General features: G+C 40.4%; 1 protein-coding gene and 1 long non-coding RNA gene across 4 annotated transcripts; both read left to right on the top strand.

Annotated features, from left to right (window-relative positions):
- The first annotated feature begins 14,476 nt into the window (after positions 1-14,476).
- ZNF644 (zinc finger protein 644) lies at positions 14,477-30,434 on the top strand. 3 transcript variants are annotated; one of them, XM_085068042.1, is made up of 6 exons: positions 14,477-16,492; positions 16,919-17,474; positions 17,649-18,254; positions 20,798-20,920; positions 28,151-28,253; positions 28,741-30,434. In XM_085068042.1, the coding sequence occupies exons 1-6, from the start codon at positions 14,477-14,479 to the stop codon at positions 28,931-28,933; spliced, it is 3,597 nt and encodes a 1,198-aa protein (XP_084924168.1). In that variant the 3' UTR covers positions 28,934-30,434. The 3 variants fall into 3 exon arrangements, with proteins under 3 accessions (XP_084924168.1, XP_084924166.1, XP_084924167.1); XM_085068040.1 differs by having other exon boundaries at positions 14,477-17,474; XM_085068041.1 differs by lacking the exon at positions 20,798-20,920 and having other exon boundaries at positions 14,477-17,474.
- A 13,509-nt stretch (positions 30,435-43,943) lies between these two features.
- Positions 43,944-47,547, top strand: LOC146433908 (uncharacterized). The gene is made up of 3 exons (XR_014853617.1): positions 43,944-44,064; positions 44,874-45,031; positions 45,453-47,547. It is a non-coding gene; the product is annotated as an uncharacterized LOC146433908 (long non-coding RNA).
- Positions 47,548-54,170: the final 6,623 nt, after the last annotated feature.

The following is a 54,170-nucleotide window of genomic DNA, read 5'->3' as shown; positions in this document are numbered from 1 at the left end:
ACAGGAGTACATGCTCTCTAAATAGATGGTGTAGGGTAAGACTTCACATTTTATGTCAAGAAAGTAAATTGATTGGTCCAAAGTAATATGTTCCTATGGACAAGCTGTTACAGAGAGTAGTGGGTGGTGTGACTGTACTGCTGTATCACCGCAGCGATCTGCAGTTGTCTGGGCTCAATGCTATGATGGAAGGAGTCTGTGCTTGCAAGCCTTGAAATCTGTTGAGAACAGTTACTGCTAATGTGTAGTTAATTGCAATGTTTAGAAGATGTTGGTGTTGAGGCTGTTTGGCACGGGGGCAGAGTCATTGTAGCTCTTCAGTGAGAGAAATGTTGGGCTGGGGTTGTCACTGCCCAGCCAAAGTACCCAGGCTTACTGAGATCACTGGTTTAGTGCTCATCTTAATGTTTGATCATGTAAAGCCATGACCATAGACCTTCTTTCCCGTTTTTTGAAAGGTGTTTTGGCTCTTCATATATGGAGGCTGTTATTTTTGTGGTCATTTAACTGCAGCTTTACTTTCTGTAACATACAGTAAAGCTCTGCTGCTGTTTGAAAATAACACTTCTGCTTCTCTAGGTAAATGAATACTACTTTAAAACCTGACTAAAGAATTCTGGGTGTTTTCTGTAATGAATCTTATTTGGGAAGTGATCATGTATACTGAATAACATTTACGTATAAAGCTACAATTTAATATGATACTTGGGACACGATCCTTGGGCCAGGGAAAGGAGCTCAAATACTTACCTTCTGTTGCTTTATATTACCCAGTCAGACTTTTTGGGAAAGGTTTGTCTTCCCTTACTCTCTGTAATTTAGGCAAGTGGCTTTGAGGCAGTTGCAGGTTGATTGGGGAACTCTGAATCAAAAAGTTGTATGTGAATAGAATGAGGTCAGGAAGCCTAGCCAGTATGTGAGGATAGTTATCTCATTCAGAATCAATTTTGATGATGCCTAAACTTATAGTCTAGATAAAAGTAACCTATACTTGTCTAAAGTGCTATGGCAGTAGTTGTGCCTATTAGTAGACCCAGTTCTGTGGAGACACTGTACCCACATCCATTCTTTTATGCAGCTTCAGTGACTTTTGGAGTCTCTTTCAAATTTCCAAATAAGAAGTGAAAAATAACTTGTATAGTTAGTTCTAAAGATACATGAGCAAAACTGAAGTTCATCTGATGTTGATCAATTTTCATGAAGGCAAATAAGTTACAATTTTAAAATAGGCCTTAGAATAATAAACACAGCTTTGCCCTAAAAAAAGGTGAGGAATTAAAAACGCCTCAGCCTAAAGTGCTCCAGCACTTACCCTCAGCTGTGCTGATCGTTTTTGCTAAAAAGATTTTAAAAAAGCTTTCATTTGTAACCATTTCCTTTCTGTGCATCATTCCTCATTCAGGGAGCTTAAGATAGCTGGCTTTGGAGGCACTAGCAGCAAATGCAGAGCTTTTCTTGCCACACAACTTCTTTTCCCTTGTTCTGCCCCCTTAGTTTAGTAGCATGTTTATGTTTGATACAACTTTTTGGTGGATTTTTAAATTAAAATGCCAGTAGCTATGTTATTTGGAAATTACACGTTTGAGAGAAGACCACTGGAATTTTGATGTTTTTACCCTGGGATGAAAAACATGGAATGGTTTTATGTCTGTGGATTTCTTACCTCTCTGCTTTGCCTGTTGTCTGATAATCTAGGACACAAGCAGAGAACAATGACAGCTGCACAGTAAGTTCTTGTTTTATTTTGCAGGTTTGTTTTAATGTGGAAGTGGATCTTACAGCATAATGTGAATCAAACAAGCAAAGGTGAGTAGGAGTTTGGTATTGGTGGTTTTTTTCCCACAAAATGTCATTGGCATATACTGCTAAACATGCAGATAAGTGGTCAGTGGAAATTCTCTTGAAATTTGTATCTTGATTACTGTAATTTATGCAGTGTTACTTCTATGAAACCAGAAGAGGAACAAAAGACATTCCCCTACTATTTAATATTACTATGATAATTAATGTTTTTCTTCCATAAAATATTATAGTCCAAAAACCAGCAAGGTGTTCTGCTAGCTGTTGAGAGCTAAAATTATGAGTACTTTAAATTAATTTCACCCTCTACATATTATCCACCTGGTTTCAAAGTATTGAAAGTGTACTTTGCACTGTAAACTTGCATGTTAACATGCATGTTAAACTTGCACTTAGTGTATTAATAAATAACTGTATGGAAAATTCAACCAACTATCATAACAGCATTTCAAGTTTCAAATAATGAAATTCTGTTGGAATTCCCCCCCCCCCCCACCTTTCTGGCTTTAGGAACCCATTTGCAAGCTATTTGAAAGACAAAGTATATGAAAATTTACTGCTGGTAAAACTTGTGTCCATTTGCAATTGCAAGGTGTCCATCTAGGAAAAGTTTTCTGTAACTGGCATTTTCCTCCTTCCCCCCAACCCCTTCCTCTGTTATTTTGAGAAAAAGAATTTAGATAAGCTTAGGGTTTTTTCTCTCTCATTTACCTGCCACTCTGGGAGTAATTTGAGCTATAATTTTAATCTCTGCTCCACATAATTATGTGAAACATGTAGCAAAGAGCTTTAATCTGTTTTAACTTGAGTCTTTCAAGAGAATCTTTAGATAAGGCCCCACAGTTCAGTAGATTCTCTCCTTTGGAGGCTTGGCGTGATGAACTCCAGTACAGTGGCTTCCGTTACAAACCAAAGCTGTCTTCTCAGGGTTCCTGCTTGCAGTTTGGCTAATGTGCCATCTCAGAATGCAGCTGCTTGCAGTGGCTTGATGTTTTGAAGAGCTGAGAGGGAGATCCCATTTGCTTATATGAGTTTGTTCCTCAATTCCAAACTCCAATAAACATGCAGACTTTGACATTGCCCTGAAATTGCAGTATGTACATTTTAAAATAGACATGAGCTGCTTTGTTCGTATCTTTTGTTCCACCAAGGCTTCTTCAGAGCTATTGCTGTCAACTTTAAAATACTGACTATGGAAGAGTGCTTTGTGGGGAATTTAAAATAATTCTTCTGTTGAGTGTTGACCCTAGGTATAAGTGATTCAGGACTTTGATTATGAATGTATTCTGAATTGTCTTCTGAACTATGAACAATTAAAAATAAGCTCTACTGCTATGTTACACATATACTGAAGTGTAGGGGATGTTTACTGCCTTAGCCTGACTTTGCTGGTTTCAGGAATGTGCTGTTTTGAGAAAACAAATTAATATAACTGCAGAAGGAAATACTTTATCTGAGGATGAGTGTAAAGCAAGAATTGTGGCTGGGAAAGGGACTTGAATTGACAGTAAAATTCAAACTGTTTCATGTGCGTTCTAATGCTTTCAGTACTTAATGCTTACCATTTATGTTCTGTTCTTTTTAATTTGTGTGCTATCTAATTACTGGTTTAAATACAGAAAATTAGTTGAAAAGTCTAATGTATAAATAACTGAGTGTGTGTTTGTAAGCATAAAGTTTTCTGAATGAAACTCTGAAGACCTTTTGTCTTAATGATGGTTAACTCTGTTTGGAAGAAAAAAGCTGGTCTCTGAGGGGAAGGCCTGTAGTATTGCATATACAGCAAGAGGACAGAAAAATATATAAAAAAATAAATGAAACAGTGCAATGATCAGTATTCTTCTTGCTTGGAGGAGATCTTGAGGATCCCAAAGTTCTGTAAAAATGACAACTGAATAGTCTGTAAATCAATGAAATTACTGTGCTTTGTTAAACAAAAGCCAGATCCAGTTCTACAAATTTGTGGTGTACCATAGTTGGATTGCATTGCAATGTGTATTGCTCCTTGAGTACTAGTCTAGTCCTGTGACTGAAAAACAGCAGAGCTGAGGAAGGTTCAGAGAGGGGCAGCAGGGATGACTGAAAGAGTTTGTTTTCAAGAAAAGCCTGCATTTCCCAGCTGCCTCTGTCTTCAGTCTCCACTCATGAGTGTAGTGGCTGCAACATCTTGTGGACTTTTAAACAATAAATTTCACTCCCACAGCTCAGCACAGATTTGCCTTTTTGTGTAAGCTTATGTCTTTCAAAGCAATAGCTGAAAATGTGATTTAATGGTTTGCTTAAACATTTTTCTTGTACACTCGACCAGAATGCATTTCCTGATGACTCTGCTAGTGTGCTTTCCTTGTAGGTGTTTTTTTTTAAAGGATTTGGGGTTTTGTTCTTATTGTTTCAAATCATTCACTTTCCTAAGGCAAATGTAAAATATATCATATCCTGACTTTTGGAAATAAATAATCTGTTACTAGTTAAAAACATACAGGTATAAGATACTGTTTACAGTGAGTGTAATTTATGGGGGTAACTGTAGTATTTGTTTTCAAATTTTCTGATTTACAGACTGCATCTTCTGAGCTCCACAGGAGAATCTGTCTTGTTTTAAATTCGGGGGAAAGTTAGAAAAAAATAAGTTTGGTCTCAATGTGTTCACAGTGCAATTTTTTCTTAGTCTGAAAAGGTACAAGATGGCATTTTTTGCCTTACCTGGTACTGCTGCTTAGACTCTGACTAGCTTTTTAATCCTTGGTCACTGAAGGAACGCTGAGGATGAGAAGCAGTTTGCTGATAAGGATGAGTGAATATCGCTAATGCAATTCATTAAGATTCTAAATTAAATTAGTAAAAGCAGAGTGTTTGTTTCAGTAAGTGTTTTTATAATTGGGAAAGATACCATGCTGTAGAAGTTAAAAAAAATCTCTCTACACTAGTAGGAGATACAAGTCTTCAAATTTGTGATAACATTAACATTTGTACAGCAAGTGGTTATCAGCCGAAAAAAGCAAAAATCATGAGAAACTGCTAGATGTGTTCCAGGTCATGCTGGATAAAAAGAATGACACCTTTTAGTCAGTATAACAGGAAATAAGGTCCAAATTGTTCCAAAGTTAAAAGATATTAATTGGGTTAAACTATTCTTAATATCTGTAGTCTTGAAGAAAGTCACTCTGTAAATCCATTATACAGCATCATGTTGTTGTCATTCAGGTTTTCATCTGGAGTCTGTTGGATTGACACTTCACAACCAGTTCATGCAGATAATTAACAATATTGTTTAGTTAACTTGAGAAATATTCCTGTAAAAATAGTCAGACATACCTGATTTCTAAAGATTCCTCCCAGTCTGATTGTGATCTTTACATAGTACTTAAAGTAGATTGAGTGGCTTATCCAGATAACAAGCTGTGTGTTTATACCTTAAGAGTTCTTTCATGTCAGTTACTGAATTCACTTTTTCCTGAAATTTTGGATTATGGTGAAAATAAGACCTCTCTGGTAATACAGTTGTAGTCATTGGGGATTTGCATAAAGTTATGTAAAACACCTAATTATTGTTTTATTGATATATATTGGATTGTATTGGAAAAAAGGATTCTTTACCCAATTGCTTGCGAGCAGTGTCTGAACAAAAGGACCAAATTGTTGGAAAAACCTTTGTTTTACACTGAAGATCAGTTTTAGATTTGGATATCTGGGTTCTGCTTTGATTAATTTTTAAGTGCCTTGTGTTAGCAGAGAATTGCTCATGTTTGGCAGCTGCAGGAGCATTTTTCAGTTGTGTATGCTCTACACGTGGGGAATAATTGGATTTGCATACCAAATTTCACCACCACTTGGTGGCAGTACCTGGCTTCAAAAGGACTTGTCTCTGAGCAGATAAGGTGGCTGATCCTGTAAAACTAGGTTAAGGGGGAGTAAATTAGTTTTTAAATTTCTGGAAGTTAGTTATGTGTTTTAGAAATGAGAATACTTTTTATTTAACCTACTGGAAGGATTTGCATTTGTATGTCTCTATGGAAAATCTAGCTATCATGTCTAATATGTAATTTAAGAGTATTGCTTGTGTTAATAGTATTCTCAGAAGATGTATTTAATGTTCCCCAGTTGAATTATTTTAGCATTTACTTCTAGCATTTTGCTTCAATTGATTAGTTTAGTTCAAGTAATTTTAGAACATAAAATTTGCTTCATAGTAGTATTCTTTATACTGCTGCATTCTGCAGTTAAATGGAGGACGGCCAAAGCTTTTTTTTTGCCTTATGAAATGTTCTTTACATTTTTACTTTTTTTTTTTTATTCATGTGGGTTTTAGGAAAAGATTCCCCAATGGATTTTTCTGTCAACAAAACTGGTAAAAGTTTGTGTCCTTACTCGTAGTTGTCACCTCTCTACTGTGCCAATTCAGCAGTGTTTGGGTCCCAGCCTTTTAAACTGGATAATGGTTGATAAAGTGGGAAAGAAAGAACTTGTGGGAGTGGAAGAAGGCAGGAATTACTTAAACTGGCTTTCCTGCGAAGAAAAGCATAATTCCAATGTATAGCACAGAAATTTGACAGTAAATGATGCCATGTTGAAAATACTTCATCTTCACTGCAAGCCAAAATCTTCTGCAATGGTCAGCAGGTTCTTTAATTTTAGTATTATGCCCCATGTACAGACCACAGTGGTGAGCCTAAAGTCTGGAAGAGTGCAGATACTTTCGTAAACACAGTTTCTTTGTGAAATGTCTCACTCACTGTGACTGGAGATTAACATTGCTGGTAGCAGTGAGGAGTACTTCTGGTAGTAAGGAGGAAATACTTTTACTGTATTGCCTGTACTGAGAAGCCTCTCTGAGGTGTGACAGATCAGGAAGGCATTTAAATATATGGAGGTGAAGAAGAGGAATTTGTCCTGTGAGAATCTAAAATTGTAGAAATACAACTAGAAAATGAGGTGGGACTTGGGAAATGCATGTCTCTAAATTTGAGTGTGATAATACTACTCAGTGAAAATACTATTTAGTGAGAGAACTGAGGAAAACAGGATCACTGGAAGAGAGGTAGAAGGGAGAGGAGCATCAAACTACAGGTTTGGTGTTAAAATATTCTGTGTAACTTGGGATAGAGAGAACAAGCTTTTACTGTATGCCTAATAATTTTGTGTTATTTTCTTCAGCTGTCAGAATGATACATTCAAAGTTGGTAGTTGGAAACGTTTTCAAATTAAACTACTTTTGTGCCTCTATTGATGATAGTTTGAAATTGAATGATTGTGGATAGTCTGAGCACATGGAGCACTCTAAAGAGGGCTGCAGCAAAATTTGGGATCCTGTGTGGCAAAGTGTACTAAAACAGAATCACAGAATAGTTGAGCTTGGAAGGAACCTGTAGCAATCTTGTGCAGTGCCATTGTCCATCCTGTTGAGGTCCCTCTCAATGGCATCACAGCCTGCTGGTGTATCAGTCTTGTGTGACCAACAGCCTTGCTGAGGGTACCTTCTGCCCCGTCATCCCTGTCATTAATGAAGATGTGGAGCAGTGTGGGACCCACTGGGTCTCAGGGTGCAGCTTTAGTACCTGGCTGTCCACACTTTGTACCACTGGTCACAACCCTTAATTTTTTGGCAGCCTGATAAAGATGTCTTACAGCAAGGATAGGAGCAGGACTTTCATTTGTAGACTGTAATGAAAAAAACTTTCTGGCTGCTGGTTAATACAATTATTTAATGTGTCTAGATAAAAGCAATTTTTTGTGCCATACTCAAGGCATAGGAATGCATTTCACTGAAAAACACAGTTAATGGTTATGAAAGAGATTAATAATGTTTTCTCAAACATTTAGTTTCTTTAGAGAGAAAGAGTGTGAGCACGTGAGATGGCATCAAGGAAGAGAATTTATGCATATAAAAGTAAGGGAACAGTTTAGGTGAAAAACAGTGTATTTTCACAGAGCATTAATTCTGTGTTTTTAATACTTCTATGTCTTCTAGTGGAATACAGCTAGTCATTACCATGTATGTCTGCATTTAGGACAATTCAATATTTGATTGTTGTTCTCATCTTTAGTAGAGCTAATGGCAGTGCAATTCAAACTAGATTGCACTACTAAAAATCCAAATTAGAGAGCTGCAGGAACATGAAGACTTAAGTGTCTGGCTGTCCTCTGTGAACAGGGCTGTGGAATGCTGGGCTGGAGTTACAGAAGCCTGTGGAGTTGCCAGACAATGTGTGACTGTTCTTAAGTTACCAAATTCAACATCTTGGGCTAGTCATCTTTTAGAAATACCTAGTTCATTTTGAAAAGCATCTGCCAATGAAACCATCTTAAACTGCTGCATGAGCACTTAAAACTAGAAGAGTATTTTTTATAGTGATACATGTGATTCTTGTGACACTTAAATTGTATTGTCATTTATTTTTATTGATTTCAGTATTGAATTTTAGCATTATGCCCCCCATTGTGACAAACTGGTTTATTTTCCCAAGCAAATCAATACTAGAGAGGAGTAAGATTAAGAATGGCTGGTGGCAGTAATGGAATTCTCTTTTGCGATTTCCAATTGTTAGATGGTCATTCCTAAGTTGTGTTCAGTTTCCTTTCACATGAGATGTTAATGTATCATTCTTAGCTGTTTTGGACCAGAAATCAAGTTTCTGAAATTTTGACATTTCTGAGGAATTTTTTGCTTTCCTTACTGTTCCTTACAGACAGCTTTTGAAGACGTTGTTTCATTAGGAACTAAGTTTAAGGAAAATAAACTTTTTTAAAAAGTGTGCTTCAGATTTGTTTTTCCCAATTATAATCTTACGGAAAAGATGAGCTGCTTTTGTCATGGCGCCTCTATAATGGAGAATTTCTCTTTAGTCAACTTTTTTGCAGATACTTGACAGCTCAGTGAACCTTTCAACAGTATAACGAAGGGTTATACTGTGGGTGGCAGTAACTTTATATTCGTTTAGGTATAATACAAATGTGTCAGTAATATTTCATACTGCTTAAACAATTTTAGTGTGACAATCTAGTTAGCTGTGAGAGTTTTCCAGTGTTTGTATTTTTTGTGAACAGCTGTGGATTTGAATTGTATTGAAGATAGCTAGTTTTGAGTAGAACTCTTCATGTTGTAGCTAGATTAATAACTGTGGACTGTATGTAAAGGAGGTGGGGGGCAGTACTCACACTGTTGCACATATTAAACAAGCTGTCTCTTCACTACCGAAGTTTGAAAAAAATGCAGAAGTGTTAAGGTGGATATGTAGGTTTCAAAGCTAAGTAAGGCAGTCTACAAATTGTGTTTCTCCTGTGCAGAAGGAAATATACTTTCAACAACTTAATTTGCAAACACAAATAGAAGCTGGAGGAAGGCAAGGTGAATCACTGACTTTTCCTCTACTTGTCAGGCTTTGTGGTTTTATTTCCACCTGAAGGGTGGATCAGGATAGCTTTAAAAAAAAAATAAACTGGAAAACAAGTAATAGGTATTCTTCTAATGATCAGAGTATCATGATTTTATTGATTTTTGGGTATTAATGTTGCTAGATAACACCCAAAGCTCCAGAGGTATAAACTGTGTGCGTTACTATATGGAAGAGGCAAAAATATTGTGCAGCTGTCCTCTAAATTTTTTTTTCAGGATGGGGCTGGTTTGTGCTGATACGCTACTAGTTCCTCTGCTACTCTGTACAAATCTTCGTTTTCCAGAGGTTCTTAAACCTTTCTCTTTTGTCAGAAGTTCTGTGTTTGATGTTTGCCATGATTAAGGTTTTAAAGCATAGACTCTGGTGGGGCAGAATGGAAAGAGCTGATTTTTTAGCCCTGTGCCATGATGTACTTAAACTCTCTCTGGTCTGCTGCTTGTTGCCTAAAAATCTGTGACTTTGGTTCCATCATCTTTAAGATAATCTGTCACTTGAGAAAACTTTGTTACAAGAACGCTTGTGGAAAAATGATAGGTTTTGTTAGTTTCCTCTATTCACATAATGAAGTCTTGAAGAAAAATCTAAATGAGAACAGTGCAAAGCTGAAGCACCTTTCCTATTTCTTGAATATTTGAATAATCACTTGAGTGTCCTGGTTATTCACATACCTGCTTTAAGAACTTGACTTATGAGGAGTTACCGAGCACGGGGGAAGTATACTTTTGCCTTCATTACAAAACTGCTGAAAGATACTGTATTTCTTTAGTTTCTTTAACTAGGCTGATTAGATCCAATCCATTTAGGAGATGGCTTCTGAGTTTTTGTGCTACTTAATAGTCAATCTGTGCTTTTAGCTCATTGGCTCGTATGTATGAATTTATTGAGAAACTTGATATCAGAGCCCATAAAAGCACTTCATGCTTTTCACAAACGCAACCAAATTCTTCCATCTTAATTTTTCAGCTCCGATGTACTTTCAAATTGGTTGTAAATCCCTATAAAATAACACGGGGCTTGCAACAGAGACTGACAGATCTCTTGCCTACAACAGCTAGTAGGCAACAGCATAGTTAGCACTGAAGTGTAAGCTTCACTGAGCTAGCATTGCATGCAGGCAGTGCTCTTAATTTGGTGTGTGACCCTATTGCGTAGTAAAGGTTGTCATTGCGAAATAAGATCTTGGAAAGGTCATGAACCTACTGGTAATAAATACAATTAATAATGTACATAAAACAATGGAATTAAGTACATTCCTATCAAAAAGAATTATTAATGAACAGAAAGTGGACAGCATAGATCTGATGACAGGAAGGTTGCATCTGATCTGAATTACTGAGTGACCTAGGAAGCTTGCTTGGAGGGATTACCAAATAATTATGTTAATACGCAATTATCACCTCATTTCTTCTGTAGTAACCTCAAGATGAAGTGTAGTAAGGGTGTTATAGCAAGTGCTGATAGTTTGCAAAAATACTGATGTTCAAGATTTTTAAGATGTTATGATCTGTCAGCCTAAAGATGGATTGGACCTTACCATTTTTTAATGCTTAGACTGTTTGGCCACAGGCAGTCATATCTGCAGAACACATGATTTTTAAAACTGATACTTTATGAATAAAACCAGTATTTAAAATAAATTTTAAATCAGTTAATAGGGAGTGGAGTGTAGCTTAGTTGGATAAATAATTGGTTTCCTTCTACTTCTGGATATAAAATAATTTCTGTATAGTAAATTGCATAGCATGCAGTCCAGGAATAACAGTCAAGTGCACTGCAGTCATTCAAGGCTTGACTGATATAATTGAATTGAATTTGACCTAGCCTTTAGATAAAATGTGTTTCAAAGGTATGAGCTGGGATTGTGTATGCTTGTGTGGGCTTTTCCAGCCATTTTCCATTGTCATTTTTGCATTTATATATCTCCTAGGTATATTGCACTAGGTGCTTAAATAAAAATATAGCTCTGGTAGTGGGTATGATAAGCAGTACTTTGAACAAATGTAAAGTTTTATCTCAGTTTTTAATTTTTCAAATACGCCAAGTATTAAATGCTATATATTTTGACAGAATTAATAATTCTGCATTCCTGATACGATAGAGAAGATAATTTTAAAACTGATGGAAGCATGCAAAGAATATTGCATAGCTTTGGTTACACCTTAGTTACAGTGATTGATTTTTCTTTTTTTCCCAAGAGACAAGTTGGATGATAACATTTCCTCAAAAAATGTGGCATTGTGTCTTCAGTTATACCTATCATTGTTACTACATAAATTTTGACACATGGAATAGATAATGTAATTGAAATATTGCATCTTGGTTCAGTGTTATCACAAGACTAAATTATTGTAAATTAAACATATATTTTGTGTTTTCCCTAATACTACACTGCTAAAAGTGTTAACTTTATTGTTGTTGCCCTGCACAAGAAATAGTGAATTGTACCACCTTGATAGTTGGAAAAAATAATAATAATAATATATTATTGTAATAATAAAAATTATAATTAGCAGGAAATTACTAAAATGTAGCAGTGGTATTATTGATACAGTAAACATTTCAGGCTTGATTCAAAGACTGAATTCTGTAGGGATACCTGTATTATCATAGAACACTTGTATTCATACCCATATGGAATGGTTCACAATCTCCATAAATACACAGTATGGAAAGGACTCTCTTACAAGATTGCGTGAGGTAATGCTTTAGAATCTCTGATAACTCGGAAGAGAATCTCAGTTTAATGGTGACCACAGTGTGTCCTAGGCACCTTCTTAACTTCAGCTTTAACACTAATATTTATTATCGGTATGGTTTTGCATGTAGAGCAACATGGTCTTGTCTTCATCTTGTAAAGCTGTGTGAAGTTTTCAGGAGCCATTCTGATAATGAGGACTGCAGTCTCCAAGCAGCACCATATTCTCAGTTTGCCTCCCTGCTGTGCAGGGGGTACCAATGAAGTTGCTTTAAATGGGAAGCGTCTGTTCTTCCTCTGAACCCCTCACACCAGAACAGATGTGTGGAACTTGGAATATGGAAGGTTTTACCTCAGAGGTGGTAACAGTGAAGCCACTCATTAACACTGAATTTACCACTTCGTTAGCAACATTGCTTCCTGTTGAGAAAAGTTAATACAGGCTCTCAGATTGACTGAGCACGCTTTTGTCTGCCTCTGCAGCAATAGACCAAGGAAAACACACATCTTCCAGGCAAAATTGTCTTACTCAATTTCTTATAAATGTTTTGTGAACAATTTTATACTCTGCTGCCTGATGCTATATGACGCCTACATTATTCAGTTGTAAAATTACTGGAGCTGTTGTGCATCATTGGAGGTTTCACTTCTTTTAATTGACTTTTGCATTACTGATTCTTAGCACATGCTTGCGCTGCCCATTTCTAACTTGTGTACATGATGTAAAGACTCCTGCTGGGTGGTGCATTATCACCATTTTAGGGTGATAGCTTTGAATGTGATCTTATTGGAAGTCGTTATTACAGTGAAAAATGACCCACCTCAAAACAGCAAAGTAAAGCAAAAATCTAAGAAATGAGAAGATGAGAAACTGGGGTGTCTAGTAGAACATTTGCATAAAAGTATATTGGAGATAAATAATACAATAAAATATTTCACACACTTGAAACATTTATTATGCCTCTGACGTGAGCATTGCCGTATTTCTAAATTGGCTTGTTCAGTGATGAGGTAGCAAAGGAAATATTTCTTTAAGGACATTTTGCATTGTATTTGTACTCTGAATAGAATTACTTTTGTCTACAAAAGTAAAGTATCTTGCATTAAGATTTGTTTTTCACAAACTCAGAAGAGGTGAATTGTTTTGTTGTTTTGCTGATTTGAAACAAAACAAGTGCAATAACAGAGAATTTCCATGAAGCCGTAGTTAGCTTTGAATTGTGTGGATAGCTGAAAATCTGGGGCATATTTTAAAATGTGATGTACGAAAATGAAACTGGTGTTGTTTAACCAGATTATTTTCTCTCCTTAGGAAAAAAGGATGTCCAAAGTGGTCTTCCTGGATTTTGATAAAGGACCATTGCAGGAAGCCATGGATATAAGTTGTGAGTTATAATATCTTAATTCAAAGAATCTAGGTAATAACTCCTTTTAACTGAGTTCTATTCAAAATGTTAATTAGTAACTGAAACTGTGTGATGGCAGGAATCATATCCCCCAAAAGATCAAAGTGAGTAGTACTCTCTAAGGGTAAAATACGTGATTTCTGTAAAATACAGATGTCCTGGCTCCTGGGTTAATGTTTTAATGATCTCAGCTCACTGTGTTCTGAGGACCCATATAAGAAGTGAGTGCAAAGGTAAACTAAAGTTTACATTTCTGTTGGTCACACACTGATTTTCGTGTGTAGGCAACTCCTTTGTGCTCACTAAGCGCCGAGTAGATGATTTGATGTATGAATTAAAGTCACTTGTAGAAAGACAAGGCCACTGAAAGGAAATGAATATGCAGTAGTTCTCTACATTAGTAGATACTGTTATTGTCATTCACTGGATTCTACATGGTGACTTCATCTAGTAGGTAAATTCTGATGAAATCTTTTGTTTTTACAGTGTTTTTTCCCCTACCTTTGATAAGATGTTTTATTTGCTTATCATTTAAAGTAGCCTTATGAGCGGAATGGAATTTATTTGTTTTAAAGCAGGGAGAGTCCTTTTGTAGTTTCCTCAGTGAGTTTGGTCCTTTGCTGTGTCTCTGTCACTAATCAGATGTTCAAAATTAACTTCATTGTGTTTTCTCCTTCTGCAGGCTTCCTAATTATGTTTTAATTTCCTAAAGAAAGTATGTTTAAAAAAACTTTAGAATTGCTAGTAGATGTCTGGGTAGCCTCTACTCCTTGCATGTTTTACTTCTAGAGAACAACTGAAGATTAACTGTATTTATGTATGTGTAGAATGTATTTGCATTTGTTTTGACAATGTAATTTTTCCCATCCTGCCCGTCTGTAGGTCTCAGGCTTCTTTGAACTGGAATACTCAGCAATGACTAGTTTACTGTATGGTTATAAATATTGCATAGCAAAAAAAGTGTATTTTTTATTGCTTCATTGATTCATTTTAAGTGTCCTGAATATCCTAAATGGAAAATAGATTTTTGGCAAGTTCAAAACATCTTTTTAAATTACAGTGTGAAGAGTGATCCTGAAGAAAAGCTGTAGATTAAAATTGCCATTATTTATTTCTGCAATTGCCTGATCTTTTCTTGTTTGTTTTTTAGTATAAATGTACTTAATGGACAGACCAGCAATATGGATGATTTAGAGATAAATACTGAAGTCACTGGTGCTAAAGAAGAAGAAATCCTATGTGATGATAATTTTGTATCTGAGGAAGAAGGTGGCGTTCCCAAACCAGAAGAGAGTGATACATCATTTCAGAAGAACAACACATTGACTCTGACTGAGGAGCTATCAAGGGACAGATCTGAAAAAGCCTTAAGTGGAGGCCAGGCTTCTCTGTTTATACACACTGGTGCTCCTACTGTTTCTAGTGAAAACTTTATGTTGTCTAGAGGAGCTGCTGTTAATGGACCAGTTTCACACTCCACCTCAACAAAGACTTCCATTATGAATAAAGGCAGTGTTTCGTTAACCACTGGACAGCCTGGAGGTCATCTCACAGATTCCTGCTCAACTTTGACAGTGGTTCATGATCTTCAGCTGCCTGCCAAGAGTACAACACAGAAATCAAATCAGCACCAAGTTTTATTTTTGTTACCTGATGTAGCACATGCTAAGAACCTGACTCATTCCATTAAAAATCTACCTACCTCTGCTTCAATTGGTTGTGATTCACAGAAAACAGTAGGAAATAGTGTAGATAGCACTTTAGTAGGCCAAGTAGAAGTTTGTGAGGATGATAAAGATTTACTATTAAAAGATGATTGTGTCGATACGTTAACAGGCATTTCCTCAGGTACAGGTGGCTTCAGATCGGGATGTGATCCCAACTGGGATCCACAAAAAGAGTTTATACAGTTTCTTATGACAAATGAAGAAACAGTTGAGAAGTCTCCCATTCACTGTAAGGTAGGGCTAGAAAAGAAGCGAAAAAGGAAAATGGATGTTAGTAAAATAACACGCTATACTGAAGACTGTTTTGATGATGCCAGTTGTATTCCTAGTAAATCAAAACTATTAAATGTTGAATTCTTAGAGCAGAATGAGGAGCTACAAATAGTAGAACCACAGAAATATTCATTGAGTAAAGTAAAGCCTGAATCCACAGATGAAGAGCTGGAAACTGTTGATGCTATCCAGCAGCTCATTTATAGTCCCTCTAGTAACTGTGCAGAAGATACTTCTCCTGTTCACACTAGCACTTTTCTGTCCAATACTTTGAAAAACAAATGTGAAGAGAATGATTCTGAATCGCCATCTACTTTTAGTACTGATGAACCATCATTTTATCCCTGTACAAAGTGCAATGTGAATTTTAGAGAGAAGAAACATCTGCATAGGCATATGATGTACCATTTAGATGGGAACAGTCATTTCCGACATCTCAACGTCCCTAGGCCCTATGCATGTAGGGAATGTGGAAGGACATTTCGAGATCGTAATTCACTTCTGAAACATATGATAATTCACCAAGAAAGAAGGCAGAAACTGATGGAAGAAATCCGTGAGCTGAAAGAACTTCAGGATGAGGGTAGGAGTGCACGGTTACAATGCCCACAGTGTGTATTTGGTACCAATTGTCCCAAAACGTTTGTGCAGCATGCAAAGACCCATGAAAAAGATAAAAGATATTACTGTTGTGAGGAATGCAACTTCATGGCTGTGACAGAAAATGAATTGGAATGCCATCGAGGGATCGCTCATGGAGCAGTAGTCAAATGTTCAATTATTGGTAGCGACATGTCCCAGAGAAAAACCCAGAAGAAGGCATCCTTGAAAGATCCTTATTTAGGATCCTCAAGAAAGTCATCAACATATATGTGTAAGCTGTGTCCATTTGCTACTTCAGCTAGAAGCATTTTAAAAAAACACATGGCATATTTGCATTCAGCATCATGCATTGATCCCTTTGGTAGCCATCTTAGACTAGAGAAAAGAAAAGGCAGCATTATAGAAGAATCTTTAGGTTTTCGTAGCAGGACAAAACAGTTGCTCAAACATTCTTCTACTTTTCCAAAGAACTCTGCTTTAAAACAGGATGTAAAAAGATCATTTGGCTCTACTTCACAGTCCGGTAACTACGCAAAACTTCACAAGAGACCCTACAGGATACAGAAGGCTCGGAAAAGCGTTTCACAGTCATCTGTAAGTGTGTGCAATCTAAATTCTACAAACAAGAACTTTTTAATTAGAAATAGCATTGACCAAAAATGTAAATGTTTTCATCAAGCAGCAAAGCAGAAAGCTAGTGCCAAAAAACGTAATTATTTCTATAGACGCAGATATGAAAACTACAGGATTAAAAACTCTAGTGACTCTTACCCTTTACTTTTAAAAAAGGAAGAGTCCAAATCTGTCAGTGCTTTACATTTATTTTCTTCATCAAGTAATAATTGTTTTGTCATGGATTCAAATAGCCTTGATTGCAAAAGGGCAGAAGGCTGTAAAGATCATAGACATGTAGCTGTAAAAAGAGTGGTTAAAGAATCCAAGAGGGAAGGCTCTGTTACAGGAGATGATTTGGATTGCTATCCAGATTTTCTGCATAAAATGACTGTTGTTGTTTTACAGAAACTAAACTCTGCTGAAAAAAAAGACAGCTATGAAACGGAGGATGAAAGTTCATGGGATAATGTTGAACTATGTGATTACACTACACAGTCTGTGGAGGATGAATCTTACAGTGATATTAATCAGGAGCATGTAAACCTATTCCCCATATTCAAAGGTAAAATGGAAGATAATGAAGCTGGTGATAAATCTTCACTTGGTTATGAGCAAAATGATGGCTTTTATTTTGAGTATTATGAAGATGCTGATGGTAGTAACTTCTTGCATGATTTGCATGATCCTCAGAATTTAGAAAATGTAGGATCAGCATTGCCAAAGCATAATTCAGTTTTCCACTGGACTGATTTGTCGCTTGAAAAGAAGTCCTGCCCATACTGTCCAGCAACCTTTGAAACAGGTGTTGGCTTGTCCAATCATGTCAGAGGACATCTTCACAGAGCTGGACTAAGCTATGAAGCCCGTCATGTTGTTTCACCAGAACAGATAGCAACAAGTGACAAAATGCAGCATTTTAAAAGAGCTGGAACAGGGACTCCTGTTAAACGTGTAAGAAAAGGTAAGATTTGGTTTTTTTTATTTGGATACTAAGCAAAGAGGGGACAAAGGGATTTATAGAGCACTAAACAAGACTTGCATTATCTTGTTGTAAAGCTTCTCTTCTTGTGATTTGCTATTGTCATGCTTAACTATGTATAATTGTCAAAAAACATTATGATTATTTTCTTTCTAGCAATTGAGAAATCTGAAACTTCCTCTGAGCATACATGTCAGCTCTGTGGTGGCTGGTTTGATACTAAAATTGGATTGTCTAATCATGTGCGAGGACACCTGAAGAGGCTTGGCAAAACCAAGTGGGATGCACACAAGTCTCCCATCTGTGTTCTGAATGAGATGATGCAAAATGAAGAGAAGTATGAAAAAATCCTAAAGGCTTTGAACAGTCGCCGTATTATTCCCAGACCATTTGTTGCTCAGAAATATGCATCAAATGATGACTTTTTATCTCAGAATGTTATACCTCTTGAAGCATACCATAATGGCCTAAAGACTGAAGATATATCTGTGTCTGCATCGGAAGAAGAAGGGCTGAGTTTCCTAAATGAATGTGATGAAACAAAAGCAGTACTACACGATGAAAAAAGAAATCAGTCACTTACACTGATAGAACTCCTAAAAAACAAGAGGTTAGGAGAAGAAAGGAATCCTGATATTTCCCCTCAAAAGATTCATAATCAAACTGCAAGAAAGAGGTTTGTTCAGAAATGTGTTCTTCCATTAAATGAAGACAGTCCATTGATGTATCAGCCGCAAAAAATGGACTTGACTATGCAGTCAGGTAAGAAGGTGTTTCTTGACAACATTTCCAAAGAATCCTGTCATAGAAAATGTACGAGTGCAGAGTATTTTATTTGGGATTCTGTTAATTTAATTCTTGTTTCATTTCCAGAGGACACTTGACTGTGAGAGGTAGCACAGCAAATTTTTCTGACATGTTTTTCCTAAAGTGAAAAAACCCCTCAGGAGCACTAAAGGGTTTTTGCATGGAACATAGTTCCTGTTCTGCATATGACTAGGCATACAAATTCAAAGTGGACACAAAGTGAGCCTCAGTAAGGAAGAAGACACATCCTGCAGTAAACAAGTTGAAGTGTCCATGCATATTTGGTAGACTAACAGTTCTGAAATGTTTGGGCTTGTAACCCTGTTTTTGGGCATTAAAACAGCTGGTTTGGGAATACTGCATTTAAATCTTTGAGGTTTGTGCAAGGCAGCATTTGCTGAAACTAACAGAACTGTTGATACCATTATAAATGCATAATACTGCAAATTGGTGAATCACTGTCAACTAATTTTGATGGTTTTAGGCAAACATACTCTTACAACATAGATTAATTCTTGTTTGTTGCAAATTGTGGCTGCTGTGAGAAACTCATGCTTGCTTAGGGCCTGTCTATCCTGAGTGACAGCCTGTGCTGGTTCAAGCTTTGTTGGCATACAGTTGTAGCCAGCAGGTTTCCAATGCACGGCCTCTGACCGATAAGGACCTAGATTGTCCCTCTGCTGAGAATTGTGCTAATGAAACAATTCTGCAATCAACTTCTAGCTACTCTGTATACTAATAAAGCAGGCTTTTAGAGTGATGTTTTTAACTTGTCACGTGAGAATTATTTCTAGTCTTGGGGAACTCTTACAACATCCTTTTTGATGTGTACGTAGAGCTTGCGTTTACCTGTTTCTTGGTTGGACACCACCAATGCTGCAGGATTCTTTAGATTGAGTAGCAGGATCTTATTTTTATACCCCTGACTTTTTTTGGTTCTATTGCTTTTCTTGTTATTAACCAGGTTAGTAAAACTGGCAGTGCCTAGTACTTTTTCACCTATTCTTTTCTTCCTTTAAACAAAAAACCCCAACAATCTGATGTGCTCAGAAGTTCTTTCAGGGGACTACAGAAGTGGCAGTCAATCTCTTAACAAAGGTGGCTTTCTAAAATGACATAGTGGAAGTGGAAAAGAATTATTTTGTGTCTTCTGTACATCTGTGGTTGTCCCTTAAGACAGGAGATTGCTTAATAAAGGAAGTGTATCTTTGACAGGTTTAATGATTTGAAAAACAATGCTCAAGGAATAGCTTGCCAAACCTGACACTGTGTTTTGCTTTCTGTATAATATTTACTGTTCAATACTAGGTAGCACCTGTTTGGTTGTGATGAACAACCAAGTAAAAATAAACATATGCTCACATAGTACTAACAGTTACAAATGGGGCCCAATAGTTTTCTGTGGCTGAGGTAACAGAATTTGATAACTAACGCACTGTGCCAGTTGAGTTAATAAGAAAATATTTAACATCAGTTGAAAATCTTCTGTTTTTCCTAAAAAGGGCAAATATTTCCAATTCTGGTTTTAGTTTTAAAAAGGGTTTACCAACCAAGTGTTCTTCCTCTGTAACTTGCCTGAAAAAACAGCATGTCTTCTGTGGGCTGCTGGAGAATAGCATTCTTTCTTTCCTGCAAACCGAGACTTTCCAGCTGAGTAGTTTTAGCTTTTTTATTTATTCTTCTAATAATTTTTTAGTAGAGAACCTGAATTGTTAGTTGATCAAAACAATATATCTTTGGTAAATGCAGGGAGAAATATTATGGTGAAGTTGAGCAGGGAATAAGTTACAATGGTTTCTTTGTCTGTAAGTGAGGAGTTCAGTATTGTTTCATTGTTTTCCTGTGATAAATAGCATGTTGCTTTGTTGACGTTTATTTAGCACAAAGATTTTAGCAAAAAACTTCAAATAATTTACTTTCGTTGTTGACTGTGCATCTAAAGTAATGAACAGAAAATGCACTGAACAAAATGTTTTGTCTAACAGCTGTTCAGTGGTGTGTTTTACCACCTTTTTTTCTCTGAGCCTTCAACAGCAGCCTAATTTCAGTATTGAGCTCTTCAGTCTTATGGGTAAAACTTTTAACTACCACTTTGTCAACCTGACTTTTCAAATTCTCTAATTCTCTTTATTGGAAATGTTGAAAGCTCTGAAATTTCTCAGCAGAATTGTGCTATTCAAATTTCAGGATTGTGTTTTGGAATTAGAGCTTCATAATGTGGAGATCTGTAGGAATCTGATAGTAGGTATTAAATGCAGAGTAGCCTACTGGGCTCAAGTTGCCTCTTTTCTGTTCTTTTTCAAATAACATGGTTTGGCTTAAAGCAGTAGGTGGAAAACTAATAACGGTTAACTTGGATCCTTCTAGTATACTAAACAATGGCGTCAATGCAGTGAATATATTTTAAACCATCTTTATTGCAGAAAACTTTTTACAACGCTTTGAGAATTTCATTTTTTGAAGAGAGAACTGGATTATAGTTTTCTTTTGAATGATAGGTATGCCTGTGAAGCTTAGAACGTGTGTGCATTGCAATACGACGTTTACAAGTGCTGTTAGCCTGTCCAACCACTTACGCGCTTATGCACGAAAGAAGAGTGCTGGACTTTTGACTGGGACAGGTATGTTTTGTTACAGATGTAAAAGCAAGTCTGTCTATGATACATTTTCTTCATCAGACTGGACAAAAGCATATGTTAATTCAAAATAATTTTGAAGCTTCTGCTGGTAAACAATTTATTTGCCATAAAACTTCAGCAACTTGTAAGAAAACATATGTTGCTGTTGTCCACTCTCATGTCTGATTTTCATTCTTATTCTTTGATTTTGGATCCAACACTTAAGGTATGTAAGCAAAACTAAGAAATGATTGCTTAAATTCATTCTCCTATGATATGACAGCTTCCAAACCAGATAGTTGGCCTTCTAATGAAGTGTTTAAAAGTATCTCAGAAATGAGAGCGGTGGGGAGGGAAAAAAGGCAACAAAACAACAAATAGTTTTTACCATCTAGTGCATATAATTATGAAGAATAGTAAAATAGGAAAAGCAAGTAATTTTACACTTTGTATATTTCTAACACCATATTGTATGGAGTTGGTTTCGTTCCTTGTTTGGCTTGCAACCCAAAAACTGCCTGCTCTGACACTGAGTGAGGGTAGTACAGCATTTGGCACTACTATTTAATGTTTTTTATTAAAACACACTTCATTTTGAAATTCTTCTAATATGCTGTATTTTGACTTGTTTCCAGAGACCTGCAGCTTGCTTGGCTGTAGGCAATTTCTGAGTGTACTTAGATTATTGCTGAGATTAGTGGGACTTCACACGATCAACAGCAAATCTGGGAGCAGAGATGCAATATAATGAGGAAAATTTGGAGATATGAAGTCTGAAATATTCTGTAATTAAGAAGGGTAACCATCAATTTTCTGTGTCAACAAACACAGACTTTTACATAATACTCTTGGAAAATGCATAATCCTTTTTTTATCTGCAAATGTAATTCATTATGCTAAGAATGACAAACTGAGTTTAAGGCTTTCTCTGCAGAAGGCTAAAAGAAATATTTTTACAATATGGGCCTGTGGCTGCCAGGTCTTATGTTACTCTACATTAATGCAATAACAAAGCAGTTGTGGAAGGAAGTCAGCAGTGGCAGTAATATCTAACATGTAGAAGAATATGCCTTTGGTCAGTGATTCTGAAAAATTTCATATTTATTCAATAGAAAGGTGATGGTAGTGGACTTCATTTACCACTGCTATGATTTGATATTAGCCCTGTGGTAAGTTAATTTTCTTGTATACCTACTGAGGAAGTATTTTTCAATAGCTTTATATTGCACGTTAATAACTTAACAGTAATTCAGTGAAGGAGACACTGGCAAACAGGATAGTACACAGAGATTGAATCCTGGCCAATCACTTTGTACCTAGCTTCCCTTTTGCTAAGTGGGAAAAGTGAAGGAAGCATGTTAAAGTGCTTTCTGGGAATTTTGTTTGTTTTCTCTAAGAAACGTACTTTGCTAGTGAAGTGGTTGCATAGTCATTAGAACAGTTGCCACTTTACTTAAAAGAATGGAAAGAAAGCCCATGAGTTTTGTATCATTTTACCTAAAAGTTGGTTTAAAATTATGTTGGAAATAAAATGGGGTTAGAAACAAAGTTTAAATAAAAGGATAGAAACAAAACTTGGGGAAAAAAAAAGTCTTTTTATCTCAGAAGCTGGAGCTAAACCAGATAACTTACACCATGGATAAAGGCCTTTCGCTGAAACCATTGACTTTAAGAGTCAATGTTGAGTTCTAGCTGTAACATGCAGCCAGTGTATATTTGTATTAACTTAGTCATTACACTGCTGCAACTCTGTGAAGTTTGTAAACTTTGCTCGTTGACTTCTCATTCAAGCAAGTTTAATGCAAGGCTTGTAGACCAAAAAATACTCTTCTAAGCAGTTGCTTTATTTGATATTCCACTTCATAATGTAAGTTTTGTGAAGAGAATTATTTTAGTGCAAGATTTCACTAGCACACGTTTTAAATTTCAGCGTGAGTGTTGCTCTTGGGTAGGTCTCAGATTTTCCTTTTAAAAAATTATTACTGTTGAGAGCAATTTTGAGATGTCTTCAGTTTGGCCTCAGCTACAGCTGAACCTTCATGGTCTTCAGCCATTTTATGGAGACAATGAGGACATGTTCATACAGGTTCCTTCTTCTCATTAAACCTTTCCTATATCTTCTAAAGTAAACATAACTACCAAAACTAAGTCACATCAGTTGAATAATTACCTCATTTTCTTGCTGTGATAAAATAATTGTGTCAAAACATAAATGCTGTAATTCTTTTATTTGGCAATTGTTATGGGACCTATCTAGGCACTACTGTTTACTAGGAGAAATACGGTGATCTCTGCATGCCACCAAAGTGAGACCTTTCTGAGCACTACATTAGCTTATGTACTAGCCTCAAATTTTCCATTTGTCTCCAGGTGTTTTTGATATTGACTGTTGCCATATTGCCCTTCTAGTAGATGCCCTACTTCTTCAGTCAATAACTTCATCATATTTAGTTAAATCTTACCATATTTTTCTTTTCAAATGCAACTTGACAGTTTTAGCGCTAGAGTCATGGTTAAGCATAATGATAGCTTTGGAGAATGGACTCAAGAAAAACATGCTAGGAGTGAAATTTCCTAGGCTGTTGGCTGTTGGAGGTTAGTCTTTATTAAACCTTGCTTGTGCCTCTACTTATGCATTATGGATCCACTGTAGAGCAAATATCTGTTTCTTCAGATGTCTGGCTGGAACTTTTTTCGTTACTGTTTTTCAGTCCAATTTTTAACAATGTGATGATTTAATTGCTCATCTGGAGTAGATGTTAATTGCCTTTTATACCTGTTTTGATGTATAGTAGCGACACATTGGTGTTTCTCAGAGCACGTGGTAAAATTTCTTCTTTCTTCTGAGTGTCTTTAGAGCGTTGGACAGATCTACACAAAATCTTCAAAATGCATCTCACTCTTCTTGGTTATAGTTGTTTATTCAACTTCCTCTTCTTTTCTCTGAGCTTTTCTTCCTCCCTCCTCACCTGGCTCTCTCCAAATCTTTTGATACTTCCTTGCACCCTCACTTTTTACATCTTCTCTTTCTTGACTCTTTTCACATACTCAAGTCTCATCTTACTGGCTGTCATCTTCTGGGAATCACCACTTTCTTCTTTGGTCTCTGCTTCTGTAGGCAGGGACTGTTTTTTCAGAAGTTTGGGAGGGAACAATAAAGTACAGAGCAAGGAGTCTGGCCTTCAAGCCAACGGTGTGACTGAAGTAGCAGTTCATGAGGGCTACTAGTGTTCAAATATTTTTTTTGTCAAAGTTGTGGCTTTGGGAAGTTTGTGGTGGAAGCATATCAGCTATGCAGAAATCTGAGATCCACTGGTTTTGCATATCTTTATTCTCCGCTGTTACACTGATAATCAATCAACTGGTATGATGATCTAATTTCCAGTATCCTATAAAATCTTATAGGAAGCAAATGATACGAGGGGTTTTTTTACTGTACTGTGTAGTAGTGATGATAGAAAACAATTGAATTTGAAAAATTAATGGCTAAATGTACGAGAAAGTTCATTATTTTTTAACTTTTTAATTGGCAATGTTTTCAAATGGTTAATTAGTCCCATTTCTGTGTGCAGTTATTCGACTTGTTTGAGTTTACATACACTAAGACAAAAATAATGAAGCCAGAGTGTAAGACCCAGCTTCAGTTTTCCTGAAATAAGAAGCATTTCATGTTGGGGGACATGAGGAAGCAGAGCATTTTAATTTGGAGCTGCAGATGACATGTCATGGCATGAAAGGACCTCTAATCGTGACCTGTGTACTTCATGTTGTCTGAGGCATGCTCATTTAAACCTCCTATCTCCATCTGCTTGTAGTCTTTCTTGATAAGTGGTCACAGAGCTAAAGAAGGTTTTTATTGCAGCCTTTTTACCTAGCATATATTTTTTGAAGTAGTGTGCTCTGAAATTGTATATAAGTACCTCAAGGAGATTCCTCCAATGTTTGATTGTCTTTTGTTCTAAATGGGTTGTTTCTCCATCATGCTGTATCAGCAGTTTGAGGAAGTGATGTGACTGGTTTCGATAATCAACTGGGAAACACCAGGCGGCCAAACTTGAAAGAAAGAGACTTCTTCCAAAAAGAAATAGGCCTTTATGGAGAATGAAGGATGATAGTTTGGAAGCTGTTACAAGTACAAAGTAGGTGTTAATGATAGGTAGTTCCTGCCTCTCTCTAGCAATTTTCTGCAGTTTCTGTGCAGCTCACTAGAGCTAAATTATCCTTGGCCTCTTCCCGGACCTGATAAAAATACACTTTCTGAGGAGGTCATGTTTTGTTATAGTAAAGGCATAGAACAGTAACTGAGTTTTGGTCAGAACATGGCTACTTTATGGGGAGGGAATGGGTGAGGCAATTGTGTGACTGACTTGATGCCTGCAAGCACTTGTAAGCATTGCATCAACAGAGTACTCAAGTGTGTGTATGTGACTTTATTTAAACCTGTTGCCCTCTGGATAGACAAAATGAAATTAATGTGACAGCTACTGGTACACATGCCTGATAACTGCTGTTTGAATTGTGGTTTTCAATCAGCCTTACTCAGATGTTCCTCTTCCTTCACTCACTTTCCAGCTTCACTGGAGTAACTTCAAAATGTACTTGTGCTGCTTAGAGCTCCCTATAATGTGAAAGAATATATTCACTAGCTCAAAAGACAAAGGGAACAAGATGACCCTTGCAGAACACAGGTTTAGTGTTCTTAGTATTTCCCCTCTTTTGTAACAGCTTCTTGCTTGGGCAAATCTACTTTGAAATTTAGCTAAGTTGCTCTGAGAATTCATTGAGTAATCTGAATCTTTTTTTCTTGGTCTTTTACTGTGGTATTTTCTGTTTATTCTTTTGTAGTTTCTCTGTCTAGAGCCTCCATCATAAATGGCTCAGAGGCCATGCCCTTTCGTTTTCCTCGTTTTCTCATTGTTCTTGAAAAAGATACCTTTTAAAGAAGTAGAAACTACCTCTCCTGGTTCATATGGCAGTTTCTGTCAGTGTTGCTGTTGTTTGGCTGCACAGTAGTTCAGAGGGATTTTTTTCTTCGAAGATTATACACACACACAAGCTCATTATGTGTCAGGAATCTGTTGCAGAAGACCAATCCAGGTCTAATAAGAAGGGGAAACTCTCTGAAATGCTCCAGATGTGTGTGAGTAGAATCAGATTTCTTGATGGGAATGAATGTCTTTGCCAACATCAAAGAAGTCATCAAGTTCTTGTTTCAAATGCAGGTTGGTCTCTCCAGGAGGAGTCTGTTGTCTACTGCTGCTTTTTTTTTTTTCTGCTCATATCAACTGACATCAACTAAACTGTCATCAGATGCAACACATGGACATGTTTGCTTTTGGATAATACTGACTTCTGTTTCTTTCTTCCCATGATGTTCCACAAAATCAGCAAAGGCAAAGCTTTTGCTGTTATAACTGCTGCAGATAAGTCGCACCCCATACAAACAGTTTTCTTCAAAGCATGGGTGTCTGGGTATTCCAGTATTTTATCTGCTTACATTTTTGATGATGTTACTGAAGTTGTGGTATATAAAATATTTATATATGTGGTAGTTCCTACCTGATGTGATAGTTAGCTTTTTTCTTCCTTATTAAATGAAGACTATGCTTTTGCTGAGAGAATAAAGCATTAAGAACCCCTTAATGCTTTTCCAGAAGTCATCTTGGCCATTTCTCTCTCTCTCCCCCCTGCCACCTTGGGTTACTGCCTTTATATCCAGATTGGTTTTGTTGTTGCTGTCAGGAAAAAATATTGGTAAGCCTCATTTTCCTAACATTGATCTGAAGAAGTTTCTCTAGGTTGGTGTCTGCTTTCTACTTATTTTATTCAAACCTCAGAAATTAATTCTAAATTGTAGATACTGTAGGAATCTTAAAGTCTGGGGATGGAACTGGGAAATGTCTGATATATCTACCAAGTTAAAAGTTGGGCTACAAGGTAAAAGCTTGAGAGGTGCTCATTTGGAGGGCATGAAAAAACTGAGGATGCAGGCAAGACTGTGTGTTCTTTAAATCAACGTGTTTTACTCACCAGATGATGTCTTATGCTTCAGAATGCTAAGAGGTTAATTCTTCCGTTTTATATTATAGGAATCAAAACTTTACCAAGTGTAACAATTTTTTTTTCCAATTTTACAATTAAGATGCTTCAGTAGCGTAGCATTATGCCTTCTTGGTATCAAGAATGCCACCTGGTACTGTCATTCTGGTTTCTGTGGAGTCTTTGTTCTGTGAAGTTTTTGATGTAACTGGTTGTTTGCAAAAAGTTTTTGTGTTGGAGTTCTATTGTTGGTGTCTTGTGTTTGGGAATAGAATGTAGCTAGACACACTTCTCAGTTCAAGCAGTCACAGACATCTTGGACTTTATCAGCTGTTTGCATCATAACAATATTAATTCAGTTTAATCCACTCATCCCCCACTTTGGCTGCTGCTTAGAGTCTCCAGGTTTTGTTTCAGATTCCCATTACATTTGTTTATCGGAGATACAGACCTCGAAGCTATCTGAACTCATTTGCTATGTGTTTTCTGTTCACGCGTTATTCTCATACATAGTTTCAAATGCTTAGTCTGAATTTAAAAAGTGGCCTTGCCATCCCTGTTGATTGTCCTAATGCCAGCTCCCACTGCCAAGGACTAATACATACTTCTTGTAAGCTTCTTTAGAATTCAGACAGTAGTGAGGGAGAAGCTTCATTTGAAATTCTTAGAACAAAAGGACAAATTTTGCTTTGTGTTGAAAACAAATGGCGGGTGTTTTATTCAAGCTAAAAATTCTTGATTGTACTAGCTGAAAGCTACAACTTCCTAAAGTTGTAACTTGGTTGAACATGAGTGGTTTTATGATAGTACTTGAACTACAAAATAAGTTCTGAGATTTTATCAGTGTTTTATGCATGAAAGGGAATTTCCAATGGTGCTTTAGTTCTGTATAATTCTGCAATAAGTTTGTAGGTGCTTGCTGATACTAAAACAAGAGTTCAATGCTGAATGCCAATTATCAAGTCTTTCAAAGAGCAAGCACTGTGCTAAGCTAAAAAACCAGCTTCACATGTTTTGCCAGTATATTTCTTAGAACATGCTGTGATAGTTGTGGATTTACATTGTAATTAAATATAGAATAACAAGGAGTTAGATGTCTTTTCACTACTGCTACAGGGAATACTTACTGAATATCTCTGTTTGTCTAACACTCATTGAAGTATTATTTTCACATATGGAAATTTCTCTTCTCAGCTTTAGACTGTAAGCAAAAGAAGTCAAGGTCAAGATCTGGAAGCAAGAAGAAAATGCTGCCGTTACCTCATAGTGCTGATGAAGTTTACATACTCAGATGCAGGTACATAGTGTTACTTTAATTGGAAGAACACAATCTTAAGAGCTTGCTAATGTTAGAAGGATTCATTTTTGTGTCCATAAATGTTTGTGATTAAATGGAATAATAAGGGGGGAAAGCAATTGCCTATTTTCATTAATTTGAACAAGAGGATTTGATTCAGTCATACTTGGATGTTAGACTGCCAATTGTTTCTCTAGCTAAAATCTTATTGGTCATGTCTGAGTAATATTCTGTCCTTCAAAAGAAACCTTATATCAGAGCAACAGATTGTTATTACTGGTGTTGAAAACGTGAGAGAATGAGTTTTATAAGCTGCAGGGTTTTGTACTCACAGTTACTACTAATGAACTTAATTACTAAGTTTTCCAGCTAAAACATGTAGAAACAAACTTCAAGAAAATTAAGACTTTCCCCTTCCTGTCTTTATTTTATAATTTTTTAGTAGAGCTAGAGGTATCTTGGTGGATTAATTTTAATATTTGCATAGGTTTTGTGGTCTGGTCTTTCGAGGACCTTTATCTGTTCAAGAAGACTGGATAAAGCACTTGCAGCGACACATTGTCAACGCAAATCTTCCACGGACTGGAGCTGGCATGGTTGAAGTCACATCACTACTTAAAAAGCCTGCTTCAATTACTGAAACTTCATTTTCTTTACTGATGGCAGAAGCAGCATCATAGAACAAGGAAACATTTTAAATTTTAATTGGATGTAAATTTGAAATACTTCATCATTTTTTTAAATAAATTGCTACACTAAATTATGTTTATAAATGCTATAGACAGAAAATAGGGGAAGTGGATTACAGTAACATCAAAATAAATTGAATACTTAACAGTTACAGTAAGTAGTCTTTATATTTTATATAGGGTGGAAGATGTGTTTTTAAGGTTTATTATGTTTTTGTCAGTTACTGTGTTCACTATCAATACAAGACCATTATATGTATGGCAGCCATTTTTAAATTGTTGCACATGGGTACTTAAAAAACAGATTTTAATAAAACAAAGAAACCACGTTCTCTTCAGTGTTACCCAAACCAAGGCTCTGTTTATTCCAAAAAGAATTACATAGTAAAATAAGATACTATTATATTTTGTTTGTATGTATGTAGTGTTTTGTATAATACCAAGAACTGCTAATACAATTTACTCAACTTAGGGCATTAAATACCATGTACTTCATAGTTCAAGAGACTGTTTTGTTCAAATAGGGCAATTAGTACTATTCTATCTAGGTGTGTAAGTGTTTTTTTTAAATCACATGAGGCTTTTTGTACTAAAAAGTGGAGGGAAACTTGTTTAAACAAATTTCTAAGAGAACTATGTACATAATACTGGAAATTTGTGGTAAGGAAATATTCTTTACTTCAGTTGCATTTCTCACTGACAATAAAGTGGTGCATCCATGCTACCTCCTACTTGTCAACAAAGATGGTATTTACCCTTATGTTTTTGTATCATAGTAGATTCAATCCAACTTTCTTTATTACGAAGCATCTTTTTGTTAACAAGTTTGTTACTTTTATGACAATTTACTCAAAGTCTGACTTGCTTACAGAAGTTTGCCTCTACTATTTTATTTAACACTGTAGAAATGTACTAATAAGCATTGCTCACTACACGGTTAGAGTAGGCTTTTCATTTATAATTCTGTTTAAAAGATTGATCATTTTAGAAAATTCAAACACAGATTGAAATGTTTCTACATATGAAGAGAATGTTTACAACTTAAATTTTAGAGCTTGTTTTGGATGTGATTATATGTATGAAAACTGTAACACTATGCTCATGCTAAGGACCTACTTACAGAATTATTGAAATAAATGTGCTGTGAGGATGGAAATATGGTGCAGGTGTCTTGGTCATGATGAATTGTGTTTGTTCATTTAAACTGTCTTCAGAACATGATTTTTGTTTAAATCAAATTAGATTCCTCTACAAATCAATTTTGTATGCAAGTAACATTTCATTTTACTCATGTAGGGTAACAGATACTGTAGTTAAGCCAAGGATATGCATTGATATTTTCTTTATATGTAAATAAAGTTAAAAGCAGTTAAAGCAAGAGGAGTATTTTGGTAGAGTATATACATACCTCACTGCCAGTGAAATTGCTTTCCTATGGTATATCTCCTTACCAGAAAAATCTCTAAATAAAAAGGTTTAATGAAAATCTAAATGTCTATAATGTGAAGCATTTATTTGCATTGTGTGAATTAAGTTTGTGGAATTGATTTGTCTTGCTTGAGATTAGCATATTCTCATGATCTTAAGTAAAAGTACATTTACTTGCAATAAACTGAATTGTTCACAGACGTATTACATTTGAATGGTGGAAAATATGAATAAATGTCTGTCTTCCTGGATGCACGGAGTTCAGAGTTAACACATGAGGCTTGTTAATGTTCTGGTAGAATAGATGGGCTAAAAATGCACAGCTGTGCAAGACAGAGGCCTCAGACAAGGCCATCCTAGCTCTGTCAAGGCTGTCATTAAATTAGTGCTGTCAGGTGTTTAACTGTACAAATTGCTACAGTTAAGTTTAGCTTTCTTGTTGAAATTTATTCTCTTGTAAGTGGAAAATCTACATCATTACATTTAAAGGCTGGAGGAGTAAATACTTCAGAGATTTTAGAAAAGATAACTGGGATGTTGAAGTGTATTGCAGACAAATTATGTGTATGCAGACTAACTAACTTCTAAATTTGTGGATCCTTGTGGGACTTTTTTATACGCTGTGAAAATGGAAGATTTAAAGCAATGTGTTGAAACAGAATAGAGGGAAGTGATGAAATCACCTTGAATGTTTATAATGCTTTAATAGAGTGCTTGTTTACCCTTCTCACCAAAAAAGGTGTTTGTGAGAGCACCATATTTTGTGGCTGTTTAGCAAATGAAAAAAATCAATTAAGTGCAAATGATATTTATCTAGTGTTGTTAAGAATGCTTGTAAGGTGAAGCCATACTGTGCAGAATTCTGAGTTAGCAAAAAACTCGTACTAGAATAATAATAATAATAATAAACCCTAGTTAAATCTATTTAATTCATGAAACCCCAGTAGCGAACTACTTTATGTAATACTAAAATGCAAGGTTGTGTCTGAAGAGCAGTGAGCTCTGGGGCTGATCAGTTTCCAAAATGAGGTTATATTGATGAGGAGCAGTTTTCAGTGACAGGCTGTGTGCCCTGCTGGCATCAGATCCTTGTGGTATAGTTCAAAAAATATGTAGGAGTTGTAGAACTCTTCTGATTAAGTTAATTGCATATATGGTTGCAGGTTGAATAATCTTTAAAAATAGAGTATCATTAGCTGTCCTTCAAGTGGGGCTATTTGTTTTCTTGGTTTCTGTTGTTTGGAAATACAGATATTTTTTATCACTATCTACAAGGAAATATAAATCCTCCTCTCTGGAGTTACCAAAATTCTAAATAATCTGGTAGAAGAGGGTAAATTAAATCAGTCACTTCTTGATGCCAGTCTGATGTTACATGGCTTGAGAGGCTCTGTGGCAGTGTGTGCTAAAGAGCTGGACTTCCAGAGTTGCGCATCTAAACATGAGTGTTAGTCTGTTCAGGTTGACTTAGATTGCTTTGGGATAAAAGCTGCAGTGGTGCAGGGATTTTTGTTTGATTGATTTTTGTTCTTTATCACAGCTTTACTTGTTTCTGAAGTTATCCTAGTTTCTGATAAAGGTCTCTTAAGTAGTAGCCTCAGGAAAACTATAGAAGACAACCCCCATACACTTTTCACAAGATGGTGGCCTGTATTCCCTAGTCCCAGTGATATTTCCAAATCATCTTCAAAAGTTAAAACTCTACTTGCATTCCTTGCAAAGATGTTTCTGCAGAACCTTGGAAAGGTGGTTAATTTAAAGTGCTCGTGGTAGCTGCTGCCAGTGGTAGTGTGTTCAGGCTGGACTCATGCAAACGGAGGCGAGCAGGCTACCCATGTTGGCTCACAGAGATCCCTGGGCAGTTACTGCTGTTTGCCCGGTGCAGCTTCCTGGGGTTGGGTGAGCTGGATGAGGTGCAGTGCTCCCACGGGCTGAGGTGCTCCAGCTCTGCCCGCAGATCCAACTTCTTCCTCGGGGCTCGTGTTCCTGGGCAGCAGTGTCAGGAAATGAGCTGCAGGCTGGACCACAGGAGTCGGTAGCTGTTGGGGAGGGAGAGCGAGCGCCAAAGGCGGCACTGTCACGGCCGGGTGAGTCCCGGGCCAGGCGGGCTGTGGTTGAGCTCTGTGCCTGCGCTAATTCCCACTGTTTCAGCCATGCTCAGGGAAATCACCGAGCTCTTTGAGGTAAGTGGATCACAGGAAGAACACGAGTTATGAGTTGGGGGGCTCAGAAAGAGCATCCAGAGTTTCAAAAGGTCAGTGTCACAGGACTGAGATGGGAAGATGCAATTTTGACTGTGATGCTTTTCCTGGACCAGTTATGTTTCTAGGTTCCTGCAGTGCTTTAAAGAGGGGTTATGCATTAAATCTACCTGATTCTGAAAACCTACAGGAGATAAATTGGGCTGAACAAATGTGGAAACATTAACAGTGACTAACAAGTACTTGCTTTTAACTAAATGGTTGTGGGCTGTGAACAAAGCCTCTTTAGTTCAGCACTATGGTTAACAGACTTTTCCACTTTTTATAACAGTAGTTAGTGGCCTGGATATTTAAACACCAGTTTCATATTTAAAAGATTGGTTTATATAGTTTTGACTTAGTTTAATAAAAACCCAAACTTTTTAGGGTGGTACTTATTTTAAAAATCTGACTGCATTATGATTTCAGATATTTCAATCCACCATGCTTTGTAGGTGCTGTTGCCTGATACATGGGTAGCAATTGTGATGTAATGGAAACATTTGGCCATAGTGCCAGGTTTGTAAACTCTTGCAATAAAATGTTCCTTTTTAACACTGCAGGCTTCTTGGTGTTCTTCCCAGGGTTTGGAGATGAGCTGCACTGCATGTGTCACTTAACCAAGGAATTCTGCCCCAGCCAGAGCAGCTGTGGGGTGGTGCAGAGGGCAGATTTGCTGGCGGTAGCCACCTGAAAATCCAGAGAGGTGAGGCAAGAATGGGGGTGTTTACATTCCAGTGTTGGAGACCAAGGATGAGAACTGGTGGTGGAGGGAACATCACCAGAGCCAGGGGCCCGAATCTGAAGCTGCATCCCAAATGGCAGAGGGTCTCATCTGTGCCTATCTGCCCACTTTTCACTCTCTACAATCTGGTTTCACTGGGGCCTTCTCTACTAGTTAGGAGCAATTTTTCCCTGCAGCTTTAGCTATGCAGTGTCTGCCACATGTACCTGGACAGAGTGCTCTGAGAAACCCAGTCTACCTAGTGCTGTGCAAGTCCCCAGTCTCCTCCTGCAGCATGAAAGGATTCCTTGCCATACCACAACCATTCACACACATTATAAGAAAAAGGTGCAGAGGTCTATCAAATACAGCATAGAAGACTGTTGGGGTGTGTGTTTGTTTTAAATAAGGGCTGGAGTGGAGATCCCTTCCGTGTTTTGCTGTGGTTGAACTCTGGCACTGCTTGTTTTCATTTCTAGTTGCGCTATAGGCTTGTAAACTTGTATTTTAAAAAAGCAATTAAGAAATCTCTTAACTTTAGTGCCCTATCCCCCTTATTAACATTTGCATAACAGTCTTTTTACAAAACTGCTTAGTGATACTCAAGTCTATCAAGTAGAAAGGCCTTGTGGTGCATTAGCTGTTTGGCTGCAGCACTTGCTCCTCAAGGAGGTGATCCTGGCTTGCCTTAGCTCATGTGCAAGTGGCCCCAGTGTGCTGGAATGGCAGGTGGAGGGATGTGAGCAATGTGTCACTGGCTGTGAGGGTGGTTTGCACAGGTTGCCTGAAGACTGACGTGTTATTTTGGCTAGAAATGACAACTGGAATAAATGCATTCCTGTGGGGTTGCATTTCTCTAGGTAGAGGCAAAATTTTTTACAAAAGCCTTGAAAGATCTTTCTCATGCAGGCTCCTGTGCTCTTTTCACTTCAATTAAAACCCAAGCAAACAGCATCCTCAGTAACTGTGAGCCCAGAGGTCCCAAAATTCCAACTCTTACTGTCCAATTAGGGAACAAAGGAAGCCTTGGAGCCTCTTCAAAGCTTCCAAGGTGCTTGTACTAGATATGTTGTACAAATTGCAGCACTGTTGGGCTTTCTATCCTGTATCTTCCCTTAAAAGTACACTTTTAACTCATTAAATCTGAGGTTTGTGTACCAAGTGATGATAACCCCTCTGCTTTTTTGTTAGAGACCTGCAACATGGAGCATGCTTACATACTACTCATGGTAAGTCTTCCTAAATATAATCCACTGCTTTTTAAAAATCTGTATCTTTAAGTCGGCAGCAGCTGTGAATCATGTTTGTATCTCTCAAACTGTCGTGTTTGTATCTGTTTGAAACTCATCCAAATCTATCCTCACTGCTGTAGCAACAAATGCTGAAGCTCTGAATTCTATTGTGCTCTTTGAAACAGCTTCAGAAAAGAAGAGACCGATAAAGGAGAATGCAAACTAATACCATTAATCTCTGTTTTAACCAAATAAGGAACTGTGTGTCACCCAGGTACAAGCCTTGCTGACAATAAATAATTCTTTCATATGTCTCTTCCCTGAAAAAACTAATTGTGTGAAAGTAGGAGAAATAAAACAGCCTTATTTGGATAAAGAAACGGGGGGGGGGAAGTCTTTCAAAAACAAACAAATAAAAACCCTATAGGTTGAAAGAGAAACTGCAAAGAGTCGAAGACAATGTAGGCCTGGGGTTGACACTTGTTTTGCAGTCCCTAAAATCTAGCTGATGGCTGCATTTGCTGTGCCTCCAAATCTTCAGGGGTGCACTTGGGTTCCTGGCACAGAGGAGGTGAGGGCAAATATTACCCTTGGCCCAACAGCCAAGGAATGGGTTTTCACCCAAAACTGTTAAAAAGATGGGCAATGACAGGAAAAAGAGGCTTTAAATCCAATTTCTTGTGTTGGAAGTCATCTGTACCCATTCCCTTTTCCATCTGGAGTACACTTACTGAAGCTTTTAAAGTGCTGCTTATAAATCCATAGACAGTCCAATCACGAAAGAATGTGAGCTGCTCTTCCCATGTGTGGCCCCAGTTACAAATTTGCTACTTAAATCTGATTTTTCAGGTTCTGTTCATGGTAGAATGCCATTCACTGCCTCCAAACATTTTCTCCCTTACTATTTGACATCCATCATTTTACAACATTCTCTTCTCACTGAAATAACCTCCACTATGAAACCCAGTGTTCTCTGACTGCAGCTGACCATGAGTGCTAATAAATTACTAAAGACCCTGACCCAGAATGTGAGTGTTCTTGCAGGATCCCAAACTCATTTCTTTGCCCTCAGGCCCAGGTTCCCATCTGGGAACGGTACTTAGCCGCGTCTCACTGGGCTGCTAACCTGACTGTTTTCATTATCTTCATTCCTAGCTTGGTTTGTTTTCCCTTTCCTCAGTTTTTGCTTATATCCACATTTGATTTTTTTGTCTTCATTTTTCATAGTTTTTGTTCTTTAGGACTTTATTTTACCGCTGGCTACCAGTGATGAAGCTTTTTGGGAAAGTCCTGTATTACTGTGAAAATAGATAAGAGTGCTGCTTGGTATTAAAAGCATGGCTATTGGCCTGATTTATGATTTATTTTATATAGAGACAGTAGCTCTCTGTACCTAAATGGAGGGGGAAGGAGGAAATGTTTCAATTTTAGAGTGACTTTGGATTACACAAACCAAAAATCCTAAATTGCACAGTTGGAACCAACCCTTGATACTGCTGCTGGGAGCTGAACTCCTAAGTTACCTTTCTGTTTTGTCTGCATAAGGCTGAATTTACTGTCTTTTTTCTATCTTTTTTTTCTGGCAGCCTTTCTGAAATCACAGAAGTACTTAGAAAATGGAGCACTTGCTTGAATGATTTTCATGAATACACAGCTGGTTAGGTTCTTTGAGCAAAGCAAAACAGGGATAGCTATTAAAAACTGGTAGAAACATATTGGAGATAGAATCTCAGCCCATTTAATGATAAAAGATAAATGTGATAGATGGCATGAAATTCTCAGGAAGTTAAACTGTGATTTCGGATTTAGATGGAGAACTGTGCAAAAAGTGTGTGAGCAGCCCTCTCCACTGCCAGGAACAAACAAAATCAACAACCTACAGGTTTCTGTAATTTCCTGCATTATGGAGCAGCTGGCACCCAGTTGATAAAGGGTGGGGAGAAGAGTGGTCAGCTCTGCTTTCCAGTCATTCCTGCTGCAATACATGCTGTGTGCTGGGCTGTGGAAGTTGTATGATGACCCAGACTTTTTGTCTTGCTGCATTAGGAATTGAAAGCAGTATGTGTGTTGTAGCAGAGAATCTACAATCTAGATGTGTATGATACCTGCTACTGTGGCACCCAGATTTACAGTGGACACTTTATTTTTTCTCTTCTGAAGGGGAGGGTGCTTATCTTGCTGTGTCTGACAGATTTCAGACTTTCCTGCTACCTTAACAGACTGTCAATCCTGGCTGTCTGACACCAGGCACTGAATGAGTGTCCTGGTCTAAGAGGATGCCTAAATGGCCTGTGAGAGCTCCCCATACTCAAGCAGTCAAGGCTGAGTCTGAATTTAGGTGCTGTGTTGGGTTTACATGACAAGCTTTTGGTAGCAGGAAGGGTCATGGGATAGCTTCTGTGAGAAGCCCCTAGAAACTTCCCTTGTGTCCAGTAGAGGCAGTACTAGGTGGATCCAGGATGGACCCTCTGCTGGCCAAGGCCGAGCCCATCACTGATGCTGGTAGTGACTCTGGGATAACGAAGTGGATAAAACTGTACAACTTCAGCTGAGAGAGGAGAGAGAACATGTGACAGTCTGCTGACACCAAGGTCAGTGCAGAAGGAGGAGCAGGAGGTGCTCCAGGTACCAGAGCAGATTCCCCTGCAGCCCATGGTGAGCAGCTTTTGTGAGCACCCATTGTCCACCCAGGCTCAGCCCACCACAGGTGCTTTATTTCAGCTTCCTGTCTCTCAGAATTTGACCAAAGTTGAAAATCTGTTCTGCTGTTGCTGTTACTACTGTTGCACAGAGAGAAAGCCTGACAGGTTTTGGATCACAATAAAAATTGAGCTGTTACAGAAAATTGAACCAGAGGTATTCAGAGCATCAACTACTTCATGTTTCTGCTGCCAGGAAACGGCAGCACGTGCTGCCTGCAGCCAGAGCTGCTGTTTGCTGCTGTCACGGGGAGCTCCTTTATTACCAGAGCAAATCTGAGCACTTTCCTTTTTCATTTTTTTTTAACTTTCCCTGCATGTACTTTCTCTCTCAGTTCCTTTCTCCTGCCCTCAGGAAAGTGTTAGTTGTGTTGTTTTTAACTGGAAAGGTTCTTGTTAAAATTCTCTCTTAATTCTAGAAGACTTGCAAAGGTGAGATTCCCACTGTAGATCTGAACAACTTTCCTACCCAAGGGTGGTCTCTGCATGCAGGTTAATGAGACCCATCTGCAGATCTATACCTAGGAACTGTGGGTCTGTATCTATGGAACTGTGGTAAATCAAATGAAATAGCAAGTATAAATGTAGCCTTTCACCATATGGGTATTTTGCCTTGATTAACAGTCAAAATCATTTTGATCTTACTCAAGAGCAAGACACTATAAAATCTATGTGGTGTTTAGGTGTGGTTAGTGCTGTAATTGGAAAATGGGGAATGGTAGAGCCACAGCCAATAATTGGGCTATGGACACACCAAATGAAACCTCATCCTATTTCTTAATCTTTCTTGAATATTAAGTTCTCCATTAAAATTCACATGATGTCTGACCTGATTAGTGCTGGGAGCTAATTGGATAGGAGAGAGGATTTGTGCCTATTGCTAAAAAGATTGTTCAGAAAAAAACCTGTGTAAATCATTATAAGTTAGTGAGATGCATCTCCTTTAAAATACCCTATTTGAGAAGTTAATAGGTAGGGCATAAGAAGAGCAAATTTTTTTTTAATTTTAAAAGAAAAGAAAAAATAATCGCAACATCTCTGAAAAACAGGTGCAGCTAACATCTGATGTAGAAAAATATATTGATACTTCAAGATCAGATATTGTGTAAGAGAATAGTAAAAGTGATTAAACTGCCTTGAGGGGCCTTAACAGATGTATCTGCTGTTTCTAAAAATGCATGAAACCCTGAATATTTTGTGATCTCTCTCCCCCACAGAAAACATTTTACACTCTAGAGTGGGAACTGCAAGATGAAAGGAGAGAGTTATCTCGCTGCAACATTTTCATTAGGATTGTGCAAGATAAGCCATTTCCCATAAAATGGGAGGAGGAGCGAGCTGTGGAACCCACGTGTGCTGCAGCAAGGCCGGTAATTAGAATGTAGCCAGGCAAAATCACAAGGGGATATGTAATAAAGGAAAGCTTTAATGTGATTTAAATACCGTGACGGCGTTGCATTCAGTGACAGCCTGGTCACCCAGTGCAGTGGGACAGCATCCTCTGCAGAGCCGTGCTCCTGCAAGGGGTCGGACCAGGCCAGCTGGCCGGACAGGGGACAGGGCACGGCCAGAGGGGGACAGGGCACGGCCAGAGGGGGACAGGGCACGGACAAGGGACAGGGCAGGGCCGGGGGACAGGGCACAGACAGAGGGGGACAGGGCACGGCCAGAGGGGGACAAGGCACGGCCAGGGGACAGGGCACCGCCGGGACACGCTGAACCTGTCCCAACGCAGGCTCGCACCTTGCAGAACAAGAGCGCGAATTTGGCCCTAATTTTCCTTCATGTGGGAGTAGGTAATTTAAAAAAGGTGAGGACAAAGGTACAGTGCATTTGTGACACACCCGGTCACTCTGCTGCCCGTACTTGCCTCGCTCAGCGCTGGCTGAGGGATGCACTGGCACTGGGGCTCTGCAGAAGCTCTGCACTTACCCGAGAGAGCTGGGAAAGGTGGGACAGGCGTCCAGCAGTGGCCACGACGTGGGAACTGGGCTTCTTTCTCCACAGCTTCCATCTGGCAGAGTACTTGTGCTTTTAAGTTCTTTAATAAGGCACTGGTTTTCCTGTTGTCCATATTTTAACTGGTTTAGGGTTCTTTTAAAAGTTTTCTGCTTGCTTTCCATCATGTGTGACTAGTGGGGGCTGATTTATTTTCTTCCACTTCTAAACTTCCTGTGCCATCTCCACATGTGCCAATCTACTGTGTGTTTCCCAAGTCTGGTGTGGGTGCATGTTGCTGTCCTTTAAAGCGTTATGGACAAATTTTCACTGGTCCTCAGAGTTATTATCACTAACAGCAGGCAGGGCAGCTCCCATTTCTGAAATCCCAGCCCAAGCTGCTCTGTGTTCCTCCCGGGAAACAACTTTTTTGAGAACAGATCTCAAGTTACTTCTCTCTCTGCTTTTCTTGTCAGCTCTCGTTTGGCTCCGAGGAGAATTGTCTCCTTACATCTCTCTCCTTCTGATTGCACTATGTAAAAAAATTCACTTTTTTCCCTTGCATGTCGTAAATACAGAGGCATAATGGTTGCCTTATTTGTAAGGCTCTACTTGAACCATGCAGTTTTGTAAGTTGAAATTATTCTGTAAAGTAAACAAGTAACTGGATACTTTATAGAGATAACAATTTCATAAACAATTTTGTAAGTTACATATTTTTAATTTAAATATTTAAATCAAGTTGATCAGTTGATTCTGAACAGTCACTTGTCAGGTTGGATGTTACTGCTGCTGTTATTGAAGAAACTTGGTAGAGAGCTGCTTTTCAGGAGTTTTCTTTACACTTTAAGAGGATGGAACCAGGTAATGATACAAATATCAAATGTGAGAGCAAAAAAGGATAATCTGGAAAATTGTCAGTGATGGATAATTAGTCTTCAGGGCATTGTATTTCTAATTGTCCCAGGCTGTGTTTAGATATGTCATCAGGATTAGGGAGAAAACATCTGTTTTCTATAATCTAATAAAATAACTTACAGACCTCAGGGTCATTTCCAGCACCTGTAAACAACCAGGGTAGAGGACTAACAAGGAGATGATGCAGGTACAGTAATTTGGATGCTGGATCTAACAGTTTCACTGGGACAGAGATTGTATCAAGCAGGCTGATGCAGGTATGGGCTTTACCTGCAGCCTGCTGAGCAACAAATGTGGCAAAAATGGAAAGCAACAGCTGAAGCTGACCACCTATAACTCATTTACTGTGCTCTGCAATAAGCCTTACAAAAATATTTATGGAACCAGATGGGCAAGAAATGTTCATGGCCTTATGTGCCTTCAGCTTTTGGTAAACAGCTACAAGTGAATGTATCCCAGGAATTCCTCACTGAGACTCTTGGGTCATGTAAAAACATAAAATGGGCCTGCTGGGAAAAGATTCTTGAGCTTTGAAACAAAACCATAGTGGATGTGGTTAAAATAGTACTTGTCACTGTTACAGATGTGGCATTTGTTCATCTGACACTCCTTATAGAAGATCAGGATGATGTAATTAGAGCATCTGGTGCACCAAGAGAGACTAAATTGGAAGTGCCCCATACGGCTTAGGAGCAGGGGCTTTCCTGGCAGGGATTGTCAGCAGCCAATGAAAGTTGGCAGTTATCATTTCACACTTCTCTGGAATGCAGGATGGCAGGAGGATCACAATAACACATTGCTCATCATTCTGTGGATGGACTCCTGGGCATGATCCTGAATCGCTTCAAAACTGTGTTTGGGCTAATGGATGGAGACATAAAAGAGCACAATGGGAGGGGCTTTCCTTCCTTTTCCAATCTGTTTGGTAGGGAAGCTTGCAATGGAGCACCAGCTCTGATGCAGGAGCCCTGCCTGGCATTCCACCCAGGGAGCAGGATGCCTCTGGGTCTGTGCCCTGACTCCTCGGTGCCCTTGTTTCTGCTTACTGGAGATGGCTCAGGAGAGCCAGATGTGTGTTTGTGGCAGGTTTAGCATTGCAGACCAGAGAAGGCAAGGGGCTGTAGGCTTTGTGCAGAAAACTGGGTGCTGCACCCACCCTGGGCTGGGCTTTGGGTGTCTGTGCACCAGGGCTCTGTCTCTGGCCTCGAGGGCACCTGAGCTGACTGATCCCCTTCAGTGTTTGCAGCCTCTCTGAGCCTTCATTACAAAAAACATCCCCTCCTTATGATCCAAAATAGCACAAGACTTTGGGTTTTTCCTCTCATGTACAAGTTCAGATTAAAATTACCATGAGAAGAATGTTACATTTTCTGTACCATTTAATATATTTTTGATTGATGTAATGAAACAATGAGCATATATATACACATACCCATTCACACATGCACATGAGATCCAGATGATTTTCAACAGCATTTTCCCACCAACATAAGAGGGTATAAAAATCCCAGATGTTTCTTGCTTTTGAGATGAAAGTCTGAGTTTACCTTGATGGATTGTGATTCATGCTTTTCCCCAGAACAAGCCATTCATTCACTGTTTTCATTTCTAACTCTAGTAATTTCTAAAATCAGTGCAAAGGAGAGAAAACATTAATTCTGGTAGCAGTGGTTTCCCTTTATTTGTGCACACAGTTGGCTGTGATGACTACTTGAAAACACCCTGCTCCTTCCTCCCATCTCCTATCTCTTTAGAGCATTGGCTCTTTGAGAAGGGAAGCATCTCAGCTTTGTGTCTGTATAGCTTTTGATATTAGGGATTTCATTTGAAGTTTCTTCTTCATAGCATGAATAAATAGCAATCTTAGAATGGTTTGTTCTAGGCAACAATAAATGAGTCACACAAGTAGGCGTGCCATGGTAGGGCTGGGTAACTCACAGGGGAAGGAGGGGAAAGGAGTTGTCACAGTGATATTCTCAGCCAGTTTTGTGCCCTGATTTAATTCTTGTGTGAGAACAGTAGCAGGAGATTTATTTCATTTAGTGTATTTGAGATTATTCGCTACAAGAAGTGAGGTGCAGAAAACTATACAGTGTACAGAGCATGTAAGCGTGATATGAGAATCCTGTTACTGATGTATGAGAAGAAAAGGCCTGAAGCTCTGTTTTATTATTCTGTAAATATGCTGTGCTAGAGGCTCTTACAGCAAGATGAAAGTGGAGGGGGTTTTTTTAATGTTCATTACAAAGGAGTCCTTCTCACACTTGGATGGGTGAATCCCCTTCTCCAACTGTGACTTTGTGTGGCCCCTTGTCTGGAGAGTCCCCAGAGGTCAGTCCTAATAAAAGGTTATCAAATACCAAGAAATTATAGGCTTCTCGGTAATCAAAGTCTGCTCCTAAGAAGTGCCAGATAATTTATTTATCTTCTGGAAACAATACAGCAAAAATCAAATAAAAGAGGATAATCTTTTCAATACAAATATGTAGTAGAAAATAATTTAAAATACAATTATTAAAACTATTCTAATTTTAAAATGGGCAAAAAATGTAGCATTGAGGTGCCAAATTTTCCTAATTAAAGAGAAAACTTCAGCTGATCTCATTGGTAACATGAAAATTATGCACATGAACTACTATGTGCAAAGCTTCTCTGCACAGATATGCACAAGGCTGAATGCTTGGAGAAATGTGATATTTATGTAAACTAGGATTTTTATTTTTTTAATACTAGCATACTGGAGGAAGGCCCTGGCATTATGGTATGGAACTAGGAAGGACTCACCTTCTGCCTTACAGCATCGGTGTCCAGACCTAGGATTGCCTCAATGGTCTGGTTATGATTGCACTTTAAACATCTTGGTGTAGTGTAGCTGCGAGTGGTGTGACCCATTGAAACTCCTCCACCTGGCACAGAGCATCTCTGCACTCACCTAGCCACGGGGCCAAGGCAGGGGAGTGATGCCCAACTGGGGGAGTTGGGCTGTACCCAGGCTGTACCCATGGGGTACCCAAGCCACACACGGTGTCCAGCCATGCCAAACGCCTGTCCAGGGGGAACAAGCTGAAAGGAGACAGCAGGGAAGGACCCTGCCAGCACTGAGGCTCTAGCACTCTCCTTGGAGATGGAGGTTCAAGTCCCTTCAGGCAGAAAAGGGATTGAACATGGATCTCCCACATCCTAGGTCACTGCCCTAATTAGTGGGTTAGGGGATAAGAAGGGAACGACAGCAGCTGTGGTGAATCCAACCTCTTATATCTTTGAGGATTTTTTTCTTTCTGTTGCAAGTGCCCAAAACAAAACATTTTGGATGAAACAAAGCACTTGCTCACTGTAATATGTATGGGATTTGTTTTGTTTTAGAAAAAACAACCAGAAAATAATATTTCAGATTGATCTGATTGTGGGGTTTTTTTCTCCCTTTAGTTTCATTCCATTGCTTGAGAGCATAATCAATTTTTTGCACAAACCCATTCATAAATGCTAAAAAACACAATTTGGGCTTTGCTGGAGGACATTTGCCTACAAAATCTCAGCCTGTACTGGCAGACTGTGACCCCAGTGACAATAACTTCCAGTAGAGCAGAGCTCACTAAAGTGGCACAATAGGCATGGACCCGTGTACACACTATTGAAATTGACAGGTGTGTGTACTCACTATTGAAATATTGAACACTGTAAAATATATATTTACATTGATTTGGAAACTTCAGTAAACAAGTAGCACTCTATATTCCATTGGTGCCTTTCATTGAAAACAAGTGGCAGCTGGTCCCACAGTGATTATCTTTAGGAGGTGCAGTTGGGTCCACGCTGGAGTGGCCTTTCTTGGGGAAGGATAGTGGCTGGTACAATCCTTCCTGTGGTTTATTTTGGCTGATGGTGTTTGGATGCTTGCTTGGTGGCTGGACAAGACAGCAGGTCATAAGAGTTGTGACTCACTGTAAGTCACTGGAAGGAGGTGAGCTGTGCTGTGAGGACAGAGCAGGGTCTGTGTCTTCAGGCAGAGAAAAGCTGAACATCGTTATGAAGCCTCTGCTAAGTGAAAAAGAACTATGGACAGCTTTGCCAAACTTTTTAAATATTCAGAATTGTGTTTCATTTCTACTAGTCTGCTGGTTGGGAGTCACCACAGCCAGCATAATTGTAGGAAGAAAATGTACATGCTTTCTCTACTATTGTTATTCCCTTCTTTGGGCCATTGTGGATTCTGCTGTGTCTGTTAATTGTATTTTATAAATGACAGAAATGTACATGGAACATTACAACAGGGAAAATATGACAACAGTAATACTACAGAGCATAATCCCTGCCTCAGGAGCTTCTTATCCAAAGGTCTGAACATATTCATGATACTTAGGGAGGGAGTAGTGTGGAGATGTTATCCACGCTTGGCTTAACATGAGATTTGGGGTTCTGAGAAATGGGCAGGAACAGGAGCTGAGAATAGACCTGAGCCTCCCCAGGGACAAGACTTCTGGATCTGAAGAAGTCTTCTGGATCTGAGCATCATTCATGAGGTTCTGGTGCTCAGAAAAACTCTTCTGTAAGGTGGATGGGAGGGATTTCAGCTTCTCATTCTAGCTAGTGGAAAATGTTTGGGGGTGCTTTTGGATAAACAAAACAAAGATATGAAAAATGTACATTTAATTTAATTCAAAATGATCATTAAAAAAGCAAACCCCAAAGTATACTTGTAATTTGTGCAGCCTTGTTTAACACTTCTCAGGTGCAGCACTGTTACTTTCACAGGATCAGGCCCTGAGGGGATGCCAAGAAGATAAATGCTTGAAAGCAACATATGGAAATTGAACACGAAGTAAAAGCTTGAGTGGAGATAGGTAGGCTCAGGAGCTGTCTTCAGGAGAAGGAGCCAAGGCTATGCAGTGGGAAGTGTGTAGAAAGTGAAGGTATGTAGAAACTGAAAGGTATGCAGCAGCAGTCATGTCAGCGTAATCCGTGCAGTCATTTCCTCCTGACGAGAGTATGTAGCACATCACAGAGCTGGGCCTGTTGTCAGGGGAAGGCAAAGGCAATACATACATGTGTGCATGTCATGGACAGCAACAATGTGGGGGCATGAGGCACGTATGGGGAGAAGCCACTGAGCAGAAGGCTACAAAAGATGAAAGTGAATTCAAGCAGGACTGGTATTTTTGTGATAAAACTGACCAGTTGTTCATAATTAAAAATATGTTTCCCCAAGGTCATCGAATTTTTTGCCAGGATCACAAAGCTGTTCTAATCTCCACTGGTGTTAGAGCTTGAATTAAATGTCTGCTGACATCTGCCAGAGAAAGTATCTTTGTTTCCTCCTCCCACTCCTTACAGGAAACTTGGTTCATCTGGGAGAAGTTAAGTTCTGGAAGGCTCCAAGCCCTAGAGGAAGAGATCTGGAGCACAGTAAAACTTCTCCTGCAAGCTCATGGTACCCCATAAAAAGCCAATATCTGTCTGATCCAAATTTCCATAGACCTTGTGCTGGTAAACATCCCACTCTCTTCCTGATGTGCCAGTGTGTCTGTGAGGTTTGAGTTCTGTCAGTCAGCCACAGGGACACATAAGTGGCAGCTGCTTTATCTGTGTGCAATGAGCTACTAAGGAAGGACAGACTGCATTTTGGATCCCTAAGACCAAAAAATGCTTTGAGTTTTTGAATCTTTGGGGTATTGATTTTTCCCCCCAAGTTAAACATTTTCCAAGAAGGCTGCCGTACTCATGTCTCTTCCTTTTTAAACTTATATATGGTGTTGCTTATGGCAAACAGTTCTTCCCATTCTGCAAATCTTTAAGCATTGATCTTTCTCCTCCCAAAACTTCAATTGGACTTGCAATACTTTTTTCTCCCAAGCCATCTCAACTCTATGAGGGCTGCTGTACAAATTTAAAATTTCGCCTTGCATTATTGGATTTTTATTAACCAGAATTTATTGCTATTATCTGACATCAAATGCTCCTCAGCCCAGAGTATTTGTTGTGACAGTGGAGGGGGTATGATTAGCTTAGGTATCATGGACCTGTTCAAGCCTTTTTGCGTTCCTGCAGGTGGGAGTTAATTGTCATCCCTGTTGGGTTACACCTGCCGGCAGCCCTTGTGCCTGTTGTGTTTCTCACTCTCCAGAGGCTGGTGGATGGCTGTGGAGAGCAGTGTCATTCACCTTACATGCTTATTCTTCAGTGGTAGGAGTTAAAACCTGGAGGGGCTGTCATGGACCTCCTTGGTTAAAGGGACAGCTGGAGTCACCACCACATCTGGGCTGCTGTTTCTTGACATTTTCCTGGGCATTGATTGCCTATTGGGAGAGGGGGAAAACTGAGAGAGACCACTTCATTGTTTGTATCCAGTATGTTTTTTGTGGGTAAATTGTCAGGATAGGCAATTGTCTCTTTGTCCAAGTCCAAGGGATATCTGAGTCCAAGACAGCTGATGACATTATATTGGGCATTCATTTTAGAACTGCTGAGCCCACGGAAATCAATAGTTTTCCATTATCAGGTCTGGCTGGGTCACTAGTCTGTCAATGAGCTGTTACAATTGTTGTACAAGGGTGAACCTGACCAGTCAATTGCTGCTGACAAGAGGAAAACACGCTGACAGCCACTGGAACAAACCAGAACACAGATTTGCACTTTGGTTTACCATCTGAGAAGGCTGGAAGTGGGGCCTTTTCCAAGATGTAGGGCCCTCACTGTGGGAGAAGAGGCCTCCTTTCCCCCTCCCTGCCACACGTCAGACAGGCCTTCCCTGCCCAGGGAATTCAGGTTTGTTTCTGTTGTCCCAAACACCAGAGAACTCACTAAGTGGAGATGAGTGGACCACCTTCCTCAGTGCTGCGTTTTTCCAGCCAGAAGGGGATGTGCTAAAAGGGACTGCAAGGCCAGAGGACTGGCCTTCTATCTGGTCCTCAGACCAGGGACCACTAATGAGGGATGTGGGCTCAGGGCTTCTTGTCCATGGCAGGTGCCTCTGCTGCACTGGACAGGAATGCAGATGACAGGGTTAACTCCATTTCGTGCCTGTGTTTTAGCACTGACTTCCTATCAAATTTGAGAGCAGAGCAAAAATAAATATTTGGAAATTATCCCAATATTATGATTTTTAATTTTCAACTTTATTAACTTCTTTCAAGTGTTAAATCCTGACCGTTTTATTTATGCCTCCGGTCGTCTGTTTGATTCTCGCAGAAGTCAATATTCACTTGTGCTCCATCATCAAACAAAAAACTGGTAATCAACTTTATCACTGGAAGCCAACTAGCTGGGTTTTAAAAAATACACTACCCAAAAGAAAGATCATTTGCTTTAAATGAGAGGAGAGGGAAGTCTTTTTAACAGAGAAGAGCAAACCTTCCTTTACTGGTAATTAGAAGCACCAGTCTTATATGACTCGCAGCATTTGGTAGCTCAAGCCGCGTCAGATCTCTTACAGCATTAATTAAAAAGAATTTATGTTTTTTTAATAAAATGCTTCATGTTTTAGCCCCTTTTCTTCCTCCTTCCAAATGTGATTACGGGGGCTGAAGGGAATTCAGGTTAATATGTTGACACACTTAACAATGCGGGGTCATGTAGCACAATCCGCTCGGCTGGTTCGGCGCGGCGCGGCCCCTGACAGGTCCCATCAGCCGCTGCCCTAAAGGCAGAGGCGAGGGGAGGATTTTAATTACTGCGCTGTGCGCGAGTTTGCCAGCATTAAATTGAGACATAATTAGGCCCCCGAATTTTAATAATTGTCCTAGCTAATTGGGCAGACAAGTACGCTCTGCAGCGTGGCGTGATTAGATAATTAGTGTTTCCAAATGACAAAATTGGGCTCTTGATTGCAGATTCCAGATGCTGGAGGAGAGGGGGGGAAGCGGGCGGCTCCCTGCGCCGGCAGAGCCGAGCCGAGCCGAGCCGAGCCGAGCCGAGGGAGGCGACCGGGCCGGGTGAGCCGGGCCAGGCCCGGGCGAGGATCCCGGCGGGGAGCTGGCGCTGGGGACAGTAGCGGGCCCGCGGGCACGGCACCGGGACACCTCCTGGGCGCCCGATGCGCCTGTCCCCCACGACGCGGCGTGCGGCCATCGCCGTGGCGGCGCTGATCGATCGCCGCAGCCCGGGCACGGCGCGGGGCGGACAGCGGGGCGGCGGGACGGAGCGGCCGCGGCGGGCAGCTCACCGGCGGGGCGGCACCTCCCCCCGCAGCCGCCAGGGGGCGCCGCTCCCGCGCGGCGGCGGCTCCGCAGCCCGGCCGTGCCCGTGCGCGCCGCGTCCCTCGGCAGGGCCCTGACCGCCGGCGCCGTAAGTACCGCTCCGCTCCGCTCCCTCCGCCGCTCCGCTCCGCTCCCGCCGCCGCTCCGCTCCGCTCCCGCCGCCGCTCCCGCTACCGCCACCGCGCCCCGCCGCCCGGCCCCGCACAGCCCCGCCCGGCCCGCTCCTTCCCTGCGCCAGCCCCGCCGCTCGGCGCTGAGGCGGGATCGCCGCCCCGCCAGGCGCCGTGTCCTCTCACAGCCTGCTGGAGAGCCTTGCCAACGAGATAGGTAGAGATAGATTCATTATCCCTATCGCATATATATAAATACATGTCTCTGTTGCGCTAGAGCGTGCACTCGGACGGCCGCGGACCCTCTCCCGGCAGCCCCGGCCAGGCAGCACCGGCAGTGCTCTCAGGTGCCGCGCTGCTGCTACCGATACCTGCGGACTGCAACTCCCGCGTGAAAATAAAATATATATATATTAAAAAAAAAGATACAACCCAGCGCATTAGCATTTTCATTTAAAAAAAGAAAGGCCGTACGCGCAGGGGTAAACCCGTAGCTGGGTGCCGAGCGGCGATGCCGGCCCCGCACCGTCCCGCCCGGGCCGCGCAGGTGAGCCGCACTCGGGCCTCCCTCCCTCCCTCCCTCCCTCCATCCATCCATCCATCGGTGCCCGGGCAGCGCTCCCGCCGCGCCGGGAGCCCCGGAAACTGCCGCAGCCCCGGGGCGCGGGAAGCTCCCCGCCAAGGCTGTAGACCCTGCCGGACGCGGACTTGCTTTTGTTTGTTATTATTCTCTTTCTTTTCTCTGCGAAGAAGCAGGCGTTTTCAGGCGGCGATATAAAGTTGGATCGCTCTAATTACCGAAAGCTAAAATGCAAACGCTTCACTAGGAAGTATTTCACGCAGCTCGTACAAAATCGCAAGGTTTTTCACTTTTGTTTTTTATCTCCGGGAAAGGAAAAACAGTTTTATGATTTTTTTTTCCCTGTGTGTGGTAGTACTGTCATCAAAATACATATGCTTTTCCTACATCAGTGATTTTTCACTACAGCCTAAGGGCCTCTTGGCTTTAAAGGTCTAGTTATTTTTGCTAATATACCAAGATTTTAACTCCTGACTATTTCATAAATCAACTCTAGATGCATTGTACAGTATTTATACACGTATTTTCAGAGGTACATTCTGGCTCAGTAGATTGCTGTCTCACCATTTCAATGCTTCAAAGGATGGTGCTGGGAATTGTCAGCTCTGAAGACAAGGTTAGCTTACAGAAGCAGGTCCTGATGTGTTGTGTAAAATGCTGATTTATAACAGCGTTACAATCCATATGTCTTGCAGGTCGAATTGCATGCATTATATGATCAGAAATACATAGAGGATTAATCTGCCAGTGCTTATTTTAAAGCATCGTGTTGTCTCTAAAGGTGAGGGTGCAAGAGACGTACAGCAGCAGAAGCCAGGAAGTGCATCTTCCAACCCGCCCCAGCCTGGAGAAGCTGTGGCAAAGTAATCCTGTACCCCGATAACACACCCCCAAAATCTAACCCTTACCCCAGCCTTGCTGGGAGCAGTAAGCACCCTGCCCTGCCCGTGGTGAAAAACACCTCCTGCGAGCCAAATAGATGTCTGCTCTTTTTAAAAAATCCTTTCTGACTTTGACGGGCTCTTGACCAGCAGGTGACACATCCTCGGGCCTATGAGCCTCCGAGGGTGTCGCTTTCCCATGAGCGGTTGCTCTCTGAAAAGCCTCAGTAGCCTCTGCGCCTAAGGGGACTCTGGAGGATTGGGGGTTGTGCTCCTTCAGACTCCGTTTTGCCATCCTCCCACCAGCCTGCAGGTAGGCTTTCCTATTCATAGGTAGGCTTGTGGTGCTCGTATAAAGGTGACATCCAGCTCCAAGTTTGTGGTTTATCAAGTCTACTTGGTGAAGTTGAACAATTTAACCAGTGCCTGATGAAGCCTTGGATAGATCTGTGTTGTGTCAAATTGTCTTCAAATCTAAAACAGCCGTCAGAGACTGGATGTGGGGGAACTAACAACACAGTGGTAGTTCCTGACCTGATCCTGGGACAAATGCTACGTGGTTGGATCACAGTACAGCCATATGAGCCCAGCAGCCTGCTCTGGCGTGTGGTCATTTCAAGGCCAAGGCCACGGTGAGACTCCTTATTCCCAGGATGCTCTCGTACTGTTTACTAACCAGATTGCAGCTTGGGTATGCATTACTCAGCAACCCTTGCCAGGAACACTTTTTGTCTGCTTGGTGAGAAGGCTGGGACTCTTCCCTCAAGGACACTATCACATAACTGTCCTGTCCCTTGTACGCAGAATTTTTGTGATACAGTGGCAGGATGGTGGGAGCTGAAGGCCACTCAGATGTGGCACTGAATGGCACTTGTGTGAGTTTGTCCTGTTTCTTGCAGGAGACATGCTCCACCCCTGCCTCATGTCCTGCCCAGCTTGCTGCTTCATCTACAGGTGTAGGAAGGTGGGGGTTTTTTGGTTGAGATGTTACTGTCTTGGGACCCGGTCATTTTACAAAGTTTCTTACCAGTTCCAAGTTAGTATAACGATTTTGATGAGTTGAAGTACAGAAAATGGTATGCCCAAGCTGCCTGATGTCTTCTTGGTCAAGCCTAGGCTGTATTTGTTGCATCTCAAATGGTAGCTGGGTTTGTTGGGTTTTCGGATCTTCCCTGGGGTGACAGTGCTGACTGTCCACGCTGGAACTGGCAAGTAAAGTTGAAGTTATTTGCTTTGTGAGTAATACAGTAATTTTTTTTCTGAGTACCTCTTCGATTAAACAGTTTTATGTGTTTTTTAAAATTAGTTTAATGGTGCTTAAGACATAAAAAGTAAATAATTAGACTTATAAAATAGGGTATTTGTTTATTTTTAGTGGTCTAATTGAAGCAGCTCCAGTTGTTAGTGTTAACATGGTCTAATCTCCTTATGGTGCAGGCAGCTGTAGAAGTGGGAAAGCATTTTAAACTAGTGGAAGGGTTTTCACACTCGCTTCCTCAATGGAACGCCGTCTTGCTTTTCCTCTGGTCTTGAACATGACTGCAAACCTGGTTCGATGGGGAGTCTCCATGTCCACTACGCCGGAAAGCACATCCGGCCGGCCGGAGGAGGTGCCTGCCGCCGGCGGTGTTGACAGAGCCCCGCTTGTCCGGCAGCTCTAGGCCTTGCTAGGGCACGTCTGCATTTCCTGTGCACCGCTTTCGGCGCGTCTGCCCGGCGTGGGGAGCCCCCCGAGACCGGCCAAGCCCATTAGTGAGCCCCTCCTGCCGCGGCCGAGGAGCGCACCCCGCGCCGGCGGAGCGGGGCAGCGCGGGGCGGGGCGGGCTCGGGCGCTGCGCCGCCGGGAGCCGCTGAAGCGAGGACTTCAAAGGAGCTTTCGGGGGCCAGAAGAGGCGGACAAAGCAAGCGCAGGGCTACCGAACGCGGCGCTCCGCCGGCGAGTTATAAGGCGCTTTAAGTCTAAAGGAGAAGTGACATGGCAATCATCTCCTCGGCTCGGCTGCGGATGGGAGGGTGGAATCTTGCTAACAGCTCGTGTATCTGTATATTTAATTGCGACCTGGCTGCATGTTCCTGTTGGGGAAGGATGCAGATCACAAGCGAATCTATAAAAACGCAGTTGACAAGCCCGGGAAAGGGATAACTGACAGATGAAACGAGAGTCAGCGCGGAGCTAACTGGCAAACGCATTGGTACAAAGTCAGATACCTTCTGAGAGGAGGAGTAGTTTGTTTTATTCCAGTTCTCCAGAGTTTTATCTACTATCGGTGCGATGGGGTAGAGAGGAGCTAATGTGCCCTGTTTAGGTTACAAACATGCAGATTAGATCAGACTTCAGACACCGTGTTTCACTCAATATTTAGGACAGTCACAGGAATAGACCTGGCTTCCCCCACCGAGGAAAACGTGGAATTTTCTTTTAATGTTTTAAAGGGGATTTAAACTTGTTCAAAAACAACTGTTTCGCATACGGATTTAGGGAGCTATCGGGAGTTGATAGGGTCGGGAGCTGGGGTTCGGATCTCACCACCACGTTGTGCAAGTCTGGGGCGCTGGCAGAATATCAGCCTAGCTCCTGTTTTCTCCACTTTTGTATTACTTTAAGTTTTCAATGAGGCTAGTGTAATTACGAGGCGTTTAACTTTTTGTCAGGCTCTTTCATTATGGCTTTGCATTTGCACCTCGCTTTTAAGAGAAGCAATAACATTCACAGTCAGGGGCAAATCCTGTTAATGAACAAATTAAAGTTCAAACAGTTATTCAAGTTCACAGCCCCGCTCGCTGCTCCTTTAATAAGAGTTATACATGTTACTTTCTCTCGGGATCACTCCCCCTTTTATTACTTTTTAAGCTTTTCATAAGCACTAGCGGGCTATACGGGCAGCTCCCAGCCTCTAAAGAGCCCACAAGTCCTGAATGGAGCCCTAATCCGACCTTAATTTGGCAACTTTTGTAAAAAACATAAAAGCTCGGGTGCCACCCTTGTGCGCTCAGATTATAATGTCGCAGGGCACAAACCGGGGGAAGACCCCCTCTATCCCGCACCCACCTATTTGAGTTGGTTCCCCCCTCAGGAGCTGTGCAAAAAGCATCTGTTAGTGCCTCACGGGTACCGGGAGAGAAATTAGGATCGATACCCTGGGAATTTCCACACACTCCCACAATAGCTCTACCCTCCTCCGCTGGGCGTGGGCTGCCGGGGCGGTCGGTGCCCCCAGCCCGTCCCGCAGCGCTGCCCTTGGGCCAGTTGCCTGCCTTCAAGTGTTAACAACGTGCAGTTAAAAAAAAAAAAAAAAAAAAAAAAGATAAACCCTTGCGCTCTTCCTCTCTTCCCGCCTCCTGCCTCCGGCCCCTCTTCTCTTTCTTCAAACCTTTAGCGAGGTTAGAGTGTCTGCAGTCACCTCGGCATTTGCATAACGTGAATCTAAATTCCCCTTGTCAGGGGTAGCCGGGCCCAGGGCAGCCGCGACTCCCGGTGGGACCGGGCGGGCAGCGGGGCGGCCTCTCCCGCGGAGCGGCTCTGGGCCGGGGCGGCGGGCAGAGTCCAACAAAGCACGGGGAGTTTGACAGTGGCTCAGGGCAGCGCCGGTGCAAAAGCGCTGTCTATATACAAATAGAGGAGATCACACTCCCCATTATCTGCCTCCTGGCAAGTGTTTGATTTGTGACATCAAAAGCTTATCAAGGCAAGCTCACAAAAAAAAAACCAACCCAAACCCCCCAGAAAAACCAACCAAACAAAACAACAACAACACAAAGGAAAAAAGACAGGGGGGAAAAGTATCTCTTTATGGAGGGAAATTGCTGGGGTTTGGGTGATGCAAGGGAGGGAGGGGGGCCAGTGTGGTCAAAACGCCGCCCTGCCAGGGAAGCGATTCCTGCCCCGCCCGTGTCCCCGCGGGCCGAGCGGCGGGGCTGGTGCGGGGCCGGCCGCGGGTGCGGGGCGCTGCCGCGGGCGCGCAGAGCAGCGGGCGGGCGGGCTGGCCCCGGCGGACGGCTGGAGGGAGGCCCTGATTCCTCGCAGCCATCCACACAGAAGTGGTTTGATATAATCACCATGACAACTGCCGCCTATAAGCATACAAATAATAGAGATGAAATAGACAAAAGATTAGCATGCCATGAAAAGTACAATAAGTTTCTTATTTAGCATTTAGATAACTGTCTTTCCTTCGGAGCAGGCTTCAAAGTTGAACCCAGTTTAGACCAAGAGGATTAATTCTTTCTCCCGCATGCTTCATTGAATCTCTCATTACCAAACTTTGTCTGTATTGATGTAAGATTTG

This window comes from Lichenostomus cassidix, chromosome 8 (assembly GCF_008360975.1).
Source record: "Lichenostomus cassidix isolate B80296 chromosome 8, HeHo_3.0, whole genome shotgun sequence".
Classification (NCBI taxonomy): Eukaryota; Metazoa; Chordata; class Aves; order Passeriformes; family Meliphagidae; genus Lichenostomus; species Lichenostomus cassidix.
The sequence above is the reverse complement of the archived record's forward strand: the minus strand, read 5'-3'. Positions and strand labels throughout refer to the sequence as shown.

Bases quoted from the DNA above. Each gene is read 5' to 3' on its own strand.
- ZNF644 (XM_085068040.1), top strand. From the start codon at position 14,477: ATGGATGATTTAGAGATAAATACTGAAGTCACTGGTGCTAAAGAAGAA. The intron at 17,475-17,648 runs GTAAGATTTGGT...TTTTCTTTCTAG, and splicing joins TGTTAAACGTGTAAGAAAAG to CAATTGAGAAATCTGAAACT. The intron at 20,921-28,150 runs GTATGTTTTGTT...TTCTCTTCTCAG, and splicing joins TGGACTTTTGACTGGGACAG to CTTTAGACTGTAAGCAAAAG.